The sequence below is a fragment of the Tasmannia lanceolata genome, unplaced genomic scaffold (assembly GCF_043159265.1).
Source record: "Tasmannia lanceolata isolate RefF3 unplaced genomic scaffold, GAP_Taslan_0.1 ptg000013l, whole genome shotgun sequence".
Taxonomy (NCBI): Eukaryota; Viridiplantae; Streptophyta; class Magnoliopsida; order Canellales; family Winteraceae; genus Tasmannia; species Tasmannia lanceolata.
Window position 1 is genome coordinate 14,603,754 of NW_027518690.1, and position 72,089 is coordinate 14,675,842.

Here is a 72,089-nt window from a genome sequence, read left to right on the forward strand (position 1 = left end):
AGACCATCATCATCCGATGTCAGAGAAGGCAAGCGGCCAATGGTTATACAAAAGGAGGTGAATAGTGTGAACTATGTCGGACCAGTGGCAAGAGCAGTAACTGAGGTGTCAAGACCGGTAGAGAGGCAGGCACCTAAGCAATTTGATCCGCTTCCTTATCCCTACCCTGTTATTTTGAAGAAATTGATTAGGGATAAGAAGAAAAAGCTTCCTGATATTAGGCCAGTACCAGATCCATTGCCTAAGTATTGGAGATTAGACCAATACTGCGAATATCATCGGAATTCGGGTCATCTGACAGAAAGATGCCTAGCTCTGAAGTATGCTATTCAGAAAATGATAGATAATAAAGATTTGGAAGTGGAGCGACCAAGTACTACTCAAAACCCCCTCTGAAATTATCGTGCTATTCCTCCACCCATTACCAATGCTATTTTTGTCAATGAACCTCTTCTTGACCCTTCAACTCTCATTTGTGCTATAACATCCGATAAACCCTATGTATTGAGGTTGGATGATGAGGAGATCGAAGAATTGACGAGGGAAAAGCCTTATGTCCTTTCCCTAGCTGATGGTGACTTTGTAGGGTCTTCTTCTCGACCTTATGTTCTCTGTTGTGAAGATGTTGAGGAAGAGCAAATGAACAAAAGACCATATGTACCTATATTCCCTTGTAGCACATTAATTATCTAGACAGATGAGAATTTCATCGCGGCTGATGAGTTGGTGATGTTAGTCCCGTCGTGCCATTGGCTTTAGGCAATTTCAGTTTTGTCTGTATTTCAAAGTGCAAGATTCTTTATATCTGAAATGGGTGAGTCAGTCACTGATTAAATGCACGATGAAAAAGAAAACGTTTATGCTATATGGGTGAGTCTTAATGTAGATTTTTCATATCCGTTATTTTTTTAATGGAGATTTTTCATTTCTGTTATTTTTTTCATATCTATTATTGCATGCTATATAAATATTTTTTTACCTAGAGGAGTACTAGCAATTGTAGCACACCTCTGGTTTTGCATGGTGGGCTTGTCAATGGAAACCACCATGTCGTGACAATCAAATGGTGGTTTCATATGGAAGATGCAGAACTGGAGGCATAGCTGCAATCCATCTATTGTGTATCGACGCATTTATTTTTCTCTATGAATGCCATTTATTTATATAAGAAATGTATCATTCAATATCATATTATATTGTTATTAGAATTTTATAGCCATTTCAAAAAAAAAATCATATTATATTGTTATTAGAATTTTATAGCCATTATAATCACATTAAAAATTTTTTTTGAATGGTAAGAGAGAATTCATTAAAACAAAGGCGACCGAGGAGGTCCAAGAAATACAAAGATATACAAAGACAACAAGGGAATATACGCCCGGAAAGGTTGAAAGTCGAAAACAAACTAAGGAGGAAGGAAGTCGAAGAGCTCGACTCTCTCCCTATGGACCTCCTCTCCAGCAAGCTTGTCAGCTTCCCCATTCACTGACCACCTAATGTGATTGAAGGAAATCGAGGAGGATCCAATTCTATCCTGAATCTCATCAAATAAAGCAGCAAATCTCTATTGAATTTATAAGAAAATTGGAAGAGTTATAATCACATTAATTTAGTGTTCGCTTTCTGAAATATTATATTAAAGTTTTGTGTATTACTTGAGACAATTAAGTGAAAACCCTGTATCATTGAATTTATGTCTTTATATACAAATGATAAAATACAAATTCAATCAAAATGAATAAAGTGAAAATCTTTATAAATGTATATCATTAATTAATAACAAGATTCCTCACCTCTTATCTTTTTCAACTGATTACAAAAAGGAAATCTTCATAAACAAAATGTTGGTTTTGAAAAATAATTCAATCCATCAGTTTGGAATTTTTTTTGCATATTTTAATTTCTTCTTAGTTATGCGTTTATTTTTCTTTTAAATTGTTTTTGTAAGGACAAGTTAGCGAGACCCTTTTTCCCTTTGAATCTGTCTCGCGGACAAATACAAGCAAGAAACATTTGCTTTCGTTCTCTGAAATACTATTTACAAATATAAATGTGTATCTTTTGGTTAATTTTTGTCATTGTGGTGTATAAAATGCATGCTTTAACTAGTTTTCCATTTTGAATCATTGATGTCTAAATCTCCCCCCATTTTCCTTATGTAGCTTTTATTTTCTTTTGAAAATGTATTTAGTTTTGTTATTGCTCTGTGTTTTCATTTTATACGAATATGCATATGATTTTATATCCATATATCCAGCTTCCCTCATGATTCTAGTTTCCGACTTGCGCTTTTTACTAAATTTTTCTATGATTGCTGCGTTGTTAACTCTGTGCCTGCATTATGTGTTTCTTGTAGTGAGTGTGTAGTTTCTCTGGTGTCAGTTGTAGAAAACTTGATAGGAAATATGAGGTTCTTTGCAAAGCAGCTGGTATTCTTCTAAATAAGGTGATGCCTTTGGTGTGTGGTGTATTTTGCTTTTTTTTTATTCTTGAGACCTTGGTCTTGTTTCTTTTGCTTTTTAATGATATTTGATTGTCATTCAAATAAAAAAGGTGTTGTCTTTGCATTTTGAATTTTATGTTGTTTCTGACACAAAAGTTGTTTTGTTTTGATGCTTTAAAGTAGGCTTTTACCCCGCCTCTAAGAACTTGCATTTGATTCAGTGAAATTTGGGGACTAAATCTACGAGCGCCAAATAAAAGAGAATAACACGAAAAGTGGATAAAAATGAAATCAAATTGTCATAGCTTTTACCAATGAAATATCTTTCGAGGCTAACGGTAAATGCTTTAGCCTTGAGGTCGGAGGTTCGATCCCAGCTTGCCTATTTTTTAAAAAAAAATCTTTCGAGGCTTGAAACAATGAAATCATTAAAAATATGTTGAAATACCCATTGAAGATCTTGAAGAGATCTTCCAAATGAGCCATAGACCACTTAAAAGTTAAAACAGATACTTGGGTGGCGAGAAGTTATGTCTCTTGGAAGTTTTATGTCTGTTTGAAGAGACTTTTTCTACCTGCATTAGTAATCCCCCAATAGGAGAGAGTCATAGTTACCAGGGTGGGAAACGAATTCGGGAAACGAAACGTGAAACGGAAATGGGAAATGCATGAAAAAAAAATACAGGGGAAACGAGAAACGAGAAATAATAGACAATCGTACGAGAAATGTCTTAGGAAATGATGTGTTTTTTCCAAAATGATTTTCATAAGTTCCACACATTTTTCCTACACATTTCATATGCACTTTCTACGAGTGTTGCATACGTTTATCACGCGTTTATACATTATTTACATAAGTTTTTCCATGTGTTCCCATCTGTTTTTGAAACATATCTCCAATTTTGTATCATATTTTGGAAACGTTTCCGAAACATGTTTCCCTCATTTTAGGGGAAACAAGTTTCCCAACCGCAAGAAACGCGTTTTATGGGAAACGGGTTTCCCACCCACCGAGGAGTTTCCGGCAACTATGGGAGAGACTCTTCCTCGAGTTCTTTTAAATATGTGCATCAAGCAATACCGATATAGGAATTTCAACTTTTCCAAAGACATTAGGAAAACTCTTCAAGGAATTAGATACTTCAAATATAGGGATGCACAAAACATTCAAGGTTTGGTCTTCCTCTTTAAAATTCTTCTGTCCTGAAATCTTTCAACTATGTCACCTACTTTATGTGAACTTGTAGAAAATGAGAAAACGTATGTTGAAAGTTCACCTTCATCGATGACGGACTCCAAAAAATTTTACATCCTGTAGTTCCGGAACATTACAGGTTCTTTTTTTTGTGTGTGAAAATCTTGCATCCCGGATATCAGGAACATTACAAGTTCTTTTCCCGTAACAGGTATATCCTCGGTCATTTTCTTGAGAATGATCTTTCAGCATGATCACAAGAACTTGTCTAGAGAACTTTTCTTCTTGCGCCATTCACCGAATTTCACACTCATCATCGAGGTACTGATTGTATCTTTCATCCAGTTATATACTTTTTAATCTTTTATTCAATTTGCTAACTCATTCATGAATGCAAGTAAGATCTTCTCTTGTATCTTCATCTTATTCAAAGATTGTCCGCTAGCAAACCCTTAATTAACTTTCCTAAATCTATTGGGATTCTCGAATAAAAAGTTGAAAGATATACCTCTATAAAACTATTCACGGTTTTCAAATGCGCCCTAACTTAGAACCTATCTAAAATTTATCATAAATTCCCTGTAAAGAAAAATAATCAAACCCTAAAAATTCAGATAAAATAGTCCCCTATATATCCTTGTTTTTTTTAATGGTCCCCTATATATCCTTGTTATCTTGAGTAAGGTTTTAGGTTGCATCAATTAGGACACTTGCTATATGTTTGGAAACATTTACTTGTCACATTCTGCTTCACTTGCAAATTTTGTTTACCGAAGGTAGTATAGCTACAAGTTTTTGGGTACCATTGCGTCGAGGTGTTTTTTGAAACCTGAAATCAGCATTATTGAGATGGACCAAGGTGGTGTTTGGTGAGGCAGCAATCTAGGAGTGATATGGCAGTTGTAGTTGCTCATGGGGATTGTCTCTAATTATTCATGTTGAGCGCGATCTTAGAGTGGTGGTAAGATGTGATCTTGTGGGTGATTTTCGAAGAAGAAGCCATTTGGGACAACGTTTGAGGTGATATGGTTAGCATAGTCGATCATTATATTATGTCAAAGCGACAACAACTGCTGCAAAACCTATTGATGTATGGCTTTGCATTCCTATTGTTGGTGATGTAAACAAGCTTTTGGTGGACTCCTTTTAATTCCTACTCTTTGTTATTTAAAGAAGCTATGTAATCAAATTGGGGGCCACGATTAGTTCAGGATTCTCCTTACCTCGGTATAGAAATTGAGTTTGCCATGGAGAAGTCATTCTCTAGAGAAGTGGTCAATTATGCAGTTTCAGATTAAAAGACATGGCACTAATGGGCATAACAACTTTTCGCTTTTGTTCTTTCAAGAATCCTAGATCATTTTGGAGGAGGTCACACATCTGATGCAAGTATTTTTCTATTGCCACAAAACAAATCTGTAATTCTGCCATTGTGAATTTTGTCTAATTAGTTTTCTAAGGGAAATTTCAAGATTATGGAAAATGGTTTATGCTTTTAAGCCTTGCAAATTACATGCCTTGCTACTGTTTGCACCGAAACAGAATAGCACTTATTTATATGCCTGGAATTCTTGATAAAGTGTTTACAGTGTAGTGATTGAAGTGATGCAAAATAAGGATTGCGACAGTATTTGGTGAGATCTTCCATTTTGGTGGTAGATGTCTACACCCTACAATTAGTCTTGTCCATTATTATTGAGTTTAATTCAGGTTATATGCTTTTGGCTATGTGTGTTGGTATCTTTCATGATATTGAAATTCTTCTGATTTTAATTTCATTATTATTTTTGTTCGTGGATCATTATTTGATTAAATAATATTTATTTATTGGGATATTGATGTATGCGTGACCCATGGCCACCAACGATTCATTTTCGTAGTGATCGTGGCTCACCAAAGCGTCCACTTGACCCCTAGAGAACTTGTGCAGGTCTTTGATTTAAACCTTTAGTTTGTACTCTTGTTTTGTTTATAAAGTAATTATATTGTGGTTTACATGAAAGGATGTGAGTTTGTTGTTAGAGTAGGGATTCAAGTTGGGTGAATTGGTCTTTTCATTTTTCATTATGAAAGTTTTAAGAGGGTAGTCTCAAACCTTTTGAAGTTGAGGTTATTAGGTTTATTCTGGCTTTTGAAGAGAGAATCGTCTCTCCTTTGGCTTCAACCATTAAGATGTAGACTTGGGTCTCTCTTAACGCTGGATTTCAAGTAGTAATTTCTTATTCTTATTCGCTCTTATCTTGATTAATGTTTATTAATTGTTGTTTATAGAATTATTTCTCTCTTAATTTCGTTTTTTTTTTTTTTTTTGAATGGTAATCTCGTAATTTCTTCCCTAGATTTGTTTTTTGGGATTGTTTGGTGCTTTATGAGTCCTGTGATTAGATTTTTAAATCTCTGGCTGTTTGTATCAGGAATGGTCTTGTGGACCCCGATCCGAGGACGGCGAGGGAACGTGTCCCTAACATCCTCCTCTAGATCTCCACAACGTGAAGGAGAGCTCTGCCAAGGAACTCTCGAAACGGATGCCACCCTCACAGCATAGCATGAGTGGCGATATAAAAAAAAAGATACATCCTGATCCGGAGCCAGGCTCGAAACCAAGATATATCTAAAAATAACTCAGAGTCGCCATCCATGGACACGCCATGGAACCAAAACAAATGCTCTGTTTGCAATGGATAACCAGAGATACAAAAGGTCCGTGCCTGATGACGAATGGAGAAGGTCCGAAGAGCGCCCCCAATTCGCCCGAGTGCGAACACTTGGTCTCTTATGCCATTTATTATTAACCTCGAAGAGTTTCAAGCGAAAATCATATAAAATGGGAACACGCATCTCCGAGAAAACGTCTATCTAATCATGCATGTCTCGGAGATGAAAATAAACACACACAAAAGAACCGAAATAAATGCCACATAATGATAACTAGGTTATGAGTGACATGCCTAACAGGTGTCTAAGTTCTGGTGGACGAACACATGCATGCTACAACTAAAGGTATAGATCTGCACAAGAAAGTAAGAAAACATAAGAAAACACACAATAACAAAACAACAAATCCTAAGACTCTAAACGATTTAGCCCGAGTCCTCGGATGGCCTGGTATTCATCCAAAGAAGCCTACGTATCCCCGCCTCCACGAGAATCAAGGCAACGTAGTTCTTCGCACCTATTCTAAACTATGATGCCTAAGACACCTAGATCCTCTATCCTCGACTCGATCTAAAAGACCGGACTAGTTATTAAAGCTTCTTGTACGATTATTTAAATTCTATTGAATTGTGGATTTTAGGACACCCTATATGCCCTAGCTAAATGCAGGTTAGCCCTAAAGCTAATGCGGGTGGTTCCTACAACCTATGTGTAACTAGGCTGTGCGTCCTAAGGAAAACAATGGGATCACTAACGCATCTTAGACCTAGTCATCAATCGGTGATGTGAATCGCCAACTGACCGGACGGAGGCGCTCCTATAACTCTAGGATAAACCCCTAACTCTAAAGCAATCACAAACAAGCACACAACAAATCAAATACAAAAACCTAACTCTAAAACTCTCTATCTAGGACAAAGTCCTAACTCTAGAGGAAGATTTTTCGAAAAACAGGTTTATGAAATATTTTTGTACCTTTTTAAAGAGTTTGAATGGTTTATTTACAAAGTTTGGCTGGACTTGAGATAAGAATCTCAAGCTGCACTACGTACCTCGTGGAAGAGGATCAAGCCAACGTAGTTCAAAACGAACTCTCAAACTACGCTTCTAAAAGAAACACTCACACTTCAGATTTTTTAAGGTTTTTTATATTTTCAAATGTTTTTGATATTTTTAAAGTTTTCAAATGTTTTTTATCCTCTTCCACTACGTACCTCGTGGAAGAGGATCAAGCCAACGTAGTTCGAAACGAACTCTCAAACTACGCTTCTAAAAGAAACACTCACACTTCAGATTTTTTAAGGTTTTTTATATTTTCAAATGTTTTTGATATTTTTAAAGTTTTCAAATATTTTTGAGTTTTAAATTTCTAATGTTTTTGCTGTTTTAAAGCTTTTCCAATGCTCAGGACCTTTAAATGTTTTCAATCTTAAAGGGAACACGCAAGAACAACCACAAACTAGGGCAAAGCCCTAAATCCAAAAGGGAAAACCCCGAACAAGCAACTAACGCCTCAAAGAGACGAACCACAACAAGAAAGATATCGTCCCAAGAAGAGAGAAAACGATCCAAGATCCCAAGCAAGCAAAGCTCTAATAAGACTGAGTTAGCCTCTAATCAAAGCGAAGTAATCAACAACTCTAAAGGAGAAACTCCGAACTAACAACACTAAAGGGGGGAACAAATGAGTCAGAGACTCTCTAATAACACTACCGAGTCAAAGACTCACTCTAAAAGAGGAGGCCACTCTAACATGAGGCTAGGTAAGCCTCCTAAAGGGGAAACTCTCTACATGAGACAAGGCTTGTCTCCGAGACACAAATGACGTAAAAAGGAATAAGAGACCCTGTGCATATTTGGCAAAGGTAAAACACCAGCCGGGCCGGACAGCTGCCTAGCCCTAGGGTGCAACAAATGTGCAACCCAATACCCATAAGGGTAGGGGTATGCTGCCAAGCCGAGTAGGGTGTTCTCCCAAAACCAAACGACGCACAAAGAGGAGGTTTAGCAAGAGAATGAGACTGGGCAAGTCTCCTATATACAAAGGAGGGGTATGCTACTCGGACTGAGCAAGTCCCCTAAGGATGGGCTTGGGCTAGCGCCTTCATCGCCCTCGCAATGAGAGGGGATTCTAATATCTAAAGAAATTTAACAGAAATCTATAAGACTGTGTTAGTCTATCAAAGAGAGAAGAAAAGGCTACCAGATAATCGCAAACCCATTCTATTCTTATAAAAATAAAACAAGTGCTAAGCAAAGAAGAATTTTCAATAAAAAAAATACACAATCTATAACAATCATAAAATGATAAACAACATTAATTAGTCCAGACCAGCCGCTGGATAGCCTAATAAAGTAAAAGAAAACAATATCAAACACTTCTATGCCCAACCACAAACACCACCCCAATATAGGGATGAAATCAGATGATGCTAAAGTAATCATCTGATATCATAATACATATGATAATATTTCTAATCCCGCCTTGAAATCAGACAGTACTCATGTCGATAATATCGAATAGAGTAGTCATCTGATCTCATTCTTTCCTAAAACAATTTATTTAAATAAAATTTAAACAAATATGATAAGCTTCAAAATAATCTCACCTGAACAATCCATTCATTATTGTCTTCAGAACCTAACTCAATGCTTAAGATAAGAAGAGTATTAGAAATATCAAAAGATTATGATAATTCCAATTAGTAAAAATTTCAGTGCATACAGGGGACATCAACTTGTGCAGATCCAAGTGCGAAGCGGTGAGCCACAAAACACAAAGACGGGCTCCAAGTAACCTTATCATTGCCCAGAGAAGGGTTCTTTTTTTTAAAAAAAATGGTTAAAAGAAATCCAAAAGGTTGGGTAGGGCCTACTAAACAAAAGAGGGGAGCGCTACTTGGATTGAGCGAGTCCCCTAAAGATGGGCTTGGGCTATTGCCTTCATCGCCCGCACATCCTCTTTCTTAGCATAAATAGAATGTGCCGGGAATAATAGGCTCAAACATCGAGCTCTATGATTCGAACATCCTCCGGGCTATCCACCTTTGTGAAAGGGGCAAGCCACACGAAACAAGCTAACACAGTGCACTCAATAAAACACGTCTATGTTACGATTGTGTTGGCATTCTTTAAACATAGAAAATCAAATAACCTACAGACCATGGGTTAACAAGATTTGTATTACGGATGAGATCAAAATATCTATCATTTTAACTATCTTGCTATTTTGTTGAACATGCCTGAAGATCTTTGAAAAGAAATTATGAGCACATACAACACTCAGGATAAATAATTTGTTACTCTAAGCATGCAATTTCCAGAAAACAATTCAAGTGATAATTACAATTCATTATGCTTTTTATGAAGGGAAACAACATTTCATAGCATAATTATTTTGACCGAAATATAAAAATTCTTACTAGAATGAAAGAAATTCACTAGCTAATCAATTTTAGCCAAAAGAGATAGCAAGATCTAAGATGTTACCTGAAATGTCAGCCGAGAAAAATGAAAATTAGACTCTGAAATAATTGAAGTTGGTGAAATTGCCAAAGATAAGACAATGAACAGATTCAGAATCTGTTATAGCAAATTTTCCGCTAAAATTCCTCGGAGAAGATGGGATATGGGTTGGGGTAATGGGATTTGGAAATGGGTTTGGTATATGTGGGTTTTGATGGCTGTTGGGAAGAGAAATGGCAGTAGGAGAAGAAAATGGTGGAGGAGGTAGTGGAGAAAATGAAGTGGGGTTGAAGAAGGTTTGAAGAATATGGGTTTAGGTGATGGGGTTTGATCGGTTTTAATGGGGTTACCAGATTCCGGTGGGTTATTGCCGGATTCCGGTGGTATGGATTTTAGTGGGTTGTGAAGAAGAAGAGGACGGTGGAAATGGGTTTCAGATGGGAATGGGTTTTGGATAAAACAGAGGATGGGTGCAAGATGGTGGTAGAAGAAGGAGAAAATGGCGAGGATGGGGTGGCTGTGAGGTACCTTAGCCGGATTCCGGCAATCCGGCCTGAGAAGATGGTGGTGCCGGTGAAGGAGGTGGCTCGGCCGTTGTGGATGGAAGAAGAAGAAGAAAAAGATAATGGTGGTGGCTCCTCTCCTCTCCCTCTCTGTTTTTCTCTCCCTTCCTCTCTGCTTTTTCAGAAAATGGGTTTCAAGGTGGAGGTAGGTTGCAGATGGTTTAAGGAATGGGTTAATGGTGGAGGTGGCTGGCCGGAGTTGGGAGAGGTTGAAGAAATGAGATGGGTTTTGATCGGATTTAATGGGGGGTACTGGATTCCGGCGAGATGGGTTGGTGGAGAAGAAGGGTTTTGATGTGAAAATGAGGTTGCTGCTATGGGGAGGAGAATGGGGTTAAATCTGGGTGGGGTTGAAGATGGTAGATCCGGTCGGATTTGGGGATTTTTCACCGGAGAAGATGGTGGTGGGTGTGGGTTTGGTCGGTTGATGGTGGTAAGAAGGGGGTTGGGCAAAATGGGTTTTGGGGATGGAAAAAGCAAATGAGGAAGAAGAAGAAAGAGGTGGTGGGGTATGGGGTTCGCCGGAGAAGAGGGAGTTGCCGGAGAAGATGGGAAGAAGGAAAAACACAAAAAAAACGGCCTGCCAAATTTTTTTTTCTTTTTTTACGAAAATGGGTTTTGCTTTTAAATACAAGGGAAAAGATATATTCGAACCCCCCTTTTCCTCCGAGACAGCCCCTCTAATGTATTTTTCATACCCTTCAACCAGCAGGGGGGGTGGCCTGGGTGAGAAAAATAGAAATGATATTACTCAGAGCCTTGCTGTTTCATGGGCAGCCCCCATCTATGTATTTTGGTTTTCTTCTATACAGGGCTAGTGGTCCAGGTAGGAAACAGGGGGGATAAATCTTTGCAAAATATCTTCTTTGAAAAAATGATCTCAACCGTTAAAATCACCTTTTCATTCAATGGTGAGGATCTAAGGGTTTGTAACCACCTAGGAAGCTTTCAAGGAAGCTTCCTAAGATGCTCTCATAACTAATCATAACCATTAAAAACCTTAAGCTAGATTAGGGTCTAATGATTACTTGAAAAAGAAGAAAAGAATCTTTCTTATTTACAGAAATGCCTAGCTTCTGGATAATGCACCCCTTAATTAAGTTGTACACTAATCTGCGCACCCACATATCCTCCTGGACAGCCCGCAAAGGCTAATTTGAACTGCTTTTTCAGATTCCAGCACAACTCTGCTCTGGCTAAATCACCACCCTTCTGAACTTGCCCCACGACACTGTCTTAGCTCGTTTGATAGGCAAACGGGCTCGGATCGCGACGAAATTTTACAGGAACTTTGGTGGGACCCTAAGCTAACCTAGGCCACAATTTGGGAAAACACTTGTTTATTAGGACAATTATTTAAAACAAAACATGAAAGGGTTCGGTCAAAATGGGGTGTCTACAGGTCTCTGCCCTTCTTTTAGTATTAAACAAGGGCGCTGATCCCCCCCCCCCCCCCCGCGCAAGGCTGGCTAACGTTTTCCCACCATTTGACCGGTCTCTCTCTCTCTCTCTCTCTCTCTCTCTCTCTCTCTCTCTCTCTCCACCCACACACAACAGGAACAGTTAGTGGGCCCAACAGAAACCGTTGGTGGAATGGTGGGCCCATCTTTGAACAACTTAGGCCCTGCCCATACCACACCATAGGATAATCCAAACCGTCCATTTGATGGGCCATAAACGTAAATAGGTTGCGTCCCAAAATATTTTTCCATAGGCGGATCCTAGCCCTCCGATCTAAATAGAAACTACATTTTATGCAACATCTATAGATTGTAGGGTTGTGATCATCCTACGGAAATGATTTTTGGGGCACAACCGATTTCCATTGTGGCCCATCAAATGGACGGCTCGGATCATCCTATGGTCTGGACGGTACACTTCATTTTCAAAAATATGGGTGGGGCCTAAATTGGTACGAACCACACCATAGGATGGATCCAAACCATGGACGGCTTGGATCATCCTATGTTGTGGACGGTACGCTTCAATTTGAACAATATCGGTGGGGCCTACGATTGGGCTTTAATGTTAGTGTCGACCAACTCCATAGGATTATCCAAAACATGGACGGCTTGGATCATCCTATGTTGTGGACGGGCCTTAATGTTACTGTACGACCACAGTATGATCCAAACCATTCATTTGATGGGCCAACCCTTTTGGGGCACAACCCATTTACGTTCTGGCCATCAAATGGACGGCTCGGATTATCCTATGGTCTGGACGGTACAGTTCATTTTCAAAAATATGTGTGGGGCCTAAATTGGGCCTTAATGTTACTGTACGAATCACACCATAGGATGATCCAAACCATGGACGGCTTGGATCATCCTATGTTGTGGACATCTTCAATTTGAAAAAATATCGATGGGGTCTACGATTGGGCCTTAATGTTACTGTACGACCAACTCCTTAAGATTATCCAAACCATGGACGGCTTGGATCGTCCTATGTTGTGGACGGGCCTTAATATTACTTTACGACCAACTCCATAGAATGATCCAAACCATTCATTTGATGGGCCACAATGTAAATAGGTTGTGCCCCAAAAATCATTTCCATAGGATGATCACAACCCTACAATCTATAGAGGTTGCAGAAGATGTAGTTTCTATTTAGATCGGAGGGCAAGGATCAGCCTATGGAAATGATATTTTGGGACGCAACCTATTTACGTTTATGGCCCATCAAATGGACGGTTTGGATTATCCTATGGTGTGGTATGGGCGTGGCCTACGTTGATCAAAGATGGGCCCACCATTCCACCAACTGTTTCTGTTGGCCCACCAACTATTCCTGTTGTGTGTGGAGAGAGAGAGAGAGAGAGAGAGAGAGAGACCGGTCAAATGGTGGGAAAGTGACATATACGTTGAATCCTAAAGCCACACAAGACTATCGATTGGAGAGAGAGAGAGAGAGAGAGAGAGAGAGAGAGAGAGAGAGAGAGAGAGAGAGGTCAAATGGTGGGAAAGTGACATATAAGTTAAATCCTAAAGCCACACAAGACTATCGATTGGAGAGAGAGAGAGAGAGAGAGAGAGAGAGAGAGAGAGACCGGTCAAATGGTGGGAAAGTGACATATACGTTAAATCCTAAAGCCACACAAGACTATCGATTGAATCTGAAGTTTTACAAATGGATGTAAATACGAATTTAGAGAAGTGGTTGGTTGCATCAGGGATGGTCCCTGGCTAGAGGCATTCTCAGCGGCATTTGTGGAGATGCCCGTTCTATGTTTTCCATCAATGTCGATCGTAGACTTATTTCAGAGCTTGAATTAGATGCAATCATTCAAGGAGTCCATTTGCTTGACAAAGCCGCCATCCCAAAGCTATGGATTGAATCAGATTCCCTCCAGGCAGCAGTGAATATAATTAGAAAAGAATGGCCTTGCCCTTGGAAACAAATTCCAGCATTAGAGAACCTTCTCATCGTTCTCAATAGTTTGGAATCTTGGAAAATTTCTCACATTTGGAGAGAGGGTAACAGAGCTGCTGATTACCTCTCAAAAAGTAATTGTTTATGTAAAGGGAACCCGATCCCTCTTAATCTCATTCCTCTTGATCTTTCTCTAATTCTCTTGGAGGATTTTTCGGGAAAATCATATCTTCGGTTGTAATCTCCTTTTTCTTTAATATAATCTGGTTGGGGTCTGCCTAATCCCAAATTACTTATCAAAAAAGAAAAAGAAAGAAGGGATGGTCCCTGGTTTTTGAGTTCATGGGTAACAGGAATTTAGAGAAGTGGCATCCAAAAGCCACACGAGACTATCGATTGAATCTGAACTTTTACCCAGGAAAAGAAATGGACTGGTTTTCTAGCCGAAAAATTTAACAGTTGAATGATTATGGATGGGTCCTTGATCCGACCATTGATCTCATAGGATATCATGATCGGCACCGTTCAATTTTGTTCCATTTGAATCTAGGCAATTAATAAATTTTTCCCATCCCATTCATTTTCAAGATGCTAAGATCGAATAAATTGAATGGTCCCGATCACGATGACTGGGCCCGCCGGCCCAACATCTCTAGTCTGTGAGATATCAGATTCGAACTCACACAAAGTTGCCCTGCATAAATTCCATGGCAGAAAATGCTAAACTGTTGCCACTTTAGTTTGTGGGTTCCCAACTTTCTAGCTGGAAATGCTCTTGCAAAATTCTACTTTTAGAAAGCAGGAGTTTTTGTGTTGTCCGGGCCTTTGATATTTCATCCAGCTAGGTTACGATTGGAAAATGTCAACCCAATTTAAATTCGGGTTGGGTTAGGGTTGAGGCCTCAGGTAATCAATCCGATTGGACATGTGCCCTTAAGTTTATTGTTGTTTCAAAATCTTCGAATTCTGGTTTTCTTTTTAGTGTGTTTTCTTGTTTTTGCCCTTGGCAAACCCGAACCCGTTCCAATCCTACTCAACCCGATTTGGAAAATTGGGTTATAAGGGTTGGGTTAGGGCTGAGAGATTCAAAAGCGGGTTAGATTAGGGTTGACACTCCTCGACCCAAGGTTTGGGTTGGGTTAGGTTATAGGAATGACATGTCCCATCCTCCTGCTGGGCTAGCTTTGGCCTCAACCCCGCCCAACCCGGCCCTAGATGCTCCCCTCTGAGCTTCAAGAATACGGTTATTTGAAAAGGGCAATGATGTCGGCAGTCCCTTCTTTTAGGGGCTGTTTGGATACGCGGATTTTAGAATCCGGGATTTCTTGAAAATTGTAGCTAAGAGATAAGAGAAGAAGTGGACGAACCCGTCGTTTGTGACTTGTTTTTTACCTCCCGCCCTTCTTTCAAACAGCAAGAGAGCTGGTGGTCGTCCCATGTTTCCAGGTTTTAGAAACCGCTGGATGCGGGAGAGATTTCTAAAACCTGGTTTTCTCATTTAAAATGCAAGAAACGCTGCCACGACAGCATACCAGCAGCTTGATCATGACCCTCTTTTACACTCTTTTCAAACTAAAAACCTGGATTCTAAAATCCGTGTATCCAAATGGCCCCTTAATGTTTAATGGTGACACCTTTTTAACGACTAATTAAAACGTTGTTAAATTTCTCAAAACATTCTCAAAATGGGTGTAAAATATCATTTCCAATGCACCTTTATGAATGCACTAAGGGAGCTGCTAGTAAAACCCATTGCCCAAAAAGGAGAGTGATAAATCGACTCTCATATATCTTAAATCGACTCCCCATGTGTCTATCTCTCTCCTTTTTCACTCTCTAACCCAGAGGAGAGAGAAAGACACATAGGGAGTCGATTTAAGATATTTGGGAGTCGATTTATCCCTGCCCTAAAAAAAACAGCTCAATAAAGTGGAGATTATATATATATTTTGAGAAAACGGTTTCTATACGATTTCTACACACTAGTGTAGATAAGTCATCTACACACTAGCTTAAAATACAGTGGGGGCCCACATTGTTTAGGTGATCCAAAGCATTCGTTTTATGGGTCCTCACATAGATAGGGTGTGCCCAAAAAATCAGCTTCATAGGATCATCCTGACCCTTCGAACCGTGGAGGCAAAAAATGGACAGATTTGTGAAGGTTTATACACATCCATTTAACCTCCACTAATCGTAGGGTTGAGATGATCCTATGAAGCTGGTTTTTTGTGGACACCCTATCTATGTGAGGGCCAATCAAATGAATGGTTTGGATCACCCAAACAATATGCCATCCACTGTATTTTAAGCTAGTGTGTAGATAACTTATCTACACTTGTGTGTAGAAACCGTTTTCTCATATATTTTTTCCATTGAAATGGTGTTCTGGGAAAGTGAGGAGTGCAACTATCAAAACAAGGGTAGTGCGTATCAATTCAATTTAACAAAACAAAACAAAACAAAACAAAACAAAGCTGCAAACGACTTTTTTTTGTACAAGACTGTTTTTTGCAAATAAAGAAAAGAAGACGTCTTCTTTTGCAAAAGCTAGCTATTAAAAAATATTCTACCTACTTCGCTTGCACACCGGCACAACATATAAAAACAAACGGTGCCACGTGGTTTCCCCCCAAAAAGCTTGGTAAATTAGTAGATTTACAAAACTTAATGGGCAACTTGGTAACTTACGCGCAAACAGTTTCAGTTCATAAATGAGATCGCCCGTCTCTGTGGGACCCGCTCATAAAATCCATGCCCCCTTTCATACTCTGAACAAAAAGTTCTCGTTTTACTTTGTTCAATCTTCATTTTTCTCTTCTTTCTTATCTGTGTTCTTACTGTCTTGTTGATTTTGTGTTCTGGGTTTCTTTTCTTTTTTGATTTTGTTGATTGTTTCTTAAAATTCTTAGCTGGGTCTTTGATCTTTTCTGAATATGGAAACCAGTGGGAAGAGGGTTCTGCTGACTTCTAATGGCGATGATCTTTCGCGGAATATCGCTTTCCATTTAGCAAAATGTGGTTGCAGGTTTGTTACTTCTTTTTTTTCTTTCAAATTTTTGTTGTGTTTTTCAGTTTGTAATTCACTGTTCCATTGAGTTGTAATTGTTTTTTTTTTAATTCTTTTCTTCTTAGGCCCTCTTTGGATTCTAAGAATTTTATGGAAAAGTTTGGAAATGAAAAATATATATAAAAGTCCCTACTTTCTTACACACTAAAAATTGGCCATAACTCATAAGTGGCACATGTGGCTCCTCTTTTTTTCTTTTTTCTTTAGGTTGGCCATTACATGTGGATTTTTTTTTTTAATTTCAAGGAGGTTTGAACTCAGGACCTTGGAGAAAGGCGTTATTTATCTTTTATACTTTAACACTGCACCGCACGTGTGGCTCACTTGGTAAACACGTGGCACATGTGGTCCCAGGCTGACCATCGCATGTGGATTTTTGCTATCCGGGAGGTTTGAACTCTAAGACCTTTGGTATTGATACCATGTTAACTTACCAACTTCTCCAAAAGCTTAAGCTGTTGGTGAAAGGCGTTATTAATCTTTTATACTTTAACATGGGATATTTGGTTTTAATAGGAATCTTAGAGGTCATGATGTTGATTGGTTTATTAACCTACTTCCATTCTTCTAGGTTTCACTGGTTTTTTTTTTTTTTTTTTTCTTTTTCATTTAGCAAAATTATTTATATGTTTTTTTCGTTCTTATATGCCTCTTTTGTTCTGGGATTTGGTTCTATGACTTTTGTCTGTTGTTTGGAGTGGTCTAATAATTAGATTTTTTTTATCTATGTCTTATCAGTAAATTACTTCTTTGTGGGGCTGAATGTTTTTGTTTTTGTTCTTTCATGGTGGTTTTCTCGGGTTTTAAATGTTTTATTTTTTATGGCTAGGTTGGTCTTGATGGGAGATGAAATCTGCCTTCGGAGTGTTGCGGGGGAGATAATGGATTCTTTGAAAGGAATCAATCCAATTGAAGTGATAGGATTGAATATGGAAGGAGTGGAGGAGGTGGTCTTTGATGAGGCCGTGGATAAGGCGTGGATACTACTGGGAGCATTGGATGCTTTGGTTAATTGCTACACCTATGAAGGTAAATCGAATAATTCAGTTATATGTAGTAATATGCGAGTCGTTATGTTTGTACGTGTTAGTAAATTGCATCAATTTTTTACTCTTTTATATGCTCTGCACTTTGATTGCTCGGTCATTTTAGGCGAAAATATCCTGCTCTGAAATAAAAATAGAGTGGCTAATATTTGGCGTTTGAGTCAACTATATTTTTCTGCTATAGTAAATTACTTATGTCTGAAAGGAAATAATCCTGATCTAAAAAGTAAAGGATGAACTGTTAATTTTTGTCTGTCCTGATAGCATTCTGGGCATTGTTTGGACCTTGGATGCAAGCATGTTTCCATGGTAAATTCTTACATTTTAGAGGAAAACACCCGTAGATCATTATAAAATTGCAAAACCAGTATAATTGTGTTAAAACTTAAAACTCTGAGTGGACGGATCTATTTGAATGTTCCCTTCAGGTTGTGCAAGAGTGATTCATTAGTATTCGCTGAATTTTAATGCTAAAAATTCTTGCTACTAGTATTGTGAAGATGTCAAAGGTTCAAAGTATCCTATCATTCCTTGTAAAAATGGGACTTTCTTAGCTTGATTGACCTTATTTGCTTGTGATGGTTTGGAACAGGGAAGTTGCAAGATCCTCTATGTATGGCGGAAGACGAGTTAAAAAAGATTGTGAATATTAATTTTATGGCAGCATTGTTTCTTTTAAAGGCTGTGGGTAAAAGAATGAGGGATTTCAAATCCGGAGGATCCATCATATTTCTGACCTCCATCATTGGTGCAGAAAGAGGACTCTACCCTGGAGCTGCTGCATATGGTTCTTGTTTGGCTGGAATACAGCAGTTAGTTAGGGTATGTGGATTTTCCCCTTCTTATTTCAGGTTGCTCCTTTTACCAATGGTACAAATGCATGTGATAACCTGTGCATGCTCTGAATATAGAAGTTTTATATTTAAAATATATTCTGTAAGATTTGATAGATAGTTTGGCTGTGCTAAGTTTACTGTTCATAATGTATCATTAAGTATGTTAAATTCTCCTTGATATAAAATGCAAAAGAATGGGCCAAACAAAATGGTATTGGGCATGAGATTTTATAGACTAATTATTCGCAATCGTCCAAAGTATGTGGTTTTCAGAATATTAACTGTGATTTTGCAGAAATTAGTATATGACTTTCTGTGAGTCTTTTTTCATTGTGAATCAAGGATTTGGTAGCATGTCTTTTCTTGGTGGAAGTATTAAATACCAAAGTGATCTTTGGTGTATATAAGACCATTCATGGCTTTGCATCTGACAAACATTATGTTTGGTAACTGTTGTTTCGGTTATGGTATGTGGCTTTATGATTTGTCTATGAGGGAGCTACGAAGCCACATTTATAGTTGCCTTTCTGTCTCTTCTTGCGACACAAATTGACCAGAGACTAGCATTCATTTAGCATGAGTGCTACTGTATTATGTGAGGTTCCCTGGGAGATAACTGATTAGATACTTTGGTCAGATGTCGAATTAAAACCTGAGCTTCCTTACTGGTGACAAAAAATTGGCATCTATTGTTTGGGAGATTTGGCCAATTTTTATGCAATATCTATGATTATATATGGTGTATGGATCACATAAATGATTTATTCTTGCATAGTTGTACAACTGGGTTCAAACCTGTTGCATGCAGGGTCACTAATCCCCTTAGAGAGAACACGCTCACCTGATGGTTTCCACCAAAATGTTGCTCCACTTCTTAAAAGGGATTGTGTCCATAGCACAATTGGAACGTGCTCCATGGTTCAATCCCAGCTTACTAGAAGAAAACTGTATGGTTCACAAGTTATGCATGTCATGTTTATGATTTCCTAAATGCTGAGCTGGCAGCTGTTCATGATTTCCTACTTGTGAAATGCTCCCAATTATATGGTTAGTCTTGATCGGTTCATTTCTAGGGCATTTGATTTTAGCTTGTTTGCTTGTGTCATTGGTATGTAAATGCCATATAATAAAAAGATGCCCAAGTGTCACCTATATAAGTATTTATCTAATCCATCATAACCATTTCCAGTAGACTGCCACCATTTGTATTGTGAAATAAAATTATGTATTTTTGTAAAGAAAGTTGTTCGGTTGCAAATCTCAGTTGATATTGGGTTTTGGATTGGGCCAAAATGTCAGTCCAGTTTCATGCCTTATGTGGATACTTCTATTCTATTACTTTTTGAATTATCTACAGCTATACTTTGCACAATACAAATGGCATATAGTCGGCGCAAAAATTCGGGAGATATGTGAATATATATATATATTTTTTGGAAATATGTGAGTAGGTGTTAATATGGCCCAAGATCAGATGCCTTCTTAGAATTCTGGGTTTCAAGTTGGAAGTGTTCCCACACCCTATTTTGGATTTTTTTTTTGGTTGATAGAAAATCTTCGGTATATGTATGAGATTGTCTAATAAAAAATCTGTATGAGATTGATAGCTGGACAGTTCATGTTCCTTACAATTTTGCTATCGTCTTGTCACTAGAAATGTACATGCTACGCTTATTCAGGTAACCCTATCAATTCTCCGCATTTATTTTGTCACTTTTCAAAATTCCCTGTTGAGCTGCAAAATCACTTGATAGGATCTGATTCTGCTTTGGAGTGAATATTCAAACAGAGGAGTCAATTTAAGGTCTATACTTAAAGAAATTGATTTCCCTAGAAGGAACTTGGATGCATTTAAAAGAGCATTCATCTCTAGATTCAAAATGGTCATGGAGTTTGATGTATGCCTCCGACAGCTTATCAAATGGCAGCGCCTTAGATATTATTGTCTAGGTTGGTCTTGGGTTACGAGGAGAGTGGTGAAAATACTCCAAAATTGGGATTTTGTGTGTGATAATAATTCATGGGAAGATTTTCAAAATCTATCCCAAGCTTCGCCGCAATCACGCGTACCCATACTTGATGATTTGTGTCTCATGTGAATCACTTGAGTTGCATGCCGCATGTCCGACTTGGGTTTCCATCTAAGAGCCAAAAGTTCATTTTTTGTTGTCGTTTAATTTCTTTTGTTTCAGGTCTTTTGAATTAGGGAGTTTCGAAGTTTCTTTTAATTTCTGTTTTTTGGGTCCTTTGAGTTAGGGATTTATGAATTTTGGGCACTTTAAATCTAGATCGAGTAGCAAAAACAACGATCTATTCTTTCAGAGGTTTGCTCTTTAGATCTGTTAACTAACCAACTTCTCCAAAAGCTTAAGCTGTTGGAGAAAGGCGTTATTTATCTTTTATACTTTAACACTCCCCCGCAAGTGTGTCCCACTTGGCAAACACGTGGCACTTGTGGTCCCACTTTGGGTCGACCATTGCATGTGGATTTGTTTTGCTATCCGGGAGGTTTGAACTCGAGACCTTTGGCTCTGATACCATGTTAACTAATCAACTTCTCCAAAAGCTCAAGCTGTTGGAGAAAGGCGTTATTTATCTTTAATACTTTAACAAAATTAATTTATTTTAACCCGTGTTTTCATATTTTTTATTCTTTCTTTGCAATATTTTGATTTACGCTTTATTAATGTGTGTCCACCATATTAGGTATGGTAGAATCTTTGGTATTTAATGCCATTGCTGAACATTCTTTTTATATTAATTATTGTAGGGTATAATTCTTATGGTATATATACACTTATGAGATAATAGGCCAATGAGCATCAGGAAGCTCTGGTATTGATGAGTAAAGTCATCCAAATGTTGTGAATGATGAGAGCAAGACTTACGAGCATTAAGAGAGAATATGTTGCGATTTGATCCATGATGTCGATCAAATTGATCTCACATAAGAAAACCCAACGCCAAGATCTGTTTGACTATTTCACATTTCTAATAATGTAAGACTCATTATAATTTCAATCTGCGGAGTTCAAAACACATGCCCTTAATGGAGTTGTGTTGAAGTTAATTTGATGGATGAAAATCTGATGTGAACCTAGGGTGCTCAAGTTAAATTTAGGGCAATAGAAAGGAAAACTAAATCTAACGGCTAAGATGACTGAATCACATCATAATCACTAATAGTGAAATGTTGTTTGGGGTTACTTTGTTATGTCAAGGATGGTCAATGAATTGATTGGTTCATGGGTCTTCTCTCCTTGGTCTACTTGAGGCAAGACCCTATAGAATTCCTATTTTGATGCTCTATTGTGGACTTTTTATAAAGCATGCACATCCACAATCCATACCTTCAAAGGAAGAGTGAAGTCCATAGCAAGCTTGAATAGTAAGGTATTTAGCAGTTTGCTCCTACAGACAGTTTCTTTCATATTCTTCCATGGCATTTCATTATTAAACTAGCGAATTCATTCAGCTTTTCCATCAAATCAGCCTTAAACAAGATCCTCTGAATCTTAGGTGGAATCCACTGCTCCCTAGGTTAGCTAAAGCTGATCTTCGACGACTCTAGAATTGCAATCGATGGCCTGCCGTAGTTGGTGGTATAATTAGGAACCGTGGTGGTGTTATTGGGCCATGTGTAGGGACCTGGATAGAACTTACCCTTAAAAGCTAGCCGTTAAGGGGAGGGTCCCCATTCCCTTATAACCCATCCACATCCATTTCATTTTTCCGATGTGGGATATATGCTTTTGCATGGAACCCCCAACACCCTGGAGGTCTAATAGGTTCCTCATAAGCCGAGTTGTTGGCGCTAAGTTGTTGAATGATGCTTCTGATTGTGAGTTTTGCAGGGCCTACAATAGTGGAGGATGACTCGCTCAACGTAGATTAGGTGGATCCAGCTGAAGTCTTATCATTGGTCTTTGGATGCCATCTAAGAACTTTTAGACTACATCATGGGCCATTAGATTTTTTTCTTCAAAGAAGTAGCTTATTAATAAAAGAGAAACATGCAACAAACTGAAAATTACAGATTGGGTATCTCGTGCCACACGACCAAGTCTGAGCAAGATACTCCAAAAGTGGATAGAGAATCCACCTTTTTGTTTCCCTCGCGATGAATATGTAAGAAGCAACACCCAAACTTGGAGAGGATAGCCATCGTTTCTTCATTTGAGCATGATACTCCTTAAAGCCATTGATGTTGTTAAGGGAATAATCACCTTCGATCTAGATCTTAGCCAGTTCATACTTAAATATAAGTTTAACACCATTCCACATTGCTCTAACTTCTGCCTCAACTGCACCTGCATCACTGCAAGGGCCTACATAAGACAAGATTTTTACCTTTGGGATTCACGAAAATGGCGGTCCAATTTCATGCCTTATGTGGATGGTTCTATTCTATTAGTTGGGGTCTTTAACAACTGGGTTTGAGTTGTCTATTGATATACTTTGTACAATACAAAATGACATCTAGTTGGCACAAAAATTGGGCAAATATGTCAATAGGTGCTAATATGGACAAAGATTAAATGCCTTCAGAATCCTTGGTTCCAAGTCGGATAGTGTTCCCACACCCTCCCTTGGATTTTGTTTGACATTAGAAAATATTTGGTGTATTTATGATATCTATATCGGGACAGTTCATGTTAGCTCTTATTTAGTTAACTCTACTAAATCTCTATTTATTTTGTCACATTTCAAAATTGTTAGTTGGGTTGCAAAATCACTTAATAGGATCTTATTCTGCTTTCGAGTTGCAAGTTGCATAAGAGAAGGAATAGGAAAGAATGAGGGATGAAAAACGAGGAGGTTGATAATGTGATTAACCCCCCAAGTTTTATATTAAGTCATAAATATCAAAATACCCAGAACAGCCTTAATAGGTAAATATGCTTGCATTACATGATTTCTAACAACCCCTCAAGCTAGATCATAGATATCGTCCTGCCATGATTGTTACAAATCATTTGAAACTGAATTCTACCTAAACCCTCAGTGGACTCCTCACCATGTAATTCTTTAGACTTAACCAATGGAGTACTGGTCTTCTTACACATGACCATGTCTATAATGAAATGGAATTCGACCTCAATGTGCTTGTTCTTTCATGAATGTAGAATGCCAATAGATTTTCATAGGTATTTGATTAATTATGTAACATACTCCAAACTAATTTTAGGACCCTTCATCTGAATCAATAGTGCACTTAACCTCCAAAAGGTGGCGATTCTATCTCTCAGCCACCCCATTTTGTTGTTGTATGACAACAGAATGTTTAATGTTAAATGTCATTGGAGCCAAGGTAAAGCTGAAATGTATACAAGTCCTCTTTTCTGCATTATCAGATTGCATAACATGACCAAACTGATTTAATTTATGCATGAAATAATTGAAAGATTGAAAACTGATCGGATCTATATTTCATTAAATATATCCAAGTCATCCTGATAGAACAAAATACTTAAAACCCGAATAAGAAATTTCTTTAATAGGCCTCCATGCATCATAATGCACTAAAGAAAAAGGAGCAGTCACTCTACGATCAGTTCTTGGGGGGAAATAGACTTTATGATGTTTTCTTAACTAACAACTTTCGCAATCTAAAACTGACAAATGATTCAAGGAAGAAACAAGAAACTTCAAACTCGTAAGGTTGACCAAGTTAACAATGCCATTGATGTGGATAAAGGGTAGCCTGAAATGCTATTCTTTCATGCACCATCCATATAGTGGAGCATTCTAGATTCATGCCCTCCACCATTCTTCTTCTTCACCTAAGGATAAAATGTAAAAGGGCAGATCAAAGACTTCGGAAGTTTACTAATTGACATCAAATTAAAAGAAAATTTTGGAATATATAGCACATAAGACGAGGAAAATGATGGATTAGGACGAGAAACATGTTTCTATTTATGTCACAACTGAAACGCATACCATAATCGAAACCTGAAACCTTGGAATCAAGGCATGCCTCAAGGTGAGGTGCATCCTTCTGGGCTTGAGATTGTGTCTCTGAGTCGCATTTCTCTCTGTTAGAGGTGTAAGTGAGGCATACAGCTCACACCTTGGGTCTATGTCTCTCAACAAACTGTTGTGATTTGATTTTCTTTTTTAAAATTGTCTTGTACATTTTTACCCTTCCATCATTTAGAAGCCCTGTGTAGGGGCTAGAGAGGCTGAATGAAACTTTTATTTTCCCTTTTGTCTTGTTCATTTGAGAATTAACTCAGATTTAGAGTTTTGGTTTGATGAGTTGCAGATTATATTTCTTCTTAGGATCAACCGTTTGGATGCCAACTTGCAGAGAACAAGCAATATATTTCTAGTTTGAGTAGAAACGGTTCTTTGAAATTGTTGATCAACTCTTTTTCCTTCTAGTAGCCAACTAATTAGCCTTTGACCATGAAATTCCTGTTGAAAAGCAGACAAGTTTAGAATTGCTAGTTATGTTGAGAAGGGGGAAACTTTAGTGCTACATCTTCCAAATTAATGAACTACATCTTTTTTAGTCTGTATTCTATTATTAGTCTTAATGTTTGGTACTTGTATTTTATTTGTATCGCTGCCAATATGAGTAGCAAAAGATGTTGATGTTAATCGAGAGGATTTAACCCCTTTAAAAATATATATCTATCCTTGTCAATCCAAAAAGAAATGTGTTCTTCACTTGTTGTATGTTCATTGACAAAAGGATGAAGACATTTTAGGCAGATAATCTATTCAGTTGTTTTAAGATAGATGCTTTTCCCTTTAGTATTGGTAAAATCTCACATCATGAATTTCACTCATTAGACTTAGGGGCATGATTTTCACCAATTGGACTTCAGCTACATTCAATTGGTTGATATGTTTGCCAACAGAGTTTTATGCAGCCAACAATATCTGGATTCTGAAACTTATTGTATTTCAGTTCTATATTGGTTTCTGGTTTTCTCACTTTTACTTATTTCATACCTGATGTGGCAATATCCAGATGTCGGCTATGGATGTTGGAAAATACAAGATAAGAGTTAATGCCATTGCCCGTGGTTTGCACCTGCACGATGAGTATCCATTGACAATGGGTAAAGAGAAGGCAGAGAGCTCTACAAAGGAGGTGATGCCATTGCTGAGATGGCTCGACGTGAAAAACGATCTTGGTTCGACCGTTATGTACTTGGTGAGCGACGACTCTTGCTACATGACAGGCACGACCATTTTTGTCGATGGTGCCCAATCTCTGGTTAGGCCTCGCATGCGTTCTTTCATGTGATTAAAACAACATTATATTTTTTTTATAGTTAGAATTAGTTTGTGTTATTTACTCAAATTACTCGTCATTAATAATTTTCTTCAACTGTATGTTCTTGTATTTTGTGTCCCGGTTCATTGGTTCCGCTTGATCCGGTTTCACAGTTCACAACTTCTATATGAACCCGGTTTGTTTCAGGTGGGCTTCTTTGGTTTACTTCTATTTGCTAGTTTGGTGCCCTCTTGCACCAAATCACTAGACATATGGTCCGAATCACTGTACACATGTAAAAATTGCATGAGGAAAAATTCAGTTACTGTATTAGTGGGCCCCATTTTTGGTTGATCTCAGCCATTCACTTCACAGCTGTTGCATTGGATCTCTTATTGGTTCAAAATTCACTCTGATCCGATCTTAACATCTCCAATAATGTGTATTTTTTATAGTTGAATATGGAAAAGGTCAAAAACTCTCCATAGGCAATGGCAAAAACACACGCATATGCATTTATAGTTAGCTTTTAGAGGTTGTTACAATCACAAGATATTCTCAACAAGGGTTAAATGTTTGCTCCCCAATTCATTCCTGCCGCATCTCCTTGAGGCTTGGGGTTGTTTGATTGCAGAATTGAATACACCTTATGGTTGTCTTGTATTCTTAGGTAGGTTGTTTTAGATAAATTCTATCCCATATAATTTCAATCCTTCAAGAACACTTTATCATAAAAAGATGAGGATAATTGAAATTCTGCTTTTTTGGTTTGAATTAACATATCCTTAGTTCCTTACCATTAGGGCCTGTTTAATTGGAGGATAATTTTTCCAGGGCAGAATTTAGTCCAGAATAACTAATGATAGCTTATGACTTCAAATTAGAAAATGATGGCAACTGAAAATCTAGCTGAGAGATGGAATTTCACTAACTGGGACACACACAAAAAAAAATCCTATAAAAAGGGGAAAAAAAATCCTAGGAATCCATATTTCATTAAAAAAAAATTAACCAAAATACCTTTATCATAGAAAATGATTCGCTTCCATCACGTCAGGAGGTCGGCTAATGGATATGTAGATCACCCAGCTCGCGAAGGGTGTGTCTAGAGTGACACTTTAGTTTTTTTAACTTCTCCATCTATCCCCCTTCATTGTATTTCATTCTTTCTTCCCATGACTTTTTCTTATTAATAAATTTGATCCATCTCAAAAACAAAAAAATATCATAGAAAATGAGATTGTGTAAGATTGCCAAGTAAGAATAAGAGCACCTTGATACGTTTTGCATGATTCATGCACAAAAAGCACAGTGGATTGTAAAACTTGTCTTCAAACCATGTTGAGGCCAAGACTTTTTATAGGTCATTTTCCATGAACAAGGCTGATCCTTATGGGCTGTTCACCATGGGGATAGCAAGTTGGGTTTATTTTATTCTTGCATAGACTTGCTATCCTCCGTTCATGTTGATCTTTGTTTTTGGATAAAATATTACCAGAACAAAATAGGTGAATAGCATACAAGATAATTTCATGATAAACTTATCTAAGAAGGATAACCAATCCCTAGTTGATTAACTTATGGCATATGTGCATTGATTGCCGTGCTCTGAACTAATCTACTGTTAAAAGACAAAATTTCAATACCTGTGATTGAAAAGTTGATAAAACTCTATGGGGTTCAATTTTTCTCACAATTTGATTTACACTTTGATTATCACCAGATTAGTGTACATTAACCTGACATTCAAAACACCATCTTTCACTAGTCAAACCATAAAACATCATCAAGCTCATATAAAGCAACAAGCCAATAAAAACCGCGCTGAGAGAAACCAAGTTGGCTGTTCGAACTATCTTATAGCTTTCACACATATGGGCTTTAACAGATGGTGCAATGCATTGGTGGTTTGGTTCAATCCATCCATAACATGCACACTAAGCCATTTACAGTTAAAAGGTTATCTCCAACCAAAGATTGGCAAAAAAATAGCTTAGCAGGACAAAATTCGGACTTGAATATGATAAATCCGTGAATGTGAAAGGGATTCGACTGGGGTGAGTAAGTGATTGAATGGGAGAGTTTTTAAACAGTGTTCTCTTTCATTTATGTGAGCTTAACTTCAACTAATAGAGCCATTATGTGATGGGCATGAATCCTCTGCTCCCCTTCCAACTGCTTTCAGGTTTTACATGAAAGATCTGCCATGCAACCTTGGAAGGGGCGTAGACCTTTACCCATATGTTATTTAGGCTTGAAAAACAAAGGGTGGTATTAACAGCACAGTTTGGAGGATCTCTCCTCGAGTATATAGCTTTGAATTATGATATGGAGACAGATTTGGGGACCTAAAGTGGAACCGAACTATTAGCCTCTTCACAAGTTAGCAATCTCGGTTCCTTGATTTTTGGCTTTTTTTTTTCTGCAAAACTACCCCTCCCATGCCATGTGACATGTAGAGATTTGTTCGGTTCCACTCTAGGTCCCCAAATCGGTCTCCATAGCAGCACTAAAGTTCCAAGTAATAAACTTCTATAATTGGCAATAAACTTCTTGCAAGTGAGGATTATAATCTTTCAAGCCCATATCACTAAAATATAAGGGCTAGAGCAATCATCACCACAAATGAGATTTACAGTTTACAGAATATGTATGAGGATACAGTTCGTCCCCTCTCTAACCTATAGGTTTACTCCTATATCTTATTTTGTGGTGTAAATAAGACCTAAGGAAATACCCTTTTGACTTGTGTTTCCATTCTAATATATGTTAAAATTCTATAGCTTGAGAACACTCCCTAAATGCAGCTCTTAGACTGCCTTACTCGATGTAGAAATGAATTGAGAGGTCTCATGTGGGTTCTTTAACTTTGACTCTTCAAGCTTTATTCGAGGACCTTTCATGGCTATCTGCGGAGAAGTTTTTAGAGCTTTATGGATTTTCTGCATATTCATGTTAACTAATTAAATAAGGCTGAGACACTTTGATCTAAATGGTTAAGAGCCAAGCTATTTTTAGGAGTTTTAACAGTTGTTTTTTCAAAAAAAAAAAAATCAAAGATGATTGGCGGATGGTAAGTCATACGATCTCAACTAACATCCAAACTGGGATCACTGAACTAATCTACCTCTCCTCTAGAACTCTAAAGCTTATAAAAGATATCAGGGAAAGAGATTCGACTGGAATAACAAAGTTCTATATCTTGATTAATTGGAGATGATGTGCTCAACTAAAGCAGCATGAGAGGGTCATTAAAGGGACGAAAGTATAATGGGCATTGGTTCTATTCACTTAAATTGTATCTTCTTGCAGTGATTTCAGTGCAAAACAGCAGGGATAAACTTTGGGTTTTATGTACAAAAGTATAGCAATGATGATATGGACATCAATCAAATGTACCAAGCAATGCATGAAGATATGGAAATTGTTTTACCCAGATACAGGAAAGGAACAGCAATTCAAAAAATAAAAAAGATACAGGGAAGAAGCTGCTGTTCCAAGATAATAACCTCGCGATTTTTCTGCATCCATCAAATATGCCAAGCAATGCGTGAACATACAGAAGGAGCTGCTGTTCCAATATAATAACCTGGAGATTTTTCTGCAAGGAATGGCATATGAATATGTTGCTAAGCATAACGAAGACTGCAAAAATCATATCTTGTAAGGGTTGAAAATCCATTGCAAGTGAATGACACAAAGTTCTTGGGTAATATCAACACATTTCAATCTGATCACCGCAAACATCGAAGATTGGTTTGTCACAACCGCTTGCTCAGACCATGAAAGAAGCGGTGTTTCTTCCTCCGTGAGTGCCTCTTAGTTACTCTTGACACGACACATGGAAGAAACCTCACCTGCATAAATCATTGTAAGCAAACCAGCAATGCATATAAAAAAATAATAATAATAACCCCCCCTCCCCAAAAAAGAAAGAAAATCCTGGGAAAAGCTCAATTTTTGAAGCTGGAGCTTTTTTTCCATGTGACTAGAGAGACAGAAGCACTCTTCTCTGGATCCAAGTACAAAAAACAAGATACTGCCTCCCTCTGGAGGGAAAACTGCTTTATAAAGTATAAAGCAGTAGAAAACTGCCACTGTTTAATGGAAACTTCATAAGATAATAGAAACACTTAATAAGAAAAAAAGAAATTACAAAAGGAAAAGAGATAACATATAACTAAATTAAAAAAGGACACCTTCACTACTTCTTACAAGTACTTAAGCATAATATGATGATGAAAATCATGCATTTGACACAACTTTGGACCGTTCTGACCTCATTGAATCCTTCTAATGTAATAGATATTGATGTTTTTAATGGGTCTAAATTTGCCTCCCACTCATATCATAACCTTTAATAATTCATGAAATTTTCACCTGTTCAGGGGAATATTGCAGGGTGCCAAAACAATTTGTCCAGCTCCACAACAAATCGGACTTGAAGCATTCATGAACAAGCCCATAATCCAGAAAAGATAATTCTAGAGAAGATTGCCGACCAAGTTCCAAAAATAGGCCCAAAGGCTATCAAAAGATTGAAAACTCATGGATGACATCAACAGTAAAACCTATAGAGCTCTTGTTGTACAAACATCATGTTGTACTATGGGTTTGGGGTCGAGTAGTTCCTCCCAAGGAGTTGAGCGATTCTTCCTACCATTCATCAAGTAATTCCACCACAAACCATTGAGTGATTCTCGGATATATCTCTCATATTGCCCAAGGCATGCATCACCATTTCCTCATATCTCCTATAATATGGACAGAGATCTCCTCGATTGAGGAGAGATAATTGGCTTCACACAAGCTCTATGATGTTAATCTTCGAACACAAAGACACTATACTAGAGAATCCACATCCACCTCCCTTTGGGCGAATTTCATGTTTAAGTAATATGGTTCTCTTTGGTCTTCTGAATAGAGTCAATAACTGTTACATCTGGAAGAATATTTAGGGCACTTCTGAGGACCTTTAATCATGGTTGCAACCTGTTCATGAGTGACAGGACTCATATTGACTTGTTTCAAAGATCTTTGGACTCGGTTACTCATGACGCACATTCTATTAGCAAGTCAAATTCTTCTTATGATCTGTCAATTCTCTCTTCCTAATTTTCAAAAAAAAAAAAAAAAAAACTCTCTTCTTGTAATGACCAATGAGACAGGATATTTCTTCTATTAGTAAAAGTGAGACAAGATGTGCTGGATTTATCCATCCTCAGGCACACTCTCTGTGCACCAGTTGGAATATATAAGGACAAGGATGACAGGTTCACAAGGGGTTCAAAGCTCAACAAATTCATTTACGATTGGCTTCATTTTATAATGTTTCAAGAGAAAGCATCCTTAGCCATAGAGTCATGGTTATGAACTTATGATCAATATTGATTTGTTAAGGTCAAAACACTTGTTACAAAGCCTCAAGTTTTAGTCTTCAAAAAGGATATCTCTACGTAATGTACTTGGTCCTCTTCATTAAACTTCTTCTAGAGAACTGCTGGATCAAGGTCAAAGGTGGCGAAGCATCTTGAAGACAGACAGTATCATCTCTTTATATTTTGAAACAGAAAATATATTAATGAACAGAAGAATTACATGAGGTACGGAGACAGGAACGTGATAGATCATGTTGTTTAAACATTTTCAACCCTTTTCATGGGCCACAATATTGAAACAAATACCTAAAAAAATCCCATGAGATTGTTTTGTGGTGCCTTGGGCGTCTGCCAATTTTTTGTTGGACTGGCTTGACTCGTAGCTCATACTGAATGTGTTAAATTACAAAGAAAAAGGTATAATGAAATGCTTCACGCATTAGTCAGGGATACCAGTTTACACAAACAGCAGAAAAGCTAACCACCAAAAGTTCACTACCAAGACGAATTTTCTACCAGAAGAATCTCTTTCTACGTGACACTCAAATGGCAGTTTTTAGTTTGAGAACAATGTAAAAGAGGGTTCATGATCAAGCTGCCGTATGCTGTCCTGACAGCGTTTCTTGGATTTTAAGTAAGAAATTCAGGTTTTAGAAATCTCTCCCCCATCCTAAGATTTTTAAAACCTGAAAACATGGAACGATCTGCTGCGCTGTCAGGAAGAAGGCCGAGAAATCAGAAAACGACTGCTGGTCTCTTTCTTCTCTCATCTCCCATCTACAATTTTGAGGAAATCCAAGATTCTAAAATCTGTGTATCCAAACGGCCCCTTAGGGCCCGTTTGAATGCCGAGAAAATTATGATTTGGATTTCTCACATTTGCAGCCCTTTTTGCGTTGTGATTTGGATCCGGATCAAATCCTTGGATTTCCAAATCAGCGACTGACAGCGAAAAAAATCAGAGTTCCAAATATGCTGTGGAAATAAGTAATTGGAAATCCATAGATCTGGCAATTTCCTTCACCCTCTTAGCTCCTCAACCTCTCCCCCCCAGTAGGAAGTACCCCATTCCCTCTCTGTCTTCCTCAACATGAGCTGGCAAATCTATTCATTCTGTATTCAAAACTCAATTCCAAATCCAAATACAAAATATGAGATATCCAAATGGGCCCTTCATGTTTATTAGCAGAGTATATACTATTGAAAACATATAGTATCTATGTGCACCAAAATAATTGAAATACCTGAGAGTTGTTACGTATGCCAAAATCCTGAAGCACATGGTTGTCGTCAATGAGCTTCTCATTATGGTGAGCAAGACAAAAATTTGCCCAGACATGCCTCCTGCAAAGCACGAGGTCCACTGTTACTTCTAATCACATACCTCTATAACCTCATCATTGTATGGAACAAAAGATACTAACAACTGTAGAAGGAAATAATATTTCAATCATAACCAATAATTTCAGAAGAGATAAATTTCAATTTGAAGAAATTTCAATAGAAATTGTTATAACTACTTTCATAAGCTTCAACACCATTCCTCATGCAATGATATACTTGTAAGAATTCAAACTTGAAACTTCTTAGGCTTCGTATAACAAGAACAATGATTCACATTTCTTAATAGGTGTGATTGAGAAGTAACTAACACATCATTACTGTTTAATATAAAGGCAAGTACACATATATGTGGATACTTGTTCCCCAAATTATCCTATAGTGCTCAACTGCTTTTAACTGTGGAAATGCCAACAGAAGTAGACATTGGTAATGCCATTTGTTAATAACCACAATTCCTACACAATCACTTCCGATCCAATGACTATCAGTGAACAACTCCCAACTAAACAAGAAAAAAGAATAATAATTACATCACTCTTTGCTTAATACTTAATACAGAAGTATCTATAATAATCACCATATTTGTTAGAATAAAAGTACGAAAGTGGGCTATTTTTAAACATGTAAACACAACTACATCAAGACCAACGTGGTAAGTTAACATCCAGGGTTATGATTAACGTCGGCCCAGTGCATGAGGCTCCCGCCATTGCGGGGTCTGGGGAGGGCTAGATGTACGCAGCGTTAACCCTGCTTTACAGAGAGGCTGTTTCCGTGACTCAAACCCGTGACCACCAGGTTACAATGAATCAACTTTACCGTTGCGCAGGGTTATAATATACCTTAAAATTTTCAGGAGTTATACATCATTTGTTCAGAGTTCAGATCAATTTTATGAACCCAAAATCCAAAGTATACAAACAGGAAAGCTTCCGCAACAGAGAAGCTCCAGAAGAGAAAAAAAATACTGATATATGGAGGACTCGAGCAGCGTCTATTCATTTATGTACAGATTTCTTTGTATTGTTCTAGAATGAAATGGGTGACAATACAAAACAGATTTCTATTTTATGTATACCAAGAGATGTGGCGATGACCCAGCTGAGCTTGCTCCATCTCGTTCGTTTTCTTCTTAATTGCTAGCTTCAAATCCTTCACCGTAGCAGAGTTCAACACTGTGACTTCTTCAAAAATAAATGAAATTGCATCAGTTTCTGCTGCTGCTTAATGGCTAGATTAAAATTTAACATGATAAGATACAATTAGAGAAAGAAAAAAAAACCAGATTCAAAAAGAGGGGAAATTATATTAGACTGAAATTTAAAGAAATACGATGAAAGAGATAAAGCCCAGAAACAATATCTCTCTTAATAGAGATGAAAACCCAAAAACATTTAAGGACAGATAATTAAAGAGACAAAACCCAAAAACATTATCTCATGGAAAAGCCACAAAAGGAGAGAAATGTGGTACCAAAGGAAGTGTTGTCCATCTTAAGGACAGATAATTTCATGGCGCTACCCATTTCAAAGCTGATTAAAGTATCGACATCGGCGAGAGCTGGTTTCTTGGGGACGTCAGCGAGGACGGGGTCATCGAGAAGGGCAGAAAGCATGGACTGTAACCGAGCCTTCTTCACACTATTGCTACTGTAACCACCCCCTATTGGATCCTCAGTCTTGGAGTTGGAGGACGAGATTTCTTCCATTAATTTCTCTGTCTTTGATTCGATTTCCTGGTAAAGGGATTCTTGCCTTCAGCTTGCCTGCACCTCAACCTGAATCTGAGAGAGAGAGAGTAAAAAACCTCAGAAGCTTGGCCCCAGTTTGGATTGCAGGAATAACATTTATTGAGGAAAAACTTACTTGGATTTTAGGGATATCATTATAGATTGAGGCTATTGATATTCTCAGCAAATGGTTTACTCAGCTTTTCAAGCTTCACAACATGGCACATGCCATTGATAAGGGTATTAATTATTTCAATAATTGGTTCAAGTCACCTGCTTGTTATGGGCATATTTGGTTCTAGGGTTTTTATTTTCATGGAAATAACATTCCTTAGAAAATGAAAAATCTAATGTTTGGTGAAGCTCTTTAGAGCAGATTTTGGAACACCCAGATAGTTCTTCCTGCAAAAATTAAATTTAGAAACGGTGGGTGGATATGCTCCAAACAACAACTTCTGAAAGAGAAGAATTAGGCTCAATTATTTAGGCCTGGATATAAACTAGCATGAAGGGACTGCCCATACGATTCTGGAATAGAGAACATAGTTTGGAATTCGATTGTACATGTGGCTGTTCCTTTCTTAAATGATGAACCTGGAAGAAAGCCAATATCTCCATGAAGCTAAAACTGCAATGTTTCAGATTCAAAGGACATTGAGCCTTGAGAGAATAATTTGCTACTGAAATAGTTACAAAGGAGACCACAATTTTGGTTTTAGGCAAGAAGTTCCAATTCTGTTTAATTCCCTTTCAGGCCTGACTTTTAGACAAAGTTTTATCTTGAATTTAAAAGTCCCAATTGATACTTACACTACATCATCGAGGCTAAATTATAAATGGTAAATGGCTCTATTTGCAAGACCTCTCACATTTAGATGTCATTTTAACCTTTGAAGCTGAGTTTTGCTAAAGCCAAGTTTGGTCATCATGTGATATTCCCACTTTGGACCTGAAAATTGGAGAACTTATATTTGCCAAACCTGCTGAAGTGTCTTTCTCACTTTCAAATTAGTGGGTAGTGACTGCTAGACACTTTGGACCCTAAAAGTCCATGAAAACTGCTAATAACTATGGGACAATATACAATGATTACGGATACTGTTGGAGGAGTGGGCAAGATCTAATGTTGGAAAGCATGGAATCAGTGAGCCCTTTCAAGAAGAAATGCTTAAACATGTCTTATTGAAAGATCTTTTAATGTGAACAAAAGTCGATTCACAGATAATACCCAGCATGTAAAAGCATATTACCATACGAACAGGCTAATTAATTTCCATAATTGCATTCTCAAGAGCAAAATGTACATTAGCCATGTGTTAGAGAATGAAATCAGATTAAGATCAAATCTCCTCAGATTTGATTTGATTGGGCTATATTGAGTAGTTGGGTTAGATTAGGCTAGTGAATTAGATTAGGTTTATCTCTTTCCCTTCTTATCATGATCTCTTTCTATGTTTATCCCTATGGGTGTTTTATATAAACACACATTAGGGCTCTTTGTAAAGCATCTAAGAAATCCAAGTTTAGTGAAAATCTCCTAATTTATCACCATGCACCAAATGGAAGCTTGAAACAGAGACAAATAATTTCATTCTTCTAAGAAACTCCCAATTACTTATATGTTTGATTCAAGTGCAATAGTCTTAAAGTGAAGAACACAGCTTTGCTCCAAAATTTGGACGTTTAAACAAAAAAAAAAAACTGAGAAGAAAATAAGAAACTCAAAACCTAAAGACTATGAAGCTGAAATTTTAATCCCAACTCTAAACCCTGAAAACGAGAATTCATAACCAACCAAAGACAGATTATATAATCTCTATTTTTTAATGCAAAACTGAGGTCCAATATAAAAAATACCAATCCCTGAAATTAGGGGTTTTGTTGGTTGGGAAGTCATTGAATCAAACCTATAGGTAGAGGAGATAAAGGTATACAAACCCAAAAAGGAAAAATGGAAAATGATGAACTTACCGGAGGAAATTTTTTTATTTCGACTTGGATTCTCCAGTTCTAACTAGGTAGATGAATCAAACCAGAGAGATAGAGAGAGACGTGGTACGGGCCGGGTCACAATTGACCCAGAATCTTACGGGTCACTATTTTGTGAACCCAGACTCCACCCATATGGGCCGGGTGGACCGAGGGGTTACCCAGTAGTTTTTTTTTTTTTTTTTTCCACTATAGGATGATCCAAACCGTCCGTGATGGGCCCATAACCTGCATAGGTTGTGCCCAAAATATCATTTCCATAGGATGATCCTAGCCCTCTGATATAAGGAGGAATTGAATATTATTATTTATAGAGACCTCTACAGATCGGATGTCTAGGTTCATCTTATGGAAATGATTTTTGGGGCACACCCTATTTACGTTGTGTTCCATCACATGGACGGTTTAGATCATCCTAGGAGGTGGTCCGTACAATACTTTCTGAAAAATACGAGACTATAAGGGCTTACACCATATAAAATCTTGATCATTTGGGTTTTTATGGGCATCCGCAAGTTCACCCAGCCCGGCCCAATTTTGATTGGTTAGGCCGGGCCAGGTCAAATTTCAACAGATCACTAATTTAGTGACTCAGACCCATAAATACAGATGGACCCGTGGGTCTTGGTCACTTTTTGTCAGGTCTATCCATAACTATGCATCTAGGGGTGTAAACGAGCCGAGCTTGGCCCAGCTCGGCTCGGCTCATTAAGCTCAATACTTGAGCTCGGGCTCGAGCTCGGCTCGGCTCGGCCAGGATCGCGAGCCTTACCAAGCTCGTGGTCATGGTGGCTTGGGGAAGAAAATGGGATTTCAATGGAGGAAGTTACCGAGCTTGCCGGAGTTAATGGAGGCGGGTTTGATGGAGTTGAGGTTAGGGGAGATGAAGGTGGGCGGCAATGGAGGAGGCACGGCTGGATTCCGGCCGGAGTTGGAGTTGCCGGCGAGATAAAAGGAAAGTCTAGTCGTTTGAGTTGAAATCTGACCGTTGGATAAAAGGAAAGTCTCTCTCTCTCTCTCTAGCTCAAAAGTCAAAACCCTAAAAATGAGAGACATCCCTTCAAACCCTAATCGTTTTCTAATTTATAGGGAATGGGGGTGTGCTGATATCAGCACCCCCACACTTTGATAACTGCACCCTCCATTTGTCTTTTCTCCTTTCGCAATTGGTATACAAGACTGATATTGGCACACCCTTGTTCGATAAACCAACCCCCTTATGTATTTCTTTACATTATGCTCGTCTTAATGAGCCTTTACGAGCCGAGCCAAGTGAGCCTGGCCTAACTCGGGCCCGGCTCATTAAGCTCAACGAGCCTGGCCAGCAAGCTCTGCTCGGCTCGGCTCGGCTTGTTAAGGATTCGAGCCGAGCTTTTACCAAGTCGAGCCCGAGCGAGCTTCCAAGCTCGAGCCAAAATTGACACCCTTATATGCATCACAGATTCACAGATAAATTGTTTGGATAACAGAACTCGTGGGTTATTCATGTTTTTTCCATGCACCATAAAAAATTCCATAAATCTCTCTCTCTCTCTCTCTTCAAATAGGGAGATTTTGTATGGTGAATGCTGTGCAGATCCGTGTAGGCGGTACGCTACTGGATCAAATATCAAGGGCGGTACTTACTGTCGTACCACCTACACCAATTGCACGGGCATTCACCATATAATTTCTCTCAAATAGGATATACAATGGGAATCCCATATTTTCCATAACGATTCAAAACTCATTTCCTTCGTCTTCTAATCAAACACAGGAACTCAGAAAGGAGAGTCCCAATTGCATGGAGAGTGCCACTTATGTAGAAAACAAGACACCAATCACGACCAAGTAAGGGCTAGAAAATTATGGATAGGGAGGGATTACCTTTTGAATGTTCCAAACTTGTCATATGCTTTCTCACATATTGATGTCCATGACCCAAAAATCTCCCCCAATAATTTGTTTCTTAATCGTTCTTAGCGAATCATCGATTAATTTGTAGGCCATGGATCACATGCAAAAACAGTCTTCTAATCTGACAATTTACAAATAGACTCATCACATTTGAGTGAATTTTGCAAATCCCGTCATTCCATCAATTTGCAACCGAAATACCCATTCATTTTTCTAACTCATAAAAAGATCAAAATGTCCTTACATTTGAAAAGATGAAATCCGAGTAGGGTGTGGAAATATCATTTCTACATATAATAGCATTTATGGTACATTCTATGTATGGGTGTAAAATAATGGGTTTCACCGCATCATGAGGTGTAAAATCGTTGGGTTAATCGGTTGTCTTCATCTAAATCAAACAGAACTTAGAACTCTTAAAACTGAACGCTTCTTTAGGCCATGTTTGGTAACCATGAAATTTCTGTGGAGTCAAAACATGAGGTAAAATGGTGGGTCCCACCTGATGCATGGGTTAGAGTTGAGTTGGTGGGACCCACCTTATCGAAACATATATTGGTCTTTTTACAAGGTGATTTTCATCTTTTCCCATATAAGGGCATTTTGGTATTTTTATGAGTAAAAAAAAATCTACCGTGAGTATTTTGGTCACAAATTGATGACACGACCGGATTTGCAAAATTAAACTCAAATGTGAACGTTTTTTTATAAAGGTAATGGTTTATTAAAACAATGAGGATGGATTACAAGTGCACTTCGGGGGATAAAGATTGCCCCATAAACAAAGATTAGCTAGAAGCTCCTAATTTAGCAAGGCGAATGGCCAAATCGTTGGTACTTCTAGGTACAAGAGAAAAAGAAATAGAACCATAGGCACAAAGATCTTTTTTCTCATCCGATGGATTGGATTAAACTCAAATGTGATAACTATTTGTAAATTGTCAAACTGGAAGACTATTTTTGCAAATAAATCAAATTAGAAGACTTGTTTTGCAAAAAAATAAAATTTTGTTCATGGAATAATAGCTCATCAAATATTAGCTTATATGTTTGCAGAACTCCTTGAAGTGTGTATGTTATCGAACTATTTACCATTATTTGTGATGAGGACCTGAGAGATTCCAAATCTGCACACAATCGACTTCCAGAAGAAACTTCTTGTATTCTACTCAGAGATTGTGGCTTTGCCTTTACCTACTTGGTGAAGTAATTGATGGCGATGATAAAGAACTTCATCTGCCCGATTGCTGGCAGGAAGAGCCCGAGGATATCCATTCCCCACATTGCAAAGGATTTGTTCATTTGAGATTGTGGCAACCGATTGTCACTCCCCAATCAATCGATTGTCATAATCTCAAACAAACAGAGCAAAAGGGCAGCGGGCTCTCGATTGGCGACAGTGGTGTGTCTGGAAGGTGTGCTATCAAGGCAAACTTCTAGCATCACTCGCACTACCACACTAGGGCAAAGTCGCCCTTCTGCATGGTCAGCCAATAGTACCCTTGCCTCAAGAAGGGGCTCTTCTAGCATCAAAACATGAGGTGTACAATGTGGACCACCCTATCGAGGCAAACTTCCACCTCAAAACATGAGGTGTACAATATGGATGTCCATGCCCCAAAAATCTCCCCCGAAACATGAGGTGTTCAATATGCATGCCCTAAAAATTTCCCCCATTGAAGTTTCTTATACATTATTAGCTAGTCAACCATTTGTAGGCCATGGATCAGACACTTCGAATTGTCCAATAAATGTGAGTTTTGGGTTATGTCATCTCCATGGTGCCATATTATTCTTCAATTTTGGAAAGGAAGAGCCTTCACCTTGGGATTAAGTAGAGGCTATTCCTCGTAATGGTGCAAGCCCAACCATCCAATCTTGGTTAGACAAGAGATAAATCTATGTAGAGAATGTCTAACTTTCAGAGGGCTTAACTTTCTACTTGTACTTGTTTGGGCTAGAGATCCTAAATTATGATTCAAAATAGAGTTTTTCTTTTCGGTAACTTTCAGCCACTTCTCACCCTCTCCTCAGTCATGTTCCTGCTTGACCCTTTCCAAGTGATAAACCCATACTTCATCATGACAGCCAAACATGGCCTTAGAAAAACACAGAGACAAGAATACAGTGCCAAACTGTAACACCCATAATTCCACCCCTAGTGGGGGTCTATTTTTTCATGGCTTTGAATAAGTTGCAATTCATGCATTTCATTTCCATGGAATGTAGAAGAATAGCTATCTTGACCAAAACGGGAAACACTCGTCTAGAAATCTTTGACTTCAACCTAAGCTTGGAGTCTGGGTAAAACCGTGTGGAATGGAAGTTCTCATGTCATTAATAACTCTTTGAATTTCAGTCATGTTTGACAACCAAGAATATTTTTTTTCCACGGAATAATAATTACTCTACGGTAAGGGAAGTGTGATTTATTTTTTCTGTATTTTTTAGTCTTTACTCACCCTCTGTTGAGTACGGCTATTATTTAGGAGTTCGTTTCCTATTAGAAACCAAACTCTCGACTGACTCCTCTGGTTGCTTGCTGGGGTTTTTTTTTTCCTAGGATTATGTGGGAGAATATTTAGTGGTCACATCAGCTTTTTCTTGGTGACATCAGCAAAATCTTGTCTTGAAAATGGTGGTCTCTCTTTCTCTCTCTACCTTCTCTCTCCACTCATCATAATATCTTTCTCTAATTAATGCTTGTCCTCTCCTACCTTTTACAAACCATGTGAACGTGGGAATATGTGATTCCTAGTTTGTTTTGGCTAAAATACCCACGTACAAAAAAAACTCTAAAATAGCTTCTTTATCTTGTACTTTTAGAGATAGAGAAAGTTAGAGAAATCTACGTGAGAGAGCGAACAATTTTCTCTTCAAAGGGGTGGGACTCTTGTAAAGGGTTGTTTTTGGGTTGTTTTCTATTTGAGAGGGTGTGCTCTGTAATTTTCTCTCTGATTAGTGAAGAAGTCTCCGTTGCTGCCCCGTGGGGTAGGCACATTGCCGAACCACTTAAAATCTCGGTGTTCTTGTCTGTGGCTTTATTTCTTCTTTTACTTTATGTTTGCATTATTGGTCTTGTGGCTGTTGCGTACTCTAACAATTGGTATCAGAGCTTGTGGACCCCGATCCGAGGAGGACGGTGAGGGAACGGGTCCCTAACACCCTCTGGATCTCCACAAAGTGAAGGAGAGCTCTACCAAGGAACTCTCAAAACTGTTGCCACCCTCACAGCATAGCATGAGTGGCGATATAAAAAGAAAGAGATACATCCTGATCCGGAGCCAGGGCTCGAAACCAAGATATATCTGAAAATAACTCAGAGTCGTCATCCATGAATGCGCCATGGAACCAAAACAAATGCTCTGTTTGTAATGGATAACCAGAGATACATAAGGTCCGTGCCTGATGACGAATGGAGAAGGTCTGAAGAGCGCCCCCAATTCGCCCGAGTGCGAACACTTGGTCTCTTATGCCATTTATTATTAACCTCGAAGAGTTTTGGGCAAAAATCATGTGAAATGGGAACAATCCTCAGGAGTCGTCTACCTAAGCATGCATTTCCTGGGGATAAAATAATAAGCACACACAAAATAAAGTAAAAGATGTGTCACCTAATGACAGCTAGGTTATGAGTGACATGCCTAACTGATGTCTAAGTTCTGGTGAACAAACACATACATGCTACAGCTAAAGGTATATGTCTGCACAAGAAAGTAAGAAAACACTACAAAATATACAATATAATAACACAACAAATCCTAAGACTCTAAACGATTTAGCCCGAGTCCTCGGATGGTCTGATGTTCATCCAAAGAAGCCTACGTATCCCCGCCTCCACGAGAATCAAGGCAACGTAGTTCTTCGCACCTATTCTAAACTATGATGCCTAAGACACCTAGACCTCTCTATCTTAGACTCGATCTAAAAGACCGGACTAATTATTAAAGCTTCTTGAACGATTATTTAAATTCTAGTGAATTGTAGATTTTAGGACACCCTATATGCCCTAACTAAAATGCAGGTTAGCCCTAAGCTAATGCAGGAGGTTCCTACAACCTATGTGTAACTAGGCTGTATGCCCTAAGGAAAACAATAGGATCGCTAACGTATTCAAGACCTAGTCATCAATCGGCGATGTGAATCGCCAACTGACCGGACGGAGGCGCTCCTAGCTAGGACAAACTCCTAACTCTAACACAAACACAAACACAAACAAAGCACACAACAAAAGACAAACTCCTAACTCTAAAACTCTCTATCTAGGACAAAGTCCTAACTCTAGAGGAAGATCTTTTGAAAACAAGGTTTTAAAGGTTGCTTATTCAAAAAGATTTAAAATGCTATTTACAAAAAAAAGTTTGCCTAGACTTGGGATATGGATCTCAAGCTGCACTACGTACCTTGTGGAAGAGGATCAAGCCAACGTAGTTCGAAAATCGAACTCTCCTAATACACTATAAAACTCAACACATTAGATTTTTTAAAGGTTTTTGATATTTTCAAATGTTTTTGAAGTGCTTTTATATTTTTGACGTTTAAAAGGTGTGTTAACACCCTTTCAGCTAAAGGGGATCCAATAGAAGAGCCTCATTACCCACCATATCGTGGTAGAGTAATTTAGAGGAAAACAGGATCCCTAAAGCCTTGGGGGAAAGAAGACAAACGAGGGAACCGAAGTTCCGATATGAGAAAAATAATCTCAAAGAGATGACCAAAAGCTGACGAGGCTTAGCCAGTATCCAAAAGAGACGAGTTCTAACCTGCGAGGGAAAACCCAAAATAAACAAGAGATGAAAAGCTTCTAACCCTAAGGGTAAATTTCTAAACAAAAGGGGACAGATAAAAACTCTACAAGAAGATCTACTAAACGATCAGTCACTTAGGAATGGTCCTAACTGGCTAAACACTCTAAGAGGAGAGAATCCCTTAACCTGCGAAAACTCTGAGGCAGGAAGGGATGAGGCTCATAACTGGACAGCAACCACATGCTTTTAAGGAAATATAAATCATGGCTAAGAGTGGAACAATCTGCAGGACAGCAGCCATACAGCTTGTTTCGCTTCCAAATTCCAAATAATTTCGATGCATACAGCGTAATGAACATTCAATACTGCCTCACAATGCTCTATTGGAGAGAATGGAGTCAGACTCCGTGTAAAACTCTAACAGGGTCCTGCTAGCAAAGGTGGGAACCATTCCAATAATCATTCTTAAAGGCTTTGGGCAGGCCGCCACAAACACATGTTGACATTGTATCGTGATTAAAACTCAAAGAGTAAACTTTAAACCAAATACTAGCTCGATCACAAGAAGCTATACCAATGATTATGCCTAAAAGCTTCTAAAAGGAAATCGCAAATTTACGAAAGAATGAATAATTCAGGGCAGCCTTACAGGCTCTCCATCTACTTCCACAATAATCACAAACAAGAGATGTGACAATCAAATTTTTGAAGAAAATAAGCTATAACAGTACCACTCTTCCTCTGCCCAATTCTCAACAAGAACAATCTTGCATACAAGATTCCTTTGCACTTGGAAATTACACTATAGAGTGTAACCACACACTACTCCACTAGATATTCCACGCTCACCTTGACCCCTCATGGTTTCACAAAGAGGGTAAATAGACCAAACCAACAGACAACACCTCTGTAACTGCATTCACACTCCCCACGATGCAATAACCCAACGAACCTAGTAGGTTTACAGCTTATACACTATGCAGAACATAACTGGAATAGCATCACGCAAGAATGGATTAGAACAGTGCAGCCAATAATCTGCAGTCATACTTATTGCACTTCCCAAAATGCAGACAAAATGATGATCCAAATTCTGTAATATGATTATACAAAACCAGATTGCATATACAACCTACTTCATGATAAAGCTACTTAAAACTAAGTGAAACGGGGGAGCTAATATGACACGTGAATAAACTCTAAGATAAAATTACTAGCAACAGTAATAAAGACCTAACATGTTTTCTATTCTCAAACTGAAATACACTCAGCCATGGACAACACCCAAATGACCCATAAATCACTGGAACACAGATATGATAATGCTAGCATCACACCTATTGACAACTTATTCTGATAATTGCACTACCCAAGAGACCAAACTACATGAACCAAAATGGACATTGGGATAAAGTAATACAAACAGATCCTGTTCTAGGAGGTCGAATAACATACAACGACCAATTTCACGCAATTTTCACAGACATGTTAACATTAATATCAGAAAAGGATAGAATATCACCTGTTCAGTGAATGAGCGACAACAATTGCGAAATATCTTCTAGAATTTCCTGGGTCGGCACAACTTCCCAGTGCTTTTCTGCCGATTAGGCTTGAAATGAAGAATTAGCGGTGCTTCGCGATGTATAACCGAAACCCAATTCTTCCTTCTTTAATTTCCTCTTCTTCTTTTTTACCCAAAACCTCAAATACAGAGCAATGGGAATGGGGTTTGAGGAGGTGGTTGAGAAATGGGGTTAGAGAAAATGAAGTGGGTTTAGGGTAAAAAAATGGTGATGGTGTCAGAGGTAGTGTAGAGGGGAATAAATCTGGGTGGGGATGTGGAAATTGGAGTGGGGATGGTCGAATTGGGGTAGGAATGGGGTTTATTGAAGAAGAAGAAAAGGTGAAAATGGGGCTGATGGTGGAGGTAGACCGGAAATTAGGTTGGAGTGATGGAGATTGGGAGGTAGAGATGATGGGAAAGAAGACGATGTTTGCTAATGGAGGTGGGTTTGGTAGGAATGGAAGTTAGAAATAAAAATGGGTACAGGCAAGGGAGATTGATATGGGTTTTGAGATGGATTTCGTTTAAAGGTTGGTCGGAGAAAATGGGGGGTGGAGGTGTTGAGGAGGCGGTCGGGAAATTAAGCTGGAGAAGAGGGTTGATTAGACGGAGATGGTGGTGGTGATCGGAGAAAAGAGGATGGGTTTTAAAGGGCGTTGGAATAGGAATTGGGTTTAAAGTGAGTGGAAATAAAATGGGTTTGGATCGGTGGCTTAGGTTAGGAGGTGGCTGAGGGTGGTGGTCGATGGTGATGAAGGTCGGAGTGGAGGTTAGTGGAGGAGGTGGTGGGGGTTTACAGGATTCCGACGAGGATCGTCGGGGAAGATGAAGATGGTGGTGATACTTGGGGTAGATGAATAGGGTTTGAAGAAGGAGATGGAGAAGAGGGTTTTGATGGTGGATGATGGTTGGGGGTGAGTGGGCGACGTGGGCCGGAGATGCGGCTGGAGAAGATGAAGGTTTGAATTGGTGGAGCTTGAGCTCCCTCCCTCTTTCTTCTCCTCTGTTTTCTCACCCCTTTTTTTTTTCTTGCGGATGTAGAAAATCCCCTCCTCTCCCTCGAAAACCCTAACTCGATGGGCTTTTAGAAGAAAAAAAGTGATATTTTCTACCCCCCCATTTCTTCCCTAGACAGCCACTTGCAAGTGCATTTACAATAATTTTTATCCTAGTAGGGGGGGCCAAGTTAAAAGAAAAGGGAAAATTTTTATGAAAAATATCTTCTCTTCATTTTATCTTCACCCTTCAAATTTTCTCTTATATTCAATGGCTGAGATCAAAAGAAGACTAACCATCTAGGAAGCTTCCTAAGATTCTCTCTAACTGATTTTGTTACACACTAATCCGTATACCCCCGTATCTCCCTGGACAACCCATTATGGCAAATTTGAACTGGCTTTTTAGGTTCCAGAGCACCCCCTTTTCAGGCTAAATCGCTACCCTTCTGAACTTGTACCACGAAACTTTCTGAGGTTTGCTCGCTGGGCAAATTAGTTCTGATTTCGACGAAATTTTACAGGGACCTCGGTGGGACCCTGAGCTAACCTAGGGTGCAATTCGGGGTCCATACACACTGATTTGAAAAAGTTATGCATAAAACAAGGAGGTGCAGGGCACGGTCAAAATGTGGTGTCTACAAAGCTATACCGGTTGTCAGATCTTCACACAAGAATGATTGTTGATGGTGATTACTCAGGTTGAGATGGCTAGTTCAAGTTCGACGAGATTTGAAGTGCCGAAATTCAACGGATCGAATTATGCGTTATGGAAATTAAAGATGAACGTTGTTTTGGTTAAAGAGGATTGTGCGGTCGCAATTGAAGGTATGGAAAAGAAGCCTACTGATATGACTGATGCTATTTTTCAAAAGAAAAATAAATTAGCAATGGCAGATTTACTTCTTGCACTTGATGATTCGGTATTGTTCAATGTATCCGATGAAACCACTGCAAAAGGTTTATGGGACAAATTGAAGAATCTGTACGAAGGGAAATCTATGTGAAATAGGATTTTCCTTCATAGACAATTGTACAACCTAAGGATGAAAGATGGGTCTTCATTGCAAGAACACCTTAATGAATTTAATACCCTCATTAGTAGATTGACTGCTGTTGATGTTAAAAATGAGGAAGAGAAAGCTAGTCTCTTGTTATGTACTTTGCCAAGTTCGTGGGATAGCTTGATTATGAATTTCGGTAATACGAAAGACCTCACGATGGAGCTTGTAGTTTCTGCATTGCTATCCGAAGAGAGTCGCAGAAAATCTGGAGCGGACTCTTCGGGTGATGCAATGATGGTAAGAAGAAGATCCATGGAGCGAGGTGGTGAAACAAAATATAATTCAAGATGCAAATCAAAGCGACAGAAAAATTTATGGTGTTGGAATTGTCAAAAGAAGGGCCATCTGCAAAAGGATTGTAACTCTCGCAAAGGAAATCAAGATAAGCCCAAATCTGATTCGCATGAACATGAGTCTACTTCAAAGAATTCCCATGGAAATTTAGCCGAGGAAAGTGCTTCAGAAGATGGTGAGGTGTTGCTTGTTCTTCCTCCAGATATTAGTTATTCTGAGTGGATTTTGGATTCTGGCGCTTCATTCCATATGACACCATGCAGAGAGTGGTTTTATACCTACGGGTCGTGTGATGGAGGAGCTGTTTACATGGGTGATAATAACACATGTAAAATAGTGGGAGTTGGAGATGTCAGGATTACTATGTTTGATGGCACGATACGTACTTTTTCTGATGTAAGACACGTCCAGGGCTACGGAAAAATTTACTTTCATTGGAAAAATTTGACAAAGATGGTTACAAAGTTTCTGGAGAAAATGGTCGATTGAAGATTGTGAAGGGAGCACTCATTGTTGCAAAGGGAGAGCTACAGGGAAGCTTGTACCATTTGATTGGGGATACCATGGTTAGTAATGCTATTGTTGTAAATGCCGTGACTGAGTCTGTTATGACATGGCACCGGCGTTTGGGTCACATGAGCGAGCGTGGACTAAAAGTACTTCTTGATCGTAATTTACTTCCTGGTTTAAAATCTACAAGTTTAGATTTTTGTGAGGATTGTTTATTTGGCAAGCACCAACGAGCTAGTTTTCCCACTTTTACCTATAAATCTAAAGATGTGTTAGATTTGATTCATTCTGATACGTGAGAGTCTCCTGTGGCATCCATTGGAGGTGCAAATTATTTTGTTTCGTTTATTAACGATTTCTCTAGAAAGGTGTGAGTGTATATGCTCAAAAGGAAGAGCGATACTTCCTCTTGTTTCAAAAAGTTCAAGGCTTTGGTTGAGAACCAAAAGGGGAAGAAAATTAAGTGTTTGAGAACTGATAATGGGATTGAGTATAGTGGTCTGAAGGACTTTTGTGGCGAGCACGGCATAGACAGATAGTTTACAGTTCCAGGTACTCCACAGCAAAATGGGGTGGAAGAACGAATGAACCGTACACTCATGGATCGTGCTAGGAGTATGTTGAGTTCAGCTAAGCTATAGTAGTGTTTTGGGGCAGAGGCTGTTTGCACAGCTTGTTATTTGGTGAATCGTTCTCCAACCACTGCACGTGATAGCAAAATTCCTGAAGAGGTATGGTCTGAAACACATGTTAATTATTCTTTCCTACGTACTTTTGGTTGTGATGCTTATGTGTGGATTCTTAAAGAGCAGAGAACTAAACTGGATGTAAGGTCCAGAAAGTGTATTTTTCTTGGCTATGCATCAGGAACAAAGGAGTACAGGTTGTGGGATCCTATTGCCCACAAGATTTTTGTTACCCGAGATGTTGTCTTCAGAGAAGATTCATTGCAGAAAGAGAAGTTGCAGCCAGACTCGGGTACAACAGAGATGTTTGATAAGGAGTCTTCAGAAAATCTACTCAATCTTCCAAATGTACCAGACATTGAAGAAGATGAGGAGGATAGTGATAAATAGCATGTTGATGTTAATGTACCAGAAGTTGAAACTCAAGGTGACCAAGGTCGTCCTGCAAGAGCCCGCAAAGCTCCTACATGGCTACATGATTATGTTACCGCTTATGCTTGCATTACAGAACCTTCTTCTTTTAAAGAAGCTTGTGAGTCTGTAAATGCAGATTAGTGGAGAGCATCTATGGAAGAGGAAATTGAGGCTCTACATAAAAACTAGACTTGGGAGTCAGTTAAACTTCCAAAGCGGAGGAAGGCTATAGGTTGCAGATGGGTGTATAAGTTAAAGAAAGATGCTGATTGGAACATCGAGAGATACAAAGCCAGGTTAGTGGCTTTGAAGAAAGTAGGAAGAATCTGGTTTGCCGGCTGACCAAATCGCTTTACGATTTAAAACAAGTGCCAAGGTGTTGCTATAAGCGATTTGACTTCTTTATTTTGAGCTTAGGATTTGTTAGATGTGAAGCTGATCATTGTGCTTATATTCGTATGTTGGATAGTGGTGGTTTCATTATCTTGTTACTTTATGTCGATGACATGTTAGTTGTAGGAACCAGTAAAGCTAATGTTTCAACGTTGAAAGCTCAGTTAGCCAGGGAGTTTGATATGAAGGACTTGGGGGCAGTAAATCAGATACTTGGTATGAAAGTACTTAGAGACAGAAAGAACAGGAAACTCTAGATAACTCAGAAGAGTTATATTGAAAGGGTTTTGTGCCGCTTCAACATGCAGAACGCCAAACCATTGAGTACTCCAATTCCTGTTGGTTGCAAATTATCTTCCAAGCAGTGTCCTGGCACCGAAGTGGTATATGGTAAATCCGGGGAGAGATCATTGAACTGCTGTGAAGAGGATCCTTCGCTACTTGAAGGGTGCTTCTGAGTAGGGTTGCAACTTAAAACCCGGCCCGCGTCAACCCGACCCGAAAAAGGGCAGGGCCAAGTTTATAGATCTCAGGTAAAGGGTAGGGCCGGGTTTCACATTCCAAAACCCAGTTGATTCTCGGGTCGGGCCGATTTTAAATGTGAAAAGCCCAACCCGAATTCTTACCCGAAATTCTTTTGCACTTTTGATTTTTTTTAGGGCAGTGATAAATCGACTCCCCAGATGGATAAATCGACTCTCCATGTGTCTTTCTCTCTCCTCATGTGTCTTTCTCTCTCTAACCTAGAGGAGAGAGAAAGACACATGGGGAGTCGATTTATCAATTTGGGGAGTCGATTTATAACTCCCCTTTTTTTATTATATTATAAGTTAAATAAAGGAGAAAAAAGAGTGAGCGCTGAAACATGGGCCCTCCACTTAACGAATAACTTTGCAAATAGGGTTTTCGACTTTTCGATGCAAGTAGGGTTTTCGATAGGGCTGCAACTCGGGTCGGGCGGGTCGGGCTTTGGAGAACCTAACCCTACCCGAGAAATATCTCGGGTCGGGTTTTTTTTCGGAAAACCCACGATTCCCAAACCCTGCACTACCCATGATAAATCTCGGGTCGAGTCGGGTCGGGTCGGGTTTTTTCACGTTGACGCAATTATTTAAGGAAAATTCTTGTTTGGCAAGGCAACTCAACTCATAGAAGTAGAAATTACACTCACATTACACTTGAATCAAACAATGATGTAATTACACTCACATTACACTTGAATCAAACAATGCTGTAATCAAACAATGTTGTAATTACAATCAAACAATGCTGAATCAAACACTTGAATCAACTCAACTCATAAAAGCAGAAATTACACTCACATACAATAGCAGTGGGTGCGTGGGTTTTCACTTTTAACTTTTAACTAACAATAGAAAAAAATGTACATACTATAACTTATGTAACTCGAGTCGGGTCGGGTCGGGCCCCTTCAAACCCAGCTCGACCCGAGATTCATGCGGGCTTTTGAATGCTCAACCCGGCTCGACCCGAAACCCATGAAACCTGAACCCAACCCAGGCTATTTTCGGGTCGGGTCGATGCGGGTCGGGTAAAACCCGGCTCGAGTTGCAGCCCTAGTTTTCGAGTTTTCGATGCAAATAGGGTCCTCATCTCTTTCGTATGTTTGCCGTAAACCCTAGAGGAAGAAAACCTCCGCCCATCCAAGAAAACCTCCGCCGACGGCAAACCCCACCATGTTCGTACGCACCAAATCGCTTAAATTCTGTTCATTCTCTTTACTTTTAAAGGCGAAAAATCCAATGCTCGTGAGACGAAATGTTACCTTTCAATTTCTATCGTTTTCACTCTGTATTCGAAAATCGACAAAATCTTCTCTTTCTTTTTATCTCTCTTTCAGGTATTCTTCTTTTCTCTTTCCCCGCTTTCATTGATTCTCATAGCTTTATTTTTGTCCTTTGAATGATCTTATCATCATTAAATCCAAAACCCTAAGTGGATTTTTTTATTACTGGGTCTTTTGTTTTCTGGGTAGTTTTCTGATTTTGATTTGCAGCTTTGTTTTGAGTCCATTAAACTTTTCGATTTGCAGCTTTTCTCTCTCCCTGTTTTTTTTTTCGATCATTAATATTTTTAGTCCATATGTGAATATTTATGTCCTCTCTGTGCGTAATTTTATTTCAATTGCAGGTGTCAAAATCGATAGCTTGTCGAGGGCAAAGATGGATGCCATGGCAAATGAGCTTATTGAGGAGAAATCTCTGGCCTACTCATGCCTAGCTTGATAAAAGTGGATTTTCCTTCCCAAATAAGCTGGGAGATCCGAGGCAAAAGAAGGTAATAAGGGAGATTGAATAAATTTGTTGGATTTCCAGTGGCCTTAAAGTAGAGATAATTGATCAATAACCTCCATTGTTTTGCCCAAATCTTTGTATAAGTTATGTAGTATTACTATTTATATAGGCTACTGATATTTGCATTGCCATGTATTTATATAGGCTACTGATATTTGCATTGCCATGTGTTTATATAGGTTACTGAGTTGCAACCCTAGATATGCATGTTATTTGGACTCTGATACAATTTGAGTAACGATACATTGTAATTTAATAGATCAACTGATAACAAGAAGATGGCAGATTTCAAAAAATTGCATGTTTGAAGCATGCAATACTCTCTCTTTTTCTCATTAAATTGCCTGTTTGTATTTATATAGGCTACTGATATTTGCATTGCCATGGGAAAAAAGGCGATGATGGGAAAAAACCCGGCCCGATCCGAGAAACTACCTCGGGTAGGGCCGGGTTTAAGAATCCCGGGTTTTCCAAAAAAAAAAACCCGACCTGACTCGACCCAAGATAGTTTCTCAGGTAGGGTAAGGTTTTAGAAAACCCGACCCGCCCGACCCGAGTTGCAACCCTACTTCTGAGGCTTCTATTTGCTATAGTGGCCAAAATTTAGAATTGATTGGTTATGTGGATGCTGATTATGCAGGGGACATTGATAGAAGAAGGTCGACTACAGGTTACGTGTTTTCTTTAGGGGACATTGATAGAAGAAGGTCGACTACAGGTTACGTGTTTTCTTTAGCAAATGGCGCGATTGGTTGGATGTCGAGGTTGCAGTCTATAGTTGCATTGTCTAGGACAAAAGCATAATATATTATATATGGCAGCTATGCATGCATGTAAAGAAGCTATATGGCTGAGGAGGTTACTTGAAGATCTTAAGGTCAAGTTAAAGAAGGTGATAGTTCATTGTGACAGTCAGAGTGCATTGCATTTCGCAAGAAATCCTGTTTATCATGCTCGTACCAAGCACATTGATGTTCAGTATCAATTTGTTCGTTATGTTGTGCAAGATGGAAACGTCTCATTGCAAAAGATTCACACGAATGATAATGTTGCTTATATATTGACGAAACCCGTCGTTAGAATAAAGTTTGTGTGGTGCAGAACTTCTCTCGTGCTTGTTGTCACTTGATGAATGGTGACGTTGGGCAGTGATTCAGTGGAAGCGTTTTTCGCACTGTAGAAGAAACTAGTCTTCAAGCGGGAGAATGTTGAGTACGGCTATTATTTAGGAGTTGGTTTCCTATTGGAAACCAAACTCTCCACCGACTCCTCTATCCCTATCCCTTTACGGGTTTGCAAACCGTGTGAACGTGGGAATATGTGATTCCTGGTTTCTTTTGGCTAAAATACCCACATACACAAAAACTCTAAAATATCTTCTTTATCTTGTACTTTTAGAGATAGAGAAAGTTAGAGAAATCTACGTGAGAGAGAGAGAACAATTTTCTTTTCAAAGGGGTGGGTTCTTCTCTTGTAAAGGGTAGTTCTTGGGTTGTTTTCTATTTGAGAGGGTGTGTACTCTGTAATTTTCTCTCTGATTAGAGAAGAAGTCTCCGTTGCTTCCCCGTGGAGTAGGCACATTGCCGGACCAAGTAAAGTCTCTTTGTTCTTGTTTGTGGCTTTATTTCTTCTTTTACTTTCTGTTTGCGTTATTGGTCTTGTGGCCGCTGCGTACTCTATCACCCTCTCCCATTGAGGTCCTCTTAGGTGTCGCTCCTCCATGTCTTGCCCTCCTTACCCCTCTGTCACCACATTATAAACTAAGTTTTCATGGAAAAAATTTCATGGTTGGCCTTTATGTAACATGAAAATAAGTAAATTAATCCACATTTCATGGGCAAAAAATTATGGGGATCTCACTCTATGTGGATCCTAGGGTCAAGATCATCCAGATCTCACTATTTTTGGGTTGTCTCTGTTCACCAGATCAATGTTCCTGATCATCTCATGGTTGCTTTCTCCTTAGCTTTTGTCCTGCATATTTGTGTGGTAAATGGTGCTTCATTTGATTCTTGTATAATTCAACAGTCAACCCATGTGATTACTGAAATCAATTCAAAGGGTTCCTGTAATGGCTCTTATGACAACATGGAGTTTTTGGCAACGACGTAAAAATAGTGAATTAATATAAGTTCAAAACTAACTAGAAAGACTGAAAAGGATAGCGAGAAAATTGAATGTTTTGAAACATTAGAAAGCAAACACATCACATGAAATAATTATGAAAATTTTCTTATAAATCACGAAAAATCATCAATGAATATCTTTTTATTAGTAACAGCCATGACATGCAAATAATAAAGACTTCTGAACCAGTGGAGGAGGAATGAACTTGTGGTTTGGGGTGCAACCTGTGTCAGCCGGGTTCAACACGATTTTGGCTCAGGTTGGGTTGGGTTGGCCCGATTTAGTTTGAGGTTGGGTTGCCCAAAGCCTCTACCCCAAACCAACCCGAACCCATCCTCTAATTTTATCGTAATTTTCAAAAGCTTAGGGTTATGTTTTTTTTTTTTTTCTTGTATTTTCTTACCAACTTGACTCAACCCAACCAGATTTGGTAAAATTGGGTTAGGGTTGAGAGAGGTGGGTTGGGTTAGGGTTGACCATCCTCGACCCAAGGCTTGGGTTGGGTCGCGTGAGTGTTGAGGGAATGCTATCTCATGTTGGTTTACGGTTGGCCTCAACTTGACCCAAGCCAGCCACAGTTGCAACCTCGCCTGTGGTAGAATTTGGACCATATATGATCATCTGTCTAGATTTTACATGTTTTAGGTTGCACATTAGATCGGCCAGGGTCTAAAATTGTTCAGAACAAACGATCCTAGCCATCCGATCAATATCTTGCAAGTAGATGGTCAAAATCACAAATAATGGTTCACATTCAATGAACTAAAGTGCTTTGAAAATAGATAAGATTATCCAATGAGGGTGAATTTAGGGTCAAGTTTAATAAGAGGTTACGTCTAACATGCGAATGTCCTTGATTAATGATAAGACCGTATGCGTGTGAGATGAGATGTATGGGGTCTCTTTGGATACCCCTCTGGAAGTAATTTGATTGGATTGCAGACGTAAATCGATGGAAATCACCTGAAATAGATTTCAACTGAAATATATTTATAGTTAAATAGTTTATGCTTTTGGGGTGATATCTGAATGGAAATCTAAGTTCACTATTTGGATGACACTCTTTTTAAATTTCCTAAAAATAGAATAAGTGTTGTTTGGCTAGTAATTTTATAAAAATTATCGCTAATCCAATGGAGATTTTATATAGTTAACATTTGAAAAATTATATACAACCTAAGAGAGAACATTTCCTACACACTTGTGTAGGTAAGTTACCTACACACTAGCTTAAAATATAGTGGGGGCCCATATTGTTTGGATACCATTCAAACTATGGAGGCAAAAAATGGACTGATTTGTGAAGGTTTATACACGTCCATTTTACCTCCACAAATCGTAGGGTTGGGATGATCCTATGGATCTGATTTTTTGTGGACACCCTATCTATGTGAAGATCATTCAAATGAATGGTTTGGATCACCCAAACAATGTTTGCCCCCACTGTATTTTAAGCTAGTGTGTAGGTAACTTACCTACACAAGTGTGTAGGAAATGTTCTCTCATATGGGTCCCAATTATTAAGTTGTTATAGATGGTTGTTAGGAAAAAAAAAAAAATCATGTTAAGGGTTTAGGGTTGGGGTAGGGTTTAAGGTTGTTAGAAACCATTCATAATAAACGATCCTAGACATCCGGTCAATATCTTGCAAGTAGATGGTCAATTATATATATAACTTTTAAAAAATTATATACAACCTCATGGGGCCCAATTATTAAATTATTATAGATGGTTGTTAGAAAAAATAAACCATGTTTTCATTTCTACACGGACCAAAAAAACACACATCATGTCTCTAGAAAAAAGAAATCATATTTTAAGTGGAAAAAACCATGGTCAAGTCATGAGAAAAAAGAGCCATTATAATGACATAATGAAAATGCACTTCACGCGAGAGTTAATTTTCAAGAGAGTAAGAAAGAGATCTCCATGGCCAAGACAAAACCAACATCAGCTAATATAAGAAATGAGGAAAATTCTATTGTTTGCTGTTGAATATTATGTTTTTGGAAAGATTTGAAAGACTAATTCAATAATGGGGGGTTGGGGTTTGCATTCCTTTGGAAAATGCCTATTTTTAAGGCAGGTTTAAAGCACTCTCTTTAACCATGCATGTTTGGTTATGTGGCCTTGTTTTCCTGCCACATGCATGAGTATAGTATCTCTTCATGATGAATACATGAAAAATAATGGTACATAAAATCAATATACATATATTTGTTATATACAAAGAGATAACCTCTTAAGACAACCTATGTCATAAGGGTATATATCAAGTCCCGGGTTATTACTAATCCCATCCACAAGGTTCCTAACTTCCTATATGGGGTTATGCCTAAATCCTAACTTCTCATTAAACATTCATGGAAGACACATGACACAGATTGGTTAAGACTCACAAAGTATTTCCCTCAATAATAACAATTTTAAACTATATTCCCCACAATTATATAATTTTTCAATTAAAATTATTTAAAAAGTATATATAGAAAACATGACCGAATTTAACTTATGCTGTTATGCAGTTCATTTTGAATTCAAACACCTAAGAAGATATTGTCCAAAAACAGGGTAGTACAGTGGGCACACTTCATAGGATGATCCAAACTGTTCATTTGTTGGGCGACCACGTAAATATGTTGTGCACAATCTGCTAGCAGAGAAGCTCACGAAAGGTAAAATAATTGAAGACAGTTTCCCTGCCTCCCAATTGAGAGTCCACACTAACAAATTTTCTGCTCTCCTAGATTTGGATCACACCTCCTCCAGCTATGAAGAACTCCCCCTCACATCCGAGAAGCCCGAGAACCTCAACATGGAATCTGATAAAGGATCATGGCAATTAGTCCAAAAAAGAAAATCCAAATCTCCCTCTCTTCTGTTCTTACCATCTTCTGCCTGCAAGCTCCCTTTCATGCCCAAGCAAGCTTAAGGAATTTTGGTTTAGACTTGGGTCCCTGGGTTTCGTTGTTTGTTTTGTTGTCTCCTTGGTTGTTAGCCTTTTTTGGCTCTGTCTTTTGGTTGGCTCTTGTTCCCTTTGAGCCTTGTTGATTTTGCTTGTTTTCCCCTTAAGATGTCTCAGGAGCAGTAGTTTTTGTTTTTTTTTTCTCTCTTTTCTTTATGCTGTACTTTTCTATCTTATTGTTATATATCTGGTAGGGGTCTCCCTAACCCCAGCTTACCCATCAAAAAATAATAATAGCCTTTTATTCATTAAGAACAGTATACGTACGTACGTACGTACACAGAATTAAACGATGTTGATACAACAGATAAATTCTATTGTATAATAGCTATAAGACGGGTCACTGTTCTCCGCTGAGGTGAACATATCCATAGGTCGACTTTTCAGGCAGTGGTTGGCTTCACAAGAAACAAGAGGGCTTTCATTGGGTCAAGGATGGAGAACGGAGACCTTCTTAATTTCCTCGTGTGCTATATTGAAAAAAAGCAAATTCTTCAAATTCACATGCTCATATAGGACAGTAGTAGCTGCATGGCTCTCTCTCTCTCTCCTTTTTGTTACGTGCCTAATTGGCCGTAACGGAAATAAATCAAGAGAAAATGGAAAAGAGAAAGAAAAGGAGGTTGATTCGAGGCAACCGGACCTTCTAATGGCTCGAATCGAGAGGAGCCCTGACTCTCCTAAACAAAGATTCCCTGCTTGCTGCAAATTTCAATTCTTCCATTGGGCTGTAAATTTCTTCTTCTCTCCCAATGTCATTGAAATACTCTTCTTAAATACAAGAATAGAAGTAGTTGCCACATCCCTACCCACTAACACAATTACATAACACATAGGCAATAACTACCACCCATAACTCTAAAACTCATACCCACAAACCTAAATCTAAATCCCTGTGGACCCCGATCTGAGAGGACGAGTGCAGCGAGGGAGGCGAGGTCCCCCCTGCAATCCTCAAAGATCTCCACAACGAAAGAGAGCTCTGCCAAGGAACTCTCGAAACGGTGTCATCCTCACAGCATAGCATGAGTGGCGATATAAAAAGAAAGAGATACATCCTGATCCGGAGCCAGGGCTCGAAACCAAGATATATCTAAAAATAACTCAGAGTCGCCATCCATGGATAAGCCATGGAACCAAAAACAAATTGCTCTGCTTGCAATGGATAATCAGAGATACAAAAGGTCCGTGCCTGATGACGAATGGAGAAGGTCCGAAGAGCACCCCCAATTCGCCCAAGTGCGAACACTTGGTCTCTTATGCCATTTATTATTAACTCCAAAGAATTTTGGGTAAAATCATGTGAAATGAGAACAAAATATCCCCGGGAATACGTCTACCTAATCATGCATGACCAGGAGATGAAATAATAAGCATATAAAATAAAAAATGTCGCCTAATCACAACTAGGTTATGAGTGACATACTAACTGGTGTCTAAGTTCTGGTGAACAAACACATGCATGCTACAGCTACAGGTTTAGGGTCTGCACAAGAAAGTAAGAAAACACTACAAAATATACAATATAACAACACAACAAATCCTAAGACTCTAAACGATTTAGCCCGAGTCCTCGGATGGTCTGATGTTCATCCAAAGAAGCCTACGTATCCCCGCCTCCACGAGAATCAAGGCAACGTAGTTCTTCGCACCTATTCTAAACTATGATGCCTAAGACACCTAGACCTCTATCTTAGACTCGATCTAAAAGACCGGACTAATTATTAAAGCTTCTTGAACGATTATTTAAATTCTAGTGAATTGTAGATTTTAGGACACCCTATATGCCCTAACTAAATGCAGGTTAGCCCTAAGCTAATGCAGGTGGTTCCTACAACCTATGTGTAACTAGGCTGTATTGCCTAAGGAAAACAAAGGGTTGACTAACGCATCATATTCTAGTAATCAGTCGGCGATGTAGATCGCCAACTGACCGGACGGAGGCGCTCCTATAACTTTAGGACAAACCCCTAATTCTAAAACAAACACAAACAAAGCACACAACAAATCAAAGACAAACTCATAACTCTAAAACTCTCTATCTAGGACAAACTCCTAACTCTAGAGGAAGATCTTGTTGAAAACAAGGTTTTGAAGAAAAATGGGTAAAGCATTTATTTACAAAGTTTGGCTGGACTTGGGATGAAGATCCCAAGCTGCACTACGTACCTCGTGGAAGAGGATCAAGCCAATATAGTTCGAAACGAACTTTCTTAATACGATATAAAACTCAACACTTTAGATTTTTTTTTAAAGGTTTTTGATGTTTTCAAATGTTTTTTGAAGTGCTTTTATATTTTTGACATTTAAAAGTGTGTTAACACCCTTTCGGCTAAAGGGGATCCGATAGAAGAGCCTCTATACCCACCATATCACGGTAGGGTATTAAAGAGGGAAACGGGATCCCAAAAGCCTTGGGGGAAAGAAGACAAACGAGGTAACTAAAATTTCGATACGAGAAAAATAATCTCAAAGAGATGATCAAAAGCTGACGAGGCTTAGCCAGCAACCAAAAGAGACGAGTTCTAACCTGCGAGGGAAAATCCTAAATAAACGAGAGATGAAAAAGCTCTAACCCAAAGGGTAAACTTATAATCAAAAGGGGACAGACAAAACTCTATAAGAAGAACTACTAAATCGACAGAATCCCGAAACTCGAAAAGGATCCCGAGGAACATGCAAAGAATAGTCTCGGAAAGAAAGGAAACCCCTCAAACCCTGTGAACACCCTAAGATGGAAAAAATGATAAGGGCAAGGGGTTGGCTCAAGAAATATTCCGTCATAGTCGGAATCCAAGAGGAAAATTTCCAAAAATCGATGGAAATGCCAAACACTTGTGAAAAACTTAAGCTCTAATGGAAAATCAAGATGACAAGGGTTTGCTCAAGAAATCCCAAATAAACCTGAATATTGATACCAAAACCCGAAGGGGAAAAGATAAAAAGGAGGGGCTCCGAGTAGCCCCATCATAGTCCTCAAACCGCCAGTTAGTTGAAATCCCGTGCTTTTTATCTTATTACCTTGGTAAGATCACAAAATTATGGGAGCCAAGAAACTATAGGATCTGTGGAACCCGATCCCGCGAGAGGGGTGGGGCGCGTGCCTCCACGCTCTCTCTTGGTCTCTCGTACCCACGCGGTTGGCGTGTGCTCTTTTAGTATTGATTTTAATTCGTTTTTTATGTGAACTTGGGATCACTAAGGCAATCCGAATTCCACACAAAAGAGACTGACAGAGTCGCCACCTAGATGTGAGATCTAGGACCCATAATTAACCAGAAATCTAGACTCGCTACCTGGTTACAAGAATGGAAGGTATGGAGAGTTATCCACCACATGCACCATTCATGCCCGATAATCGGTCTTCGATTCCAAAAGTTAACTCTTTTGAATTTCTTTTAAATGGCTCATTCAACTCTCTGTTAAAGTGCGAACTAAGTGACATGCATCCTAAAATCTAATTTCAATGTGAATCCTAAATATGTATCTTGATTTCTTAATTTGTCTAGATTCAATCTAAGTGAAAGTTCTCCCAGAATTCTAATTTTAGGGAAAGTCCTAAGTGATTTAATTAAGAATTTACAAGAAAATTAATATACAAAACCCCACAATTTGTTGTGGAGCTGACTCGCGGTTGGTATGCCATCAGACATCAAAGCTGCCTACGTACCCAAGCCTCACTGGGATCTGAGTCGACGTAGTTCGGTGCACCTAAGCTAAGCTACTTATGCCTAACTCAACTACGACACCGACCTAGACGGGATTGACTGTTTCAACAGTTTTAGGAGAAGTTATTTAATTCAAGTTGATGATTTTATTATCCTAGAATTTCATCTAAGATGCTATATGATTATTATCTAAATGCAAGTTGTTCCTTAGACTAATGCAGGTTAGCCTACATCCTAGTTTACTAGGCTTGTCCTAAGGAAAGATTGGGTGACTAGTGTAACTAGACCTATGGCACGGTTGCTATCCATAGCAAGCGTCCGTGATGAGGCTGGACTCCTAACTCTAGGACTCCTAAAACTTAAGACTCCCTAAAACTTAGGACAAGACACGACACCAGTGTTCCTAAATTGGGCTCTAAGGGTTCTTATGACAGAAACCGTAATCCAACGGTTCCGAAAGACACGAGATGAATCGATTTCAGTTCTTGAAGTTAATTAATTTCAGATTTCAAGGATTTTTGGTTTCTGGACATTTAAGGAATACCAATGGTTCTAGGGTTCACCAATTTCGGCCCAGAATGGCATCAAAGGAAAGGAATCGTGCGCTCTTTCCTTGTGCAATTTAATACTTAGGTTATAGCATCTTATTGCCTAGCATATCTCAGAATTTCCGTGGACAGTAACCTCGGAGCCAACAACATGCTATAGCTTAAATATTCAAATTGTCAATGATCGAGTGCAATTGGGATACGATTATGGATGCACTGGCCATTTTTCCAGGGAAATCTAAAGATCCTAAAATTTCTGTTTCAATGGATTAAGGACTTAATATGTGACAGAATTTTAAGGTTCTTTAGAAGCTTTATGATGATTTTTAATTAATTTCAGTTTTTCAATGGATTTTATCAATTTTAAACCATATGAGTGATTTTACAAGTGAAATTGTTGCAAACAAATTCGAAATGAGTTGAAACTTCTACAGCAGCAAGACATGATGGGATGTAACTTATTGAAAGAGTTTTGCAGATTTTTACATTAAGCTCATTTTTAATTTTGATTTAACAATAATAAGACCAGATTGCAAAAATAACACAGAAACTGCTAGAAATAGAAATCTAAATTCATTGAAATTTCTACATAAATAAGATATGAACAAACATAACATGCTGTGAGATGTTCATGAATTTTAGAAACTATTTACTATCAATTTCGGATTTTTCAATTTTCAGACCAGATTATGAATTAACACTACATCCCATATGAAAAAAGATCCAAATGAATTGAAACTTTTACAGCAGCAAGAAATGGGAAATATAAGATTACTGTAAAAATTTTGTGAATTTTAATTGTGATCTGATATCAGTAAAAAGTCTCACAAAATCTGATAATTTTCAAAGAAAGCATAAAATAATATACCAAACAAAATCCAAAAATTCTCAAAACTTCAAGGTAGAATGTATCAGCATCATATTATTTTCTCACGAAATTTCATTATTTTTGGGATCTGTTTAGTATATATTTTATTTTTCTTCGTTGAAAAGATATTTTTGAAGAGTTTTCTATTTTTAAAACACGATTTTCGAGAAAATTACGACTCCGGAAAATATCCTTTAATCTTGTTCTGATATGATGAACACAAGAAAAATTTTAAATTCCAAAAAATAGATCATCCTGAGATGGCTATTTTTTCGAATTTCGTAATTTCTCAGCCATTATTTAAAATAAAATTCCACTCTTCACTCAAATTCTAAAAAACCTTTGATCCAATGTCCGATCCGATCCGATAGTTATTTTAGTCTATTTAAGTAGATCATTGTATTAAATTTCGGGACGAATCGAAATTGAAACACTCATGCAGATCATGATTTTTAGCTCACACATATAATATTGAATTAAATTCAATTAAATGCTTAAAAATCATGCAAAATACATAAAAAATACCAAACAATCCTGGAAAAATCTGAGAATCGTGTACCTACATGTAGTCGAGATCCTCGCCCAATCCAAGAGCCGAAAATTCCGAAAATTCCGCCGACGTGCGATCCGACCTCCTTTCTTTCTCTTTATTTCTTTGCTTTTTCTTTTTATTTTTTCTTTGTTATTTCCACTGTGAATGGGAAGATAGAGATAGGGAGGGAGAGTGAGAAACCAAGAGCTATAGAGGGAATAAGATGTGAGAGATGACAGAAAAATGCGAGAGATGAGAGATGACAGAGATTTAGAAGGTGAGATAAATAGAGATTGAGAGGGAACCGAGAGAAAAAAAAAACAAGACAGAGGGTGAGTGAAAGAAGGGCCGAAACAGAGGGTGGTGGATATAGTAAGAGAGAGAGAGAGAGAGAGAGAGAGAGAGAGAGAGAGATAGTGAGAGAAGAAAGAGAGAGAGTATTAGATTTAGATACTCTGTTTTTTTCTTCTTCACGTTTTTTTTTTTTTTTTTTTTCTTTTTTTGGGTGAGTTGCTGTAAAGGGGAGTTTAGAGGGAGGGATAGAGTTGGGGAGAAGATACGTAGGGGAGAAGAATATGGGCTGTGGGGAGTATGAGAGTGAGAGAGAGCGGAGGTAGATGGCTGTGCAGAGGGATGTGGGGAAAGGGACAGAAAACAGAGTGAGGTGGGGAGATGGAGAGATGCCGAGAGGGCTGCTGTTGGGATGAGATATAGGGGGAGAGAAGAAGGAAACGGAGGGAAGGAAAGGAAGAGGGAGATAGAGAGGCAGAGGGAGGTTAATGGAGGGTAGAAACAATGGGAGAGCTTGAGGGAGATACAAAGGTGGGAAAGAAGAAATAACATAAGGTGACGAAGAAGAAATAACAGAGGGTGAGAGGGTAGGGGAGAAAAAAAACCGAGGGAGTCAGTCCCGGTAAGAAAGCACGATCCTTTTCTCTTAATGCCCGAGCCTCCCCTCCAGAGAGCACGAATTTCCTCCCCTTAATTGCCGAGCATGCTGTTGCTATATGTGCTTCTCTTTACCATATTTTCTTCTTCTTTTTTTATAGAAAAATTCCATTTCTTTCTCCCCTCCACCTAAAAACAGAACCCCAATAATAAGTAACCTCCCAATCGTTTAATTTTGCCCACTACCCAAGTTAACTATTGCCTTGCTTTATTTATGATCCCAAGATTGGAAAATTTCCCTTATTCAAAATTGCTCCTATATTTGGCCATTGTATACAATTATAAATTTGGCATGCCATTAGAAACATGAGAGCTTGCTTTATGACCGAATAATACTTTCCCTTGCCAATTTGTCTTTTGCATGAAAACCACCTCTCCAAAATACGAGAAGCAAGGGTCTCACATGCAACTTTTCCCACAGATATCCGTACACATGGCTCTTTCAAAAAATTAAAAGAGAGAGAGAGAGGTTGACCCAATGGTTTGCATAATATGTTGAAAATGCGTACCGACTCAAATTGGGGCCCACCTTGCTTAATGACTTTTAACGAGTTAGAAGTTGGACCACAATTAAATGCTAGGCTCCTTGGCCGAATTTTCCATGACATCCATTCATCGAAATTTTGGGCGGGTCCGCTTGCTTCATCTTAGTGAACCCCATTCCGTGTTGGGCACACTTATTCTTCTTATAAAATTTGATTGTTAATATCCATAGTAAACTCCATAGATGACTTGAATATTCCTTACATGGGCCAACTTGCTCGATCCAAATGCTCAATGTGGGCCCATCAAATGGGTCAAAATTCTCTCTTGCTTGGATCCTTGCGAACAACCCCTCTCAACAATTATCAGGACGACGCAAAACATGACAAAAATAACCAAAAGATCGAGAAAACATAGGGGACAGACACGGGAATGGAAAACACAGAATAACCGATGGAAAAACATTAACTTCTTTGTTGGCTAAGGCGGAGCAAAATGGGGGTGTCTACAGGATCTAACCCAAAAGTATGCGTAATTCAGATATTCGCATTAAAGAACTCAAACCATGATGAAAAGTTATATCAAGAAACCGCATCTAAATTCCCTCTACACCCTTCTTTCTGACACAAACACACCGCAGTAAAACGCTCTCGGGATTAAGAAAGAATAAGGCCATTCTCTACTTTCCTATCAATCATAAAGAGTAAATGACGTGGATCATAACAAGGCAGAGAGGATAAATCCTGCGATTCCACTGAAAAGAAGCCGATTGCTTAAAATCTAAGAGGGGGAAAAGGTACTCGGAATGAGCTCTCAAAGGCGACCCGAGATCTCAGCTTTGGGAAAATAAATCCAACGGGTGAGACCTACACATCATTCCCCCTCTTCACGCCACTCCAACATGCAAACCCAGTCAAGAGAAAATGTGAGTTTCAGCACCAGGAACAAAAGCCTGAATCCAACTGTATCCAACCATTTCGATCAACATCGTCAAATAACTTCAGAACGAATTGGGCCCAAGTAATGAATCAAAATTTTAAGTGGCTTTTCTAACAAGACAATTGCCTAAGGGTTTAATTATTTTCACAATCAAAGCTTCAAATGCTCATAACCCAAAACCAACAAGAGAACAAAAGTTCATCATTTAATATCAAATAAACCAACTCAGACACATGGATACACATTAAAAGCTCATGAAAACTCAAGGTTCAATTGACATGAGGGACAAAATTCACCTCTATATTGTTTACACATGCACACCCATAATCTCAAAAGACGGATCAGGGAGTGACAAAACTAAGTGTTAGACTCTTAGACCACACTGTCCAATTTAGAAGGAACGATGCACCAGAGAAGATATGAAACAGAAGACACCAAGCTCATTTTCCATTTGATTATGATACCACCATCATGAAGGACAGATGCCCAACAAAATACTAGAAATGCTTTCAACACATATACCAATGATTTAAAAGCAAAACGACTTATATATAGAAAACAGTGTAAAGCTCGGATGAAGGAGAGCTACATCATCCCAAAAGTACATTTAGGCATTACAATTTGGTCGAGGAAACAAGCACTATCCCGAGCTGGCTGCTGGTTCAAACAATGATAAATCAGGAAAATCAAATATGGACCTAGAGAACCTTTGAGAACCTAGACTATGGAGTGCTTCAAATCCCTTTAAATTTCCACCAAATCTCAACAAACAATCTGATATAGCAAACCAATTTCATCAAGTTCAGATCAGATATTAGCATTAATCACAGAACCCAAATAGTCATGGCAAGCACGATTTTCCCATTAATCATAGATAAAAGGGATAAAAAAAATTACCAGAGTGGCTGAGAAAGAAGGAGATGGTGTTAACAAGAGATGGACAGATGTCTTCGAAATTTGGCCTCCAAGATGGCGGAGGAGCTCGCCGGAGTCGATCGTAGAAACCGATGGAGGCTCTTAGTCTCCTTCTTCTTTCCAAGCTTTTTGCAGAGGACCCTAACCGACCCTCTTTTCTTTGCTCTTTTCATAACCCCAAGTAACCCCAAAGGAGAGATCTGAGATGGGATTGGGGAGGGTCGGATTTAATTGAGGTGGGTTTGGAGGTCTAGATGGAGGTGGGTTTGGAACGGTGGTGGCTGTAAGGAGAAGATGATGGGTTTTGGTCGGTTGATGGTGGTAAAAGGGAAATGGGTTTTAAGATGATGGTTGAGATGAAGGGTTGGTGGCTGAGAAGGGGAAGAAGAAAATCTGCAGAGGTTTGGCCGGAGCTCCGAGGGGGTTGCCGGATTTTGCAGGGGAATGGGAATGGGGTGGTGGAAATGATGGTGATAGAGGGATGTGGGTTGAATCTGGTTGTAGAGGGAAGAGAAATGAAGTGGGTTTGGGCTGATGTGGGTTTCGATGGAGATTGAGGGTGGAGGAGATAATGGCGGCGATGGTGGTGCCGGCCGAAGTTGGGGTTGGGGAAGACAAGTCGAGGCCGAGCCTCTCTCTCTCTCTCTCTCACTCATGAAGAAACAGAAATAAGGGGAAAATGGTGGCTGTAGATGATTTAGGTGGAGATGGAGGCTAAGATGGGTTTGAGGGATCGAATTCCGAAGGGAACGGTTGGAGAAGATGAAGTGGCCGGTAAAAATGGTGGTTGAATCTGATGAGAATGGGTTTGGATTTGGATTTGAGGAGGGTAGTGGGGAAGATAATGGTGTAGATGGAGAAGAAGATGGGTTTGGGGGTGGAAATGAAGAAGAAGAAGAAGAAGAAGAAGAAGAAGAAGAAGAAGAAGAGGGAGATGGGGGTGGAGCTCGGGTTCCGGTGGCTTACCGGAGATGAGGAATGGCCGGAGAAGAGGGAGTTGCCGGAGAAGATGTGAAGAAGGAAAAATGGCTGAGGTCCCTCTCTGTGAATTTTCCTCCCCTTTTTACGAGAATGGGTTTTGTTTTTATATAAAGAGGGAAATAGTGTATTCACACCCCCCCTCCCTACATGGACAGCCCTATGTAGTGTATTTGTGACTAATCCTTTGTTCTACAGGGTGGGGTCTCGGGTATCGAATAGACCCTAAAGGAAATGATATATTTTACCCCCTCTCTTCTCCTAAGACAGCCCATTCTAGTGCATTTGCAGTTACCTTTTATACTGGCAGGGGGGAACCAAGCAGAAAACAAGGGGAAATATTTTTGAGAAAATATCTTCTCATCCTTTTGATCCTAGCCCTTCAAATAAGCTTTTTGTTTAAGGGCTGGGATCAAAGAAAACCTAACCACCTAGGAAGCTTCCAAAGATTCTCCCTAACTAATTTTGTTACACACTAATCCGCATACCCCCTATTATCTCCCTGGACAGCCCATTATGGCAAATTTGAACTGGTTTTCTAGGTTCCTGCACACCCTGCTTCTGGCTGAATCGCCACCCTTATAAACTTGCACCACGATACTTACCTCAGCTCGTTTACTAAGCGAACGTGCTCGGATTCCGACGAAATTTTACGGGAATTTTAGCGGGACCCTAACCTCTCTCGGTAGCAAATTTGGGATATTAAGACCCTAGTTTGACAGGATTTCTATCCTAACGACTCTATTAGGGTTCAGTCAAAATAGGGTGTCTACAGATGCCCCTCTTTGGCAGAGCGTGTGCAACACGCGAATGGTAAAGCTGAACAGATAACACATTTTAATCGACCCGAAAACAAAGTAAAGCAAATTTTTTTGGGTTTTGACTTTGAAAACAAAGGTGAACTGGCAAAAAGACTTTTCAAAAACTCTAAAACTGCAAGCAATAGGGAGATAGTCTCTCTCTGACCCTTAACTCTGCAATTGGTACATCTCAATGAGATGGCCTCTCTTGAAACTCTTAACTCGACAAAACATATCGCATCAGTGAAACTACTTTCCATCTCAAGCATTCAAAACAATGAGGAATCTGCTTTCAAACAAGCATTCTAAATCAAAAGAAACTACTTTTCTCTCAAACAATCAAAACTAAAAGGAAACTACTTTTCCGACAAACATCAAAAGCACGAGAAACTACTTTTCTCCAAAAACTCTATCTCTGAGAAACTACTTTTCTCTCTAAAATCTCTATACCTGAGAAACTACTTTTCTCCCCAAAAACTCTGCCTTTGAGAAACTACTTTTCTCTTCCAAAATCTTCAAATAATTGAGAAACTACTTTTCTCTTCCAAAATCTTCAAATCATTGAGAAACTACTTTTCTCTTCAAAACTCCTTCCAATCCAAGGGGAAACTACTTTTCGCCCAATCTTCCAATCAATGGGGAAACTACTTCTCGCCCAATCTTTTTAAATCAAAGGGGAAACTACTTTTCACCCGAACTTCCAATTCAAAGGGGAAACTACTTCTCGCCCAATCTTTCAATCAACGGGGAAACTACTTTTCGCCCAATCTTTTTAAATCAAAGGAGAAACTACTTTTCACCCAAACTTCCGATCAAAGGGGAAACTACTTCTCGCCCAATCTTTCAATCAACGGGGAAACTATTTTTCGCCCAAACTTTCAAATCATGGGGAAACTACTTTTCGCCCAATCTTCCAAACAATGGGGAAACTACTTCTCTCTTCTCCTAAGACAGCCCATTCTAGTGCATTTGCAGTTATCTTTTATACTGGCAGGGGGGAACCAAGCAGAAAACAAGGGGAAATATTTTTGAGAAAATATCTTCTCCTCCTTTTGATCCTAGCCCTTCAAATCAGCTTTTTGTTAAGAGCTGGGATCAAAGGAAACCTAACCACCTAGGAAGCTTCCAAAGATTCTCCCTAACTAATTTTGTTACACACTAATCCGCATACCTCCTATTATCTCCCTGGACAGCCCATTATGGCAAATTTGAACTAGTTTTCTAGGTTCCTGCGCACACTGCTTCTGGCTGAATCGCCACCCTTATAAACTTGCACCACGACACTTACCTCGGCTCGTTTACTAGGCGAACGTGCTCAGATTCCGACGAAATTTTATGGGAATTTTAGCGGGATCCTAACCTCTCTCGGGAGCAAATTTGGGATATTAAGACCCTAGTTTGACAGGATTTCTATCCTAACGACTCTATTAGGGTTCGGTCAAAATGGGGTGTCTACAATCCCTACAATAACTACCTTGCAACTTGCTCCTATACACCATAACATATACGTATCATTCCTTCCCCCTTACAAACAACCTTATCCTCAAGGTCGAATTATTGAAGAAAAACTTATTCCACCAGGGTCCCAAATCTTAATGGTCGCGATCAGTTGAAACTCGCCTCCAAAATCCATCGCAATCAAAGTTGGGAAGAAATAAGATTTTTCATGAAGCCACTTCAAAATGATGAAATGATCATGATGATCCTTGGTGGTGTCTTCAACAAAACTATCCTTGTCGCTGTCAATTCTCGCATTTTTCTTCATTTGAAAATCAACATTTTCAAAATTCTATTTTTCTTCATTGTTGCTCATTTCCTCTTTCACCTTGTTGATTTTTTCAAACCTTCCACAATCTTCGTTGTCCTTCAATCATTTTCAAAACCAATGCTTTAATCTCCTGTAGATCTTCACGTACGGAATCCAAAAACTCAGACGACGCAGCCATGGCGCAAGATCAATGGCTCTGATACCACTTGTTACGTGCCTGATTGCAGTAAAAAAAAGAAGAAGAAGAAGAAAAGAATTCTACAGCAAAGGAAACTTTGTAAGAGAGTCATGGTTCCTCTCAATTTGAGCCATTAGGAGGTCTGGTTGCCTCGAATCAACCTCTCATTTCTATTTTCTTTTTGTTTATTTCCATTACGGCTGATTAGGCATGTAACAAGTGACATCAGAACCGTTGATCTTGCGCCATGGCTGAGTCGTCGGAGTTTTGGGAATCCGTACGTGAAGATCTACAGAAAATTAAAGCATTGGTTTTGAAAATGATTGAAGGACAACGAATATTTGTGGAAGGTTTGAAAAAAAATTAGCACGGTGAAAGAGGAAATGCACAACGACGTAGAAAAACAAAATCTTGAAAATGTTGATTTTCAAATGGAGAAAAAAGCGAGAATTGATGGGGACGAATATACTTTAGTTGAACACCATGCCAAGTTTTTCGATCAATATATCGTTTCGATGCGCCTCCACGAAAAATTGCATTGCTTTCCAACTTCGTTTGCAATGGATTTTGAAGGAGGGATTCAAATGATGGCGGCCATTATGATTTGGGACCCCGGTGGATTATAAGTATTTTCTCAACAATTCAACCTTGAGGACAAGGTTGTTTGTAAGGGGGGTGGAATGATATATGCAAGTTAATCTTGTATATGTGGTTAGTTAATATCTAGTTATTATGTAGTGGCTATGTGTTTTAGAGTTATGGGGTTAGTTATTGGTGATGTGTCTTGTAAGTGAGTAGATGAACTTGTGATGTGGCATTCTCTTTTCCTTGTATTTATTTAGTTGTAATTGAATGAAAGGAAAAGAAGAAAAGAATTCTACAACGAAGGAAACTTTGTAGAGGAGTCATGGTTCCTCTCAATTTGAGCCGTTAGGAGGTTCAGTTGCCTCGAATCAACCTCTTTCCCTCTCATTTCCATTTTCTTTTTGTTTATTTCCGTTACGGCCGATTAGGCGCGTAACACTTTTACACTACAAGTGGGTGGTCCAAGGAAGAAAAAGGGTATACATATCATTTCCCTATCTATAAACTTAACTTATGATAGTAAAAAATGGCAGCCCAGTGCACGAGGCTAGATGTACGAAGCCTTACCCATGCTTTGCAGTGAGTGTTTCCGTAACTCAAACCCGTGACCACCAGGTAGGGGTGCAACTCGGGTCGGGTTGAGGCCAACCCGACCCAACCCGAGGAACCCATTTTTCCAATCCAACCCGGCTAGGCTCAACCCGACCCAACCCAATTTCCAATTCGGGTCGGGTTGGGTTGGGTTGACCCACCCATGATGCTACTTCAGTTTGAAATTTCTGAATTACAAACCCTTTACAGAAAAAAGGAAAAAAGGATTAACAAAAAAGTTATACCAGATTTTGATTCTCGAAACAAAAAGTAAACAAAAAATGAAATTTTTGCTTGTTGCATAAACCCATTAAGAAATCAAAACCCTAGAAAAATTGTGTCCTTTGTCCACAGATCTTTAGATAAACCCTAACAAATAAACAAAACCATAAAACAAGACATACCCAGCACAAAAATAAAGCAAAAAAAATAGGAAAAAAAACAAACCCTCTTCCAAAATCACTGAACAAACGATAAAAAACCAGAAAAAAAAACAAAGCACACACACACAGAGAGAGAGAGAGAGAGAGAGAGAGAGAGAGAGAGAGAGAGAGAGAGAGGAAGGGTTTTTTTACTTTTTCACTTTTTATTGGGACGTTAGGGTTTTTTCAAACATTTTATACGTATATTATAGATTTTTAGATAAATATAGAAATTAGAACTTATGGAAAGTTGGGAAAGACGCGTTTTTAGATAAATCCAGAAATTAGAAATTCAGTAATTCAGTATATTCGGAATACAGGAATAGTGGAGGATTTGCCGGGTTTCGGGTCGGGTTGCCCGACACCCCAACCAGACCCAACCCGATTTTCAATTCGGGTTGATTTTTCCCAACCCTAATCCAACCTGAATTGCAAAAACCTTGACCCGACCAAGCCCAAATTCGGGACCCCTACCACTAGGTCAGAATGGAGCAACCTTACCGTTGCGTAAAGGCTCACCCTCTTAACTTATAATAGTACTCTTTCAAAAAAATATTAAAAGGGCGATGATTTATTCTCACCCAGTTTAACGTATAGCTGGTCGAGAAGATTTTAAAAGTATATATATCATATATGCCCCAGTCCAGCAATCAGGAAATTAAAAAAAAAAAAGTTATATTCGTTTGAAGTTTGACTCTTGAAAGCCCCTTATTTTATTCTCACACACTTAGAAATTTTTCAATATATAGTTTGTTCTACATCAAACTCTAATTGTAAACATAGACCAATTGAATAGAATCAGACAATCCGCAATCGAGGTAATCATTCTATTCCGTTGGGTCTACTTCATGACATACGTGTAAATTGAAATTCATGCACTTCATTTCCATGGAAAAAAGAAAAAAAAAAAACCTAGATATTCTAGAAACCTTGACTTCAACCTAAGCTCGGGGTCCTGGTAAAATCACGTGAAATGGAAGCTACATTCCCATTCCATTGTTTGCCATAAAATAATTTCTTTAAAACGTGGAAACAGTCCACACATTTTTCATGGGATAATTTTTTCAACGTTGCCAACATGGCCTTTACTTTTCTCCTACATGTTTAGTGATCTCAGAGTCATTAGAAAGTTAAACACATAATAAGCAAATGGTATGATATTCAACAAGGGAAAACTCTATCAGACGGATGGGATCATCCGATCTGAGCCACTTTTGAATCAGAGCCCTTCAAAAGTGGGACCCTGCATGTCAATGATAAAGACCGCTCATCGGGCTATGCGGGTTCATGGTGGGACTCGCGTCCCACCATACTATACTTCTCATTAACCAAATCACTTAAAATTTCTGCCACTCTTTTTTGAACCCTATAATTTTTCTCCCAAAGATGGAATGCTTAGAAGAAAACTATTAGCTTCTCAGCTTGTCGTAGAACCTAGAAAGTCTAAGGTCTCTATTAATTACATAATTCTAATTGTCTTATATGTGTAGAAAAATATATCGTTTAGCAACCGAAAGGGACCTTATAATGCTATTCTCTTCTGATTTTGTCACCATGATTGTTTTAT

General features: G+C 38.7%; 2 protein-coding genes and 1 long non-coding RNA gene across 7 annotated transcripts; 2 read left to right on the top strand and 1 right to left on the bottom strand.

Annotated features, from left to right (window-relative positions):
• The first annotated feature begins 16,486 nt into the window (after positions 1 to 16,486).
• LOC143890830 (uncharacterized) lies at positions 16,487 to 26,091 on the top strand. The gene is made up of 4 exons (XM_077395508.1): positions 16,487 to 16,730; positions 17,602 to 17,801; positions 18,411 to 18,640; positions 25,637 to 26,091. Exons 1-4 carry the CDS (start codon positions 16,639 to 16,641, stop codon positions 25,913 to 25,915), a joined length of 801 nt encoding a protein of 266 aa, XP_077251623.1. The 5' UTR covers positions 16,487 to 16,638; the 3' UTR covers positions 25,916 to 26,091.
• Positions 26,092 to 29,215: 3,124 nt separating this feature from the next.
• On the bottom strand, positions 29,216 to 45,589 carry LOC143889870 (U11/U12 small nuclear ribonucleoprotein 25 kDa protein-like). 5 transcript variants are annotated; one of them, XM_077394249.1, is made up of 6 exons: positions 44,492 to 45,589; positions 38,192 to 38,342; positions 34,081 to 34,390; positions 33,686 to 33,791; positions 32,508 to 32,607; positions 29,216 to 29,742 (listed from the first exon to the last, which is right to left on the bottom strand). In XM_077394249.1, the coding sequence occupies exons 3-6, from the start codon at positions 34,313 to 34,315 to the stop codon at positions 29,647 to 29,649; spliced, it is 537 nt and encodes a 178-aa protein (XP_077250364.1). In that variant the 5' UTR covers positions 34,316 to 34,390; positions 38,192 to 38,342; positions 44,492 to 45,589; the 3' UTR covers positions 29,216 to 29,646. The 5 variants fall into 5 exon arrangements, with proteins under 5 accessions (XP_077250364.1, XP_077250363.1, XP_077250366.1 ...); XM_077394248.1 differs by lacking the exon at positions 38,192 to 38,342; XM_077394251.1 differs by lacking the exons at positions 38,192 to 38,342; positions 44,492 to 45,589 and adding an exon at positions 37,156 to 37,347.
• Positions 45,590 to 50,449: 4,860 nt separating this feature from the next.
• Positions 50,450 to 52,831, top strand: LOC143890832 (uncharacterized). Its single transcript, XR_013255262.1, has 3 exons — positions 50,450 to 50,753; positions 51,044 to 51,190; positions 51,848 to 52,831. It is a non-coding gene; the product is annotated as an uncharacterized LOC143890832 (long non-coding RNA).
• Positions 52,832 to 72,089: the final 19,258 nt, after the last annotated feature.

Coding starts and splice junctions, on each gene's coding strand:
- LOC143890830 (XM_077395508.1), top strand. CDS start 16,639: ATGGAAACCAGTGGGAAGAGGGTTCTGCTGACTTCTAATGGCGATGAT. Junction 16,731..17,601: donor TTAGCAAAATGTGGTTGCAG/GTTTGTTACTTC, acceptor TTTTATGGCTAG/GTTGGTCTTGATGGGAGATG. Junction 17,802..18,410: donor TAATTGCTACACCTATGAAG/GTAAATCGAATA, acceptor GGTTTGGAACAG/GGAAGTTGCAAGATCCTCTA.
- LOC143889870 (XM_077394248.1), bottom strand. CDS start 34,315: ATGGAAGAAATCTCGTCCTCCAACTCCAAGACTGAGGATCCAATAGGG. Junction 33,792..34,080: donor GATGGACAACACTTCCTTTG/GTACCACATTTC, acceptor TTATTTTTGAAG/AAGTCACAGTGTTGAACTCT. Junction 29,743..32,507: donor GCATACGTAACAACTCTCAG/GTATTTCAATTA, acceptor TGATTTATGCAG/GTGAGGTTTCTTCCATGTGT.